Consider the following 72,089-nt stretch of genomic DNA (forward strand, 5'->3'; position numbering starts at 1 on the left):
CCTGGCACCAACAAGTTTGTTGTTGTCCATTTGGGGAATATAAAATATATATGAATGATCGTTTTAAGGCCATTTTCCCCGCTAGAGCGGGGGTTAGCATTGCGAGCCCCATGACAATCATGGTTCCCTGTTGGAGGCAATGTTTTCATGGCAAAAAAAAAAACTGTATGCGTTATTGGAACCTCATGATTTACAACATAGTTGCTTTCTTGGAGATAGTCATGTCAATGAAAAATGTGTAAATTGAAATTAATTTCCCCAAAATAAATAATGTAAGAGGCAAAGGTTAGGGTGGGTGCTGCCTCAATCTTCATCTTATTGTCCTATTTTTACTATTACAGTGTATTATTGGTTCACGAGTTATCAAGTGACCACTATATTCGTCATGTGTGTGCGTCTGTCTGTGTGTGTGTGTCTGTGCGTCTGTCTGTCCGCAGCATAACTACCCGATGATTTCATCCAGTCTTGATGAAACTTGGGTGGGAGATTGATATCATGATCTAGTTGTGTCCTGCCAAGAGTGGGAGTATTGTTCCGCCCATTGTGGGCGGAGCCACGCCCGAAAAAGATGTCTTTTTAGGGGGTAATCGATTTCAAGCTACATCTTCTCCGAGGGGTTTGGTGGAATCTGACAGGGGTTTCGATATTTGGCTAGGCCAATGTCATGTGTCTAGCCCCACGGAGCTCGATTTTTCCTCTTTTTTTTCATTTTATTTATTTCATTTCATTTTTCACCAAATTTTCGGTATGGTGTAGCTAACTAACCTCATAACTGATTATACATTATTTTCTATCTCATTTCAAGGTCAGTAACCTTCGTTTTGACATTTCCGGGTCTGGCCTGTCCGGACCTGTTTCGGTTACAGTCCGCCCTTTGTCATTGAATACCGCTCGCTCGTGAACCATCGTCGTCTCCTGACTTGTTTTATTTAAAATATAATGTTTAAGATCCATCTAGCATTCCTTTGCCAGCAGTAGAAAGTCATCATTTGAGAGTTCCTCCCGGTATGAGTCCAGCAACTCCTCGACATCACTCTCCTCCACCTCATCAAATCTGGCAGTCTGTCTTGGCCATTTCGACGATGTTACGTCGTGCTTTCGATACATCATTATTCATGCTGAAACCCTTGAAGCCGTGAACAAATTGGGGGCAAAATTTCCCCCATACACCATTCATACAGGAATGGATGACTTCCTTGCAAGGCTCCTCAACATTACATGGAGCATCCCTTATTGTAAAGGCCTTCCAGAATTCATTTACAGTCATCTTATCATGATCAGTTGATTTCACCAGGTTTGTAAATGTTCTTTGGAGATGTAATATACCTTGAATGCAGCAATCACTCTATGGTCCTCATATCAGCTGTACAATCACCTCTTTCATACTGTTCTAAAACATCCATTTTTACTTCAACGGAATATGCATAAAACGTGAGCTTACTGTACTGGAACTGGAATATACACCATTAACAGTGTGGTGATGTCGCCCACTAGGAAATTGAAGTATGTTTCCTCAATTTAAATCATGCATTTTTAAAATTAGCATTAAATTTTATACATATTCTTTATTTAAACATATTGCAATGTGTACACCTCAAAGAAAATCTATCTTGGTCATCATGGACCCTTTCTGATTGCGGACCTGGCAACGAGGCGCCATTGCAAACTCGGCCCTGCAGAGATCGATGCAGCTGTAGTCTTTCTTGAAGAGGGATGGGGCCACTTTAAAACACAATGTGGAGTCGTCCGAAAAAAGGAAGAGAGGGTTTTCCAGAGCTTTGGAGAGATTATTTATGTAGGTGAAGAATAAGACTGGTCTAAAGACACTGCCTTGGGGTACTCCGGCCTCCTTGGGAGAGAGGAATAGAGGGTTATATTGATAGTAAATCATTGACTGCATGAGTGGATCGAGGAAGTCATAAATCCTAGAAGGAAGGCAGTCTTGTATGGCACAGGCAAATAGCTTGTCTATTGAAACAGGATGCCAGACTGTGTTGAATTTGTCAGATATGTCCATGGAGACGGTGTTTACCTCTTGTTTGACATTGAGGGCCTCTGCCGATTGCTGTGAGAGGAGCATCAGCATGTTCAGAAGTGAGTGAACTGGAAGGAATCCAATCCGATGGTCGGAGATCAGGCTGTTTGAAAACAGAAAGACTTGGCAGCAGCAGTAATGATGGATTCCATGACCACTTGTAATTGCAGGGATGAAACTTTGTGGTATGCAGTTGTTGTGTTGCCCTGGTCAGTTCTGGTAGTGTATACAGTTTATAGGATCAGAGTTTGCACCCTCATTGTAGATGAGAGTGTTGTTTGCTGACTTCAAGACCAATGGGAGGCAGCCAAAGGAGGACAGACTGCATATGACAGAAAAAGGGCAAGCAAGAATGGCAGAGCAGAATTTTAGAACATGGGAACTTGGCTCGTCACTGAAACAGAGTCAAGGTTGCGTAATAACTTCTCAGGTGAGAGGGATACAAAGTCCAGTAGATAGTGCATTACGAGGGGAGGGGAAGATGGGAACATAGCGGAATGGGTTGGGTATAAGAGGCTGAAGCAACAGAGTTTAGACTTCAGCAGAGTCTGCAGTAAATACCATATCAGGTGACGAAGAGAAGGCATGGGGAGCATTCACCAGAGGTGTACTTGACAAGACACCACCATGACTGTAAGGAAGCTGGAGAATGGTTGGAGAGTTCAGCCCTCAGATTTGCAAGATGGTGTTTTCTGGCATGCCTCAGGATGGACATACACTTTTTGTGAGCCTTACAGAATGATCAAAAGCTACCTTTAGTCGGGTTGGCTGTCCATGTTGAGAAGGCAAGCTGCTTGACTGCAATTGCTTCTCCACAGGATTCAGTGTACCAAGGCCGAGAGCATAGATATAATAATTACAGGTGGGATAGAATGAGAGAGAGAGAAGAGGGTTTTGTGAAAGTATTCTCAGGCAGGATCAACACCAGGTTCTGTGGAGATGGTGGTCCCACTCCCATCCTTTTGTGAGAGAGCTTATTGCAATCCTTGCCAGTTTACCTGTGCAAAAAGCTTATTCTGCATTGTTGAGACTAGGGCATGCCCGTACTATATATATGCCCGTACTATATATCTATCTAAAATTATATCCCCCCCCCCTCTATTTACATGAAATGGTTTGGTCCATTCGCAACGCCAAAGCGAACGGCGAACGGCTTGCGAGTACAGTGACAATCCCCCCCCCTCTATTTACATGAAATGGTTTCGTCCATTCGCAACGACCACAGAACCCCCCCCTCTATTTACATGGAATGGTTTGGTCCATTCGCAACGCCGGCACACGCGATCGTTCGCTGCTCTCTGATTGGTTGAATCGTTTTTTGGACATAGCTCGGTAAGTAATTGTCCGATTAATATGAAACCTTGAAAAGGCACATCCTCGGGTCCCCAGCAATATACCTGGCAAGTGAAAAGTATATCGGACCCGTGGTTGTCGAGAAACAGCGGTCACAGACAGACAAACGTACAAACGTACAAACGTACAGAGATTACTGGAATTATAGATAGATTTCTCCCTTTTAATGGCCAGAGATATATGGAATTCGACCAAAAAGTGGTCAGAAGAGCCAAGAGAGGCAGAAGCAGAACAGGAAAGATTGGATAAAAGTTAATCATTTGGATACTAGGTCCAGGAGGGAGTACATACCATTTGTCGAAATCCACGTTGGAACCTTTTTTTGTATACTTAGTCGAGGCTTGTATAAGAGTTAACACATATAACATATAATAAATGGAGTGGGAGACAAAGGGAAGCACAACAACAGTAAAGGACAGGACCATCAGGAGATCTGTGGAAGGGAGAGGGCTGAGGTGGGGTACACGGGATCAACAAGATGGACACTACAAGGACTTTCAGGAAAGAAAACGGAATTTGGAGGAGGTGGATTTGGGGTGAATTAATGGGGGTACAAAAGATCAAGGTTTTGGATGGGGGAAGATAAGAGATGGTGGTGAACAGCTGTTTTAAAGACCTGAAGGGAGGAGTGGCATTGAAGAGAGTGGGGGAGTTTGTTCCAGGTTCTCCAGATGCTTTGGAGGCTTTCCAGATGGTATTAGACCGTGTTTCTTTGTTCGTGGGTCCGAGAATAAACCTGTGTGGCTTCCGTCCAGGTAAGCACCTTGTTCCCTCACCTGCGCGATACAGACCAACCGCCAGATTCGGCTACGCGCCTCAGAGTTAAAACTGTCTCGGCTATTCATTGGTGTTAACAGCTGGGCTGACGGGACACTATATAACGTGAAGTCGAGCTAGGTGTGAGGCAGGAGCACCAGCCCAGAGGGGAGAGCAGGACTCCATTGAGCTGCGGATGAAAGCCTTGTATGTGGTGAGGAGCTCAGTTGTGCCAAGGAAGGACTTCACTCGATGGAGGATGCCCAGTCGGCGACTGGCTTTGGAGGCAAATAAGAGCACAAAGATGCTTTTTTTTCGTTTTTGTGTACAAAGTCGAGGCTCATGTAAGAGCAACACATAAACACAAAGACATAAACAGAAAACACATAAAACATATAATAAAGGGAGTGGGAGACAAGAGGGGGAGAAGAAAGCACAACAATAGTAAAGAACAGGGACACTGACAGATCTGTGGAAGGGAGAGGGCCGGGGAGTGGGGAGGTTTCACGGTATAAAACAAATGGACACCATACTAACTACTAGGACTTTCAGGAAAGGAAAACGAACTTTGAAAAAGGTAGATTTGGGGTGTATTAACGGGGATAGAAAAGACGACGGGTTTTGGATGGGGGAAGATAAGAGATGGTGGTGAACGGCTGTTTTGAAGACCTGGAGGGAGGAGTGGGATTGAACAGAGTGTGGGAGTTTGTTCCAGGTTTTCCAGATGTTTTGGAGGCTTTCCAGAGGGCATAATACCCACAGAGTCAAATTAGGCCTTTACATGACTGGTTTTTGCACAGCTAACATGGCTGCCATCTCCATTGTTAAAATTTGCCAATAATGATGCAGGATTGTGTTATTTAGTCTCGGCTCGCATCAGGAGCCAGCTATAAACTGTGACACCGGTGTTTTTCATGCAGGATGATGTGTTTGCCATCCATTTAAAGGACATTAAGTCAGAGGACCTGTCTGCCAGCACCAGTTGTCGCCTTGTTGGTGGACAATAAAGATCCTTCATGCCTTATGAAGATTTGGCGAGTGTATTGGTGGCTCCCTGGCCAAATTTCAAATAACTGCCATCTTCAGTTGAACATTAGGCTTGACCAGCCAGTACATTAAATAATTGGGTCAAAAATGGTGCCCATCTGACCACACAAGAAGGTGGAAGAGTAGTGGTGGAGTTGTCTCATCATCCCGGAGACAGCAAAGTGGGAGATTTGTTTTGCCCCACAGGACAATTGCATCCACAATGTTTGTAATTATGTGGAGGTTCTTCTGATAAACGTTTTGTTTTGCCTGACATAGGTACGGCAGGGATCTTTCAGGATTTTGTTGATGCAAAGAGTCTCCAGGCTAACTGGATAGAGTGTTTATAATATTCAAGGTTCTGGTGAGTTCCTGATATGCATTGCTTTCCTGTTGCTTTTACAAGATTTACTAATGGTTTTGCGACAAGGAAATCGGATATATTAATTTGTCTTTGTTGAGAATAAGACACAGTGCTTACAAATGGTTCCACTACCAGCTGGGCTGTACATCAACCAACAATATATCTGCAGCCAAGAGCGTTTCAATACAAATTCTTTATTTTGGCCTTGCCATGGGTGAAATATAAGCATTTGGCCATGAAATATAAGCTTTACAGTTTAATAATTGGAAGTTGCTTCCAAGAAAGATGAGGTCTGAGACGTACTTAACTTCATAGTAAGGTGATCATGCAACACATCACCCTTCAAAATGTCACCAATATCAAAATGCACAACGGATGGATGGTTCCTTCCATTTCCATCACATCACTTCATGTCATGAGCTGGATCCAGTATAATGTGCCCCCTTGTGGTATCCTGAATGCGTAACTATTTGGCTCAGTGTGGTCTCCTGGATTGTGTCCCTCGACAACTCTGAACTCAACTGAATGGGAACACTTCAATAATGCTCTTGTAGTTGACAGAGTTAGGATGACATTTTATTTTTTTTCTCGTGCTGATTACATTTTGGATCATTATACAGACAGACTATATAAGTAATGTGGAATATAGTCGACCTGCCAATAACTTTTGTTGTTGTTGCAAAGGACACAACTTCCTGGTTAATAGAAAATAACGGCTGACTGGATAGCCTAGACCTTGAGATATATACACACTTGACTCTGAATGGTCACGCCTGGGTTTGAATCGCAGGTGGGCTATGAACCGTCATTCTGATGTTTTGCAAGGAAGATGATTAATTAATGTGTGTGCCACCCCTCCAGTGGATGTTAAACTGGGCAACCCGTCTGGCAGCATTAGTTGGTCGTCGTTAAAGCTCCCACGATGTCTTTCGTGAAGATGAGGCAAATTCCAAATTCCTGTTCTAACTACTGCTGGGAAAGGCGAGTATAATTATACATTATATACTGTATATAATAGTCGAGTATTTTGTGCCGTGGAATTTTGCGGCCTAGTTCTTGAAGATTCCTACCTTGAGGCTTGTTTTCTCCCAGTGGTCGATTGTGGTCCTGCTACTCTCGTTCTCTCAGTCTTTTTCCAGTCTTTTCACCCCATGCTTCCGTGTTTAAATTCTTAACTAAAAAAAAACAAACAAACAAAAAATTCCTTCTTTTCGTTCGTTCTGCGACCATGTGTTTCACCCCCATTTCACCCCCATTTTCATGCCATTCCCCAGATCTGTTTTGCCCTGTTCCTTTTTCTGTCACCTTTTGCCCTGTTCATGTGACTCGTGGTTGTCCCTCTAAGCTCCCTCTGTCCGTTGGTTTTTTTTGTGAATATAAGATTGTTCTTCATGGTTCTGTTTAAATATGTTTAAACTTTCCCCTGCAGTGTTTTATTCAGTCGTATATTACAACACGCTGTTTTTCTTCCTATTTAAAAGGGTTTTTTCAATTTCCTCTCCAACTCATTCCACTTCAAAAAAAACCTTCACTGTGCCTCATCCCATCACCATCAAACCCTTTGTCCTCCTCATCCTTCCCTTTCTTGTAACTCTTCTGTACTCTCTGACAAACTATCAACTGCTCTTCCTACCTCCCCCTCTCATCCTTCATCTGACCCTACCCCTCCCCTCCCCTCTCCTGCACCTGATGCTCCCCCTCTCTCCTCATTAACGATATGGAGTATGGACCTCAAACATCCGGGGCCTTCTCTCCAACCTGATTTTTGTATACAGAGTCGAGGCTCGTGAAAGAGCTAACATTTATCAAACAAAATATATTTGGATAATATAAAATATATCAAAATATTCAGGATTGATCCCTCCATTCAGGTTGTTTCTGACAATCTAGACTTGATCTGCTCAACAGAAACTTTCCTCCTTCAGGATGTCTCTGATTCCTTAATATCTCTTTCTGGTTACTCCCTCCTCCGGTATGATAGACCTGAGCCTCGTCCTGGTGGTGGGGTTGCTATCTTTATCAAAAACCCTCTTCCTCACTATCCTTGCACTGTCCTCTCTCCACCCCACCCCCAGGAGTACCTCTGGCTACAGTTTCCTCTCTGCTCCCACCTTTTGTTCATATGTGTTCTGTACCGTCCTCCAAACAGTGATGACTCCATTTACATGTCACTGTCTGACAACATGGACCAACTTCTATCAACTCATCCCAACTCTCTCTTCCTCATATGTGGCGACTTCAACTGCCATCATGCCAGCTGGCTGGGTGTGGGTTCCTCTCTCACCAGCCATGGCACCTCAGCAAAGGACTTCTGTGACTCATTGGGACTGACACAATCTGTCAATTTCCCGACCCAGATCTCACTCAATGGAGTATCTTCTCTTCCAGACTTGGTTATGACAAACTTCCCTACAAATGTCTGCTGCTCTTCTTCTGCTCCAGTCGGTTCTTCTGATCATGTGCTTGTTAAAGTGGACATCTCTCTGGCCGTTCTCAGGGAGCCTCCTCAGCTTCGACGAGTCTGGCATTTCACTCAGGCTGACTGGCACGGTCTGCAAGCAGCCATCAATCATCTGGACTGGTCTTCCATCTCTACTGCCTCTGACATCAATTCTTCCTGGGAATTCTTCCAAAGCAAACTGCTCTCTCTCATGCACAGATTTATCCCATCTCGTCTTCAGTTGTCTTACCCTTCCTCCCGTCCATGGTACACTGAATCTTGTGGTGAGGCAGTTGCCCTGAAACAACTTGCCTTTGCCTCTTGGAAGGCAAATCCAACTGAAGGCAATCTCAGTTCGTTCCACCAAGCTCGGAACAAGTGTGTGTCCACCTTCAAGAGTGCCAGGAAGCACTATCTCTCCACACTCAAGAATGAACTCTCAAACCTGTCTCCTTCCTCCAAATCCTGGTGGCGTCTGGTCAAACCCGTTTCTGGTGTTTGTTCCCCCTCCACCCCCTCTGTCACCTCAAATGGCTACACAGTTGACACCGCACATGACAAAGCCGAATGCGTCAACTCTGTGTTTGCCTCAAAATCTTGTGTCCCAAACACATCTCTCTCTGTTCCCACCTTACCCAGTCGAACCCAACTGCTCCTGGACTCTGTGTCCTTCTCTCCTGACAAGGTGGAGAAGTTTTTGTCAAACCTCGACTCTGATTCGGCAACTGGACCAGACGGCATCAGCCCACGGGTCCTAAAATCCTGCTCTTCCGCTCTATCTCACCCTCTCTTTTGCTCAAGGTCATCTGCCAGCATCTTGGAAATCAGCAAACATTACCGCTTTACACAAAAAATGTGCAAAAACAGATCCTTGCAACTACAGACCAATCAGCTTGCTCCCAATTATCAGCAAAGTCATGGAATCTATCATTGCTTCGGATATCAAATCCTTCCTCTTCTCCAATGGCTTGATCTCCGATCATCAATTTGGATTCAGACCAGGTCATTCGACTCTGGACATGTTGCTTCTGCTGTCTCAACAATGGATGGAGGTCCTAAATGCCAAACAGGAAATCAGAGCTGTCTCCCTTGACATATCGCGTGCCTTCGATACGGTCTGGCACCCAGCTCTGCTTACCAAACTCTCCTCCTATGGTATCCATGGAAATCTCCACGCTTGGCTTGCGGACTTTCTCTCTGGTCGTTGTCAACGTGTGGCCCTGAATGGATTTCTCTCATCGCCCCTTCCTGTTCTGGCTGGAGTTCCCCAAGGTAGTGTTCTGGGCCCTGTGCTTTTTCTAGTCTTCATCAATGATCTCTCCGACTCTCTGGAAAATCCTCTCTATCTCTTTGCTGATTACTCCACTCTCTGCCGGTCCATTCCTCATCCCACAGATCGGCAGTCTGCAGCCTCCTCACTCTCTGCAGACCGGAACAAAATCACAGACTGGTCAAACAAGTGGAACATGTCTTTCAATCCTGACAAATCTCACACTCTTACTATGACTCTCTGAAAAGACTGACTGGAAAACCCTCCCATCTACTTTCTCAACAATCCTCTTCATGAAGTTCTGTCGCTCAAGCTTTTGGGTCTCACTATCTGCCATGATCTTTCTTGGGAAAACCACATTTCCAAGCTGGCCTCCAAAGCCAGTCGCCGACTGGGCATCCTCTGTCGTGCAAAGTCCTTCCTTGGCACACCTGAGCTCCTCACCACATACAAGGCTTTCATCCACAGCTCAATGGAATACTGTTCCCCCCTGTGGGCCGGTGCTCCTGCCTCACACCTAGCTCGACTTCACGCTGTTGAAACCAAAGCTTTCCGAATCATTAGAATCTCCTGCGATGAAGCCAACTCCGAAGGCCTTTCACTCACTCACCGCAGGCAGGTTGGTGGTCCTTCTGTCTCCTACCGACTCCTCTCCTGCCTTGCTCCCCCAGTTCTGTCTGTGCTCTGTCCCCCAAATATTCCTACAGGTCGCACAAGTTCTGCCAGCAACCCTCTTATGGTTAAACTGCCAAAATCAAGGCTCTCTACTCACCTTCACTCTTTTATTCCCCATTTTTGCCGCCTCTGGAACAAAGTCCCCCCACTCCCTTCAATCCCACCCCCCCTCCAGGTCTTTAAAACAGCTGTTCACCACCATCTCTTATCTTCCCCCATCCAAAACCTTGATCTGTTCTACCCCCAGATACACGTTTTCGAAATTCCAACTTCTTTCCTGGAAGTCCTTGCAGTGTCCATATGTTTTATACCTCTCTCACCTCCCCCCAAGCCCTCTCCCTCCCACAGTTCTCCCGATGTCCCTGCTCTCAAATGTTGTGTTTGTGTCCTTCGCCCTCTCTCCCCATCTTGTCTACCGCTCCCCTTATTTTGTGTTTTATGTGTCGGTTTGTGTCGGTTTTACTTTTTGTGTGATTAATGTTAGCTCTTTCACGAGCCTCGATCTTCTATACAAAAAAATATACAGACTTGGCATTTAATATGGATTTTTTCTTCTTGACTTGGGTTTACTTTCTGAACTCGGTATATCAATCTGGTGAGTTTCTTTTACCCATCGGTGATGTCTTTGTTAAAAGAACCATGTCACTGATTGTCTGTCGCAGCAAGAAGTCAATAACAGGCTTATATCACAGGCGGTGTGACAAAATGTACGGACAGGTACATTTGACGATTGGCTTCACAATCAGGTATATAAGGGTTGTTGCGTTCTGTATTCGCGGAAAACAACTGCTGCACGTCTACAAAAGTTATTGCCGCTTCCCCTGGAGATGGTCCGTCCAGTCGACAATGCTGTGTGTCATTTAGTGGTGGCTTTACGAAATTCCGGCATGAAACAGCGTGCTATTGCTCGCCAGTATGGCATCACTCAAGGTCAGGTGTCAAAGATCCTGAAACGAAATGCTCAGAGGGGTGTCCCTACTCCAATACCGAGGTCAGGACGTCCCCGCAGAACCACAAGGAGGGATGATCGCCAGCTGCACCGGTTAGTCCGCAATGGCCGTACCAAGTCAGCTAATCGGCTTAGGGCTGAGTGGCAGCAACTGACAAATGTGCCTGTATCCAGAAGGCTAGTCAACAAACGACTGGTTCAAGCAGGCTATCGTGCCAGGCGTCCCCTGAGAAAGCCACGTCTGACCAGACAACACCGCCAGCGCCGATTGCAGTGGGCCAGAGAGCACCGTCAATGGCAGCCAGGACACTGGAATCACGTGATCTTCAGTGACAGGTCTAGATTTCTGGTCTATCGTCAATATGGCCGCGTCCGAGTGCACAGACAAGTGCATGAAGCCTACAACGAAGATTGTATAGTGCCAAGAGTCCAAGCTGGAGGTGGTGGGGTGACCATTTGGGATGCTTTTCATGCAGGGGGCAAAACTGACCTGGTTGTTCTGAATGGAAAACTGAACCTGTTCAAGCACAGGGCCATTCTGGAAGAAACATTGCTTCAATCTGTTCGTGCAGCATTTCGAGGAAACTTTGTCTTCCACGATGACAATGCACGGCCTCATCATGCTCGCATGATCCAACACTTTCTTGCTGACCGTGGTGTAGAGCATATGGAGTGGCCTGCCCTGTCCCCGGATATGAATCCGATAGAGAACTTGTGGGCAGAATGAACGCATCAAATCGACAACTTGGACCAGCAGCCCACCACTGTGCGTGAATTGCAGCAGACTATTGTAACTACATAACAAGCGATTCCTGTCCAAACCTTGGCAAATCTCGTGAACAGCATGCCTCAACGTGTACGTGCTCTCCTGAATGCTCGTGGGGGTTACACGAAGTATTGAACTGTAATTTTACTGTCCATAATCCCAGTCGTAATTTAACTTTTGTTTTTGTTTAAAAAAAATTTGGCTAATGTGCAAAATAAAGAGATACTTCTGGAAAACGCACAGAAGTTTAACACAGTACTGTCCGTGAATTGAGTTCGATATCAGTTTACATCACTTTCAAGGATCAATTTATTTGCTTCGAAATGTCAAATGTGGTTTTTGTTTCTTTTAAAGGTCGCATTAACAAAATCTAGTATAATTTCAACATAATTCCAATGAACTTTTGGTTCTAAGACATCTTGAAAAGTAAGTTCACCCCCACAAAAAAAATATTCCATATTAAATGCCAAGTCTGTATATGTATACGACATGAGTTAAACTGGAAGAGTCTTGGAGAATTTTGGTGTTCCTTGCAAACACAAGCCTACCCTCGTCTGGCAAAGCGAGCTGTGGGAGCTCTGATTCAGTTTGCAACCACATATCTTTGCGAGTCAGGATTTTCAGCACTTGTTACCATCAAAACGAAAAGTAGAAATCGATTGGATGTCAAACATGACATGCATGTTGCCTTGTCAAAGACCACTCCCCAATTTCATCTTCTTATTGAAGCCAAACAACAAGAGCCTTCTCCCTGAAATGTACTTTTGAGCAGAATTGAAGTTTCTTTTTTGTTTAATTTGCACAATTTGGATATATTTCATTTTATTCAAGGAATGGTCATTGATTTTTGCATGAAAAAAGTGAGATATATTCTTTGTAAAGATTGTTTTTTTATTCTGATTATGACGGTATGTGAAGGAAATAATTTTCCTATCCAATAAAATTTATTCATTGTATGCAAAATTTTGTGTTTATTTTAATTTGCTTATGTGCTTATGTGGATTTTTCTGGGGAGGGGTCCGTAGCTTTTAACAGATTCTCAAAGGGGTCCATGACTCAAAAAAGGTAAAGAACCCCTGTAATAGACAATGGCATGCCTCTCAGAAGAAGAACTATCGTTAGTGATTAAAATTTGCAAAAACTGCCAATTTTATGTCAGATCATTTGTAAATGGTATCATGCACAGCTTCAACATTTCCTCGTCAATGTGACACCAGCAAAGTAATTGTTTGTAAAAGTTAAGATGCCCCGATTACCTCAACAAAATTACATAAGTACGCCCCAACTCGGCAATAAAGTATAAAATATGTCGGGCATAGCATGATACTTGCGAAATCCAAATAAACAAAAGTTGCTATGGAAACAGCATTTTGGTAATTTTGAAAATTTGACCTCTCAATTGTAAAGGAATTTGGTAATTTTGAAAATGTGACCTACCCAGTGTTTTCCTCACGATGGAATGTTGTGCATAACAAAGTTGGTTGATACATTTTACAATTGCGGCCAAATAGGTGTTTGACATGTTTTCGATGGCATTGAGTTTGTCCTTTGATTAATTTTGACCAGAATTTATACACATATACTAAACATGTATACAAACAATCTGATGTCTTGAAAAATTCCTGAGGTTTGACAACAATAAAATCACAAAAATATTCCATTTGATTATAATCGGGTGAAATTGTTGTCATGGACACCGTTTTCTCTTTGCCACGTGGGACTCTTATCTATGACACGTGGGACTTTTTATCTTTGCCACGTGGGAATTTTTCTATGCCATCTGGGACTTTTCGCTATGTTACAAACCAAGATGAGCAGAACCTGAAAAAATAGACGAAGAAAAATAATAAATTAATTCTATTTTATGCCTTCTTAGATGGCACTGAGGCGGTTCACCTTCACCAATGGGGGGCCTTTTGATTATGGCTGGTGATTATAAAGTGTTACTGCAGAAGGTTCTCAAACAGATTGTCAAATGAGGTCCATAGGATTTTAGGGGTCTTTGGGTTTTAATGGGGTCTATAGGGTCTACAGCATCTTTGGGTCCTAAACGGTTTTAGGGGTCTAAATGATCTAATGGATATTAAAGGTTGTAGGGGTCTTAAATGGTCTTGGGGCCATAGTGGGTCTTCGGGGTCCAAAGCACCTTGAAGGGTCTTAGGGTAGAAGGGGTCTTAAGGGTGTAAAGGTTTAAAGGGTATAAAGAGTGTAATGGTTCTTCAAAGGTCCAAAGGGTATAAAATATCTAAAATGGTCGAAAGGGGCTAAAAGGTCTCATAGGTCTAAAAGCTGCAGGGGCTCCCAAGGTCTACATGTCTAAAAGTAAGAGGTATGTTCCAATAGCCATAGTCTATAATTAATATTGTTGCGGATCTCTCGAGCCCGTCGACGTACAGAGGGGGGTTAAAACCTTTTCCCCTTTCGAGCTTCGAGTCCACGAGGCCGAGCCGCCACCCCCGTAGTGAGCGTGCAGAAGGGTATCTGGTCGATTCCCTAAGTACCTTCGATACACACGCCGCCACGAGAACAGGGACTGGACCTCACACGAGTCGCGCTAATCTGATACGCCGAGCGGTTTGCGTGTCACGTGACTCATGCCGTTAAGTCTTATTGAACCCGATTGAGCAGTCTTATTCGTCCAGTGCAAAGCCAATGGTGGGAAAATGACGGGAACGACCAAATGGAAGGAAGAACACAGGTTTATTATTATTTACAATTGATCAGTGTGAAGAGACACAGAGCAGATACTTAATCAGTCTTACTTAATCCCTGGACAAGGGCCCACTCACTCACGCAGGGAAAAGAAGGAAGCAAAAGTACGTGCCCCAAACGCGCCTTGGCGCCGTTCGCTCCGGACAGCTCGCCGGGCGTGGCCCTCGAAGTGTTCGCGGCACGTGTGCAGGGAGCTCAGGCAGGGAGATCGTGCGTCTGTGGCCCCGGGAGGGATCGTCCTCGCAAGCGCGATTAACAGCCGCAGAGCGCAGGGCACAGGGAGAGTTCGTGCACAGAGAGAGCTGGGGGCAGAGAGCGTTCATTAACAGACCTCTTGGACAGAAACTCTGACTCTCTCTAGGTCTCTGTCGACGACTGGGGCAATCTCTCTCTGACTGGGGCACTGGGGCACTCTCTCTCAGACTGCTCTCACTCTCCGACTCTGACTCTCCGACTCTCAACCACACCTCTCACTCGACTCTCACTAGGGCGGGGGGCCCAGGGCAGGGTTTTATAGCCCCGCCCCAGAGTCTTACCCGAATGTTCCAAGCCCCTCCTCTGGCTGCTGTTGTTAGCCACTCCCCATGAGCTCCGATTGGCTGCTCGCCGCTTACCGGCCACTCCCCTGCAGATCCTCCCTTGGGCCTTCCAGACTTGTTCCAGGCCTAGCACATGGCAGTCTAGCCCAATTGAGGCCTACACTTGCTGGCCTGCTCAACGCATACTAACACAGGAAAGGAGCCTATGCTTAACATTTACTAAGAAATAACTGAACTAAGCGAGGCTACATGTTGTGGTGCAACTCATCCGTTACGAGGGGGGTTATCCCATCCATCCCCTATGAGGGGGGTTATCCTCTATTCGCAAAACCGCAACAATATGTTATGCGCCATCATTGGATTTGCGCTATCAATGGATCCATTGTTCGCGCAGGCATCGATCGATGGTGCATAAAAATGCATGTAATTAATAGATGGAGTTAAGGTCGAACCAGGCGTAAATATTTTTAACAGTACAATGAATCTTCTCGTCGGTTCTTCCTCACCTCCTCATCATGACATCATAGAGTCATGGCCATGGGCGGACTGGCCATACGGGCATTTGGGCAATGCCCGGTGGGCTGGGACCGCTGGGTAAAAAATGGGCTGCTGGGCTGGATAAAAAACTGCTGAAAAAAAAATTGTCCCGGAAAACTTCTGCCTCCATCCCCAAGGATTCCCCGCCATAATATCAAAAAGTCAAAAGGTCGCCCCTGACGCGTCATTATAATTACTAGCAACGGTACCCGCCCTTTGGGCGGGGCTTCAATTGGGAGGCCCAAATGAAAAGGCAAAATATCAGAAATTGAAGGCTTTTTTATTTTATTTTAAACGATTTATATAAACATCCGTTAAATATCACACGCAAATCATCAAAATCTAAACAGTATTTTTAGAATTTCAATTTTAAAAAAACCACATCACTTTTCATATCGGTAAATATTATTCCATTGTAGCGGTTACCTTATTCGCATGTCGCGGTTAACTTATCCGCATGTGACGGTTACCTTATGTTTGGTCTAATCCACGTGCACGGGCCTGTGGGGTTTTTGGTTTGTTGGACGTGACGCACACGCGGTTGTGGGAGCCACGCCCTCCGAAGAGGGTTTTGGCTTTATAAAAGCTTACCACTTCCGTTCGAGTTTAGAGTGTGCTGGAGATTCCTGTTTGAATAAACAAGCTTTGAACCCTACGAAATGGCCTCGTCTTCTCGCCTTCCGCAACTTCTAAACTGGTGACCCCGGCTGCCCCTGAACAGATTCCGGGGCTGCAAACGAACACGGCAGTTTCGATCGAACTGCCGGAGTTGGCAACGACGAGCAGCCATGTGGTTCGCGCACCGCGCTCGGCTCCTCCTCTATGACCGGAGGGGCGAGCCTGCTCCAGGACCCTCCGAAGGGACGCAGTTACGAGATGTGGGTGGCACTGCTGCTCATCTCTTGCGCGCGCACTGACGTTGGCGGCACGGCTGCTTCGTTCCCTTCGCGTGCACTGCTGCTCTTTACCTTTGCGCAACTACACTCTACAAGAAAGCTGCAACTCGCGCAACTACTTCTCCGACTCTGCATCCTCGGGAGGCCCGCGAGGAACCTCGGCAGCCTCCCCCGAGGCCTTGACCAGCCCCTCGGTTGGCTCAACCGCTTTTCGCGTGCACCGAGGCCGAGCACTGCTCGAGCCTTCTCGGCACTGCTCCCGCGAACTGCAACCTCGGGAGGCCCGCGAGGGACCTCGGCAGCCTCCCCCGAGGACTTGACCAGCCTCTCCGTCGGCTCAACCCCACGGCTGCGTTTTTTCGTGCGTACTGAGGCCGAGCACTGCTCGAGCCTTCTCGGCACTGCGCGAACTACGTACATGCCCGTGGAGTGAATTCTGGGGGGGCGCATGTAGCGGTTACCTTATTCGCATGTCGCGGTTAACTTATCCGCATGTGACGGTTACCTTATGTTTGGTCTAATCCACGTGCACGGGCCTGTGGGGTTTTTGGTTTGTTGGACGTGATGCACGCGCGGTTGTGGGAGCCACGCCCTCCGAAGAGGGTTTTGGCTTTATAAAAGCTTTACCACTTCCGTTCGAGTTTAGAGTGTGCTGGAGATTCCTGTTTGAATAAACAAGCTTTGAACCCTACGAAATGGCCTCGTCTTCTCGCCTTCCGCAACTTCTAAACCATCGTGTTTCAAATTGTGATTAGTGATATCAACTGTACGCTTTTCTTTCGGAAAAAAAATTGAATGATTTTGTACCTCTTCTTTAGCTTGGAACTTCAGGATAGACGACATTGCTGATAAAAGTTCATTTTCTCTCTTTGAAGTTCTTGGCAAACATTTTTATATTGTCACTGCTGCCAACGCGACGCCATGGCATTATTCATAACATTCATTCATTCATTCATTTAATGATCATTAAACATTATTCTTATGCTCATTAAACGTTCATTACACATGAAACGTTAATTAAACGATTACGAAAATAAAAACGAAAAACAATACGAAATTACGTTCACACTGTCACATCAAACACTACCGTGAACACAAACATCGTCACAACATCGTCACAAACGTTACGTTACGTAATTCAAACCGTGAACACATCGAATATTGGAGAGCCCATTGCCAAAACGATTTGTTTTCTCTGGTACGTGTTTCTGGGCAGGTACCGTTTCAGATAAACCGGTAAAATGCCTCCGAAACGGAAAGCCTCATTAACGAAAACGTCCAAGGAAGCTGTTGCAAGAAAGAAGGAAAGGCTAGACGAGGAGTCGAGGACTATCGGAAGAAGAAACAAGGACGTGACACAGCTGCACACCAGGCTCGGAGGCAGTCCGAGGAATAGAGATCTGGTGAACAAGGACGTGACACCGCTGCACACAGCACAGTGATGTGGCTTTTATTGAAATTCTAAAGATACTGATGATGATTTGCGTGTGATATGATTTAACAGATGTTTATATGAATCGTTTAAAATAAAAAAAAGCCTTCAATTTCCGATATTTTGCCTTTTCATTTGGGCCTCCCAATTGAAGCCCTGCCCGAAGGGTGGGTACCATTGCTAGTAATTATAATGACGTGTCATGGGTGACCTTTTGACCTTTTGATATTTAGCGAGGAATTCCCGGGGATGGAGGCAGAGGTTTTCCGTGACAATTTTTTTTTTCAGCAGTTTTTTTTATCCAGCCCAGCGGCCCATTTTTTACCCAGCGGACTGTTAGGACTGAACTACAGTGAATTCTGTTATCACAGTTATGCGAGATAAGATATATCAGTGGATTTCTGAAAAAGTAACAGACATGTTTGCTGTGGAAATTGATACCACTCAAGACATCTCAACACAAGACCAGTGCTTTGTTGTTCCTAGATATGTTGATAGCACTGGCACTATCCAAGAAAGATTAGTGAGTGTGGTGAAATGTGAGGAATCTACTGGCGAAGCTTTGTGCAACTTGTTTCTGAAGTCTTGTTAGGACTGAATCTTGACCTCAAGAACTGGGTTGGAAACTCAACTGATGGTGCAGCAAACATGCAGGGGCGCTACAAAGGCTTCAGTACTCTGCTATCAAAGGAAGCTCCAATGCAGATCCATGTTTGGTGCCACGCACATGTGTTAAATCTCGTTGTGACCGAAGCTACAAGTGTTGTGGTGACTAGCGCATCACTGTTCTCACTACTGAATGACATTGCAGTATTCTTTCGGGAATCTTATCAGCGAATGAACATCTGGAGTCGACACTCCACTTCTGTGAAACGAATGGGAACTATCGGAGAAACGAGATGGTGGTCAAAGGATGCCGCCTTGAAGAAGGTTTTTGGTTCATTCAACAACCCAACTGGAGCACTTTTCATGGAAGTTATCACCACTCTTAATGCCATACTAGTTGCTGACCAGATCCAAGCAGCTGTTAAGGCCAAGGTGCAGGGATACATTGACAGTCTCCTGAAGTTTGAAACAATTCTGCTGCACAAGTATATCTGCAAGTATTCTCCTGCACTACAGCACTCTCCAAGTATCTACAAACTGTGCAACTGGATCTGCTGACTGTGCACCGGATGGTGGATGAATTGCTAGAGAATATGCAGATGCTACGGGATGACTTCCAAGCTTGTCATGATGCAGCTGCAAAGTTTGTTCAATGGGCTAATGATCAGCTGGAAGAAATGGATGTAAATCTTGTTATGGAAGAGTCCCTTCCTATAAAACGGCAAAGACGGCACAAACGCATTGATGGCGAACTGTCCATAGATGAGGCTACATCAGCTTCTGACCCAGTAAAGAAGTATCGCATTGAAGTGCACAACCGAATAGTGGACACTATTGTGAGCAGCATTGAGCAGCGGTTTGACAGATCAGCAACATCAACACTGTATGCTGATCTCTCACTTCTTCACCCAAGGAACTTTGATCAAGTGTCATCGGGAGCTATGGAAGAGCTGCATAAACATTTGCTGAGATTTGATGATGGTGTCACTGCAGAACAACTACGAAAAGAACTGCGAAGCCTTGGAGAACAATGGTCAACACTGAAACAATCAGTAGCAGATGCTTATACAGTGCAGGAGGACAGTGAGTCTGAACAGGACAGGAAGACTCTGTCAAGTACATGTAAGTCATGTAAAGCCTGTCCTCTCTGCTGCTACAAGGTGCTCCTCAAGTTGAACCTCTTCACTGATGCCTACAAGAGCATTGGGCTTGCCTACAAGCTGCTGCTAACGCTGCCTGTGTCACAAGTGGCATGTGAACGGTCTTTCTCTGCTTTGAAGAGAATCAAAAGCCGTCTGCGAAGTACAATGACACAAGAACATCTTGAGGCGTTCATGTTGATGTCTGTGGAAAAAGGGATCCTGGCCAAACTTGAAACTAAGGATATCATTGATGGTATGGCTGCCAGAAGCAGCAAACTGTGCAGGCACCTACTCTCTTAGACATGACATGTGCTTGTGTTACTGAAAATAAATTTAATTTTTAGTGGATTTTATTTAGTTTTTTTTTTCAAGCATTTAATCTATTTTCTCAGATAAGCAACATATTAATGAATAATGGGCCGACCTAGGTGAAGGATGCCCGGGCCGGTTTTAAGACCCAGTCCGTTACTGGTCATGGCCGGTGAAAGATGGCGTTATGCTTCGTTTTGGGGAGCGACCAAAACCAAAATGTCTTCAGCTCCAGCCCGCAAAGATGGGAAATTTTGAAGGAAAACGTTGGCTGCTCTATGCACAGCATATCAGACACACTTTGGTCTGCCCAGTTCGACGGTGTTAAACCTTTTGCAGGTCACCTTCCAGTAATAAAGAAGGCCATTGCAATAGCACAGGATCTGAATATGAGAGCAGAGACTCCATCAGATCTAAACGGCATTCAGACCTACATGAATTTGTTTAAGTGTATCTTCGTGGCTTCGACTTGGCGTAAAGTCCTCACGGCAATCAACTTCAGGAACACAGTTCTGCAAGTCAAGGATGCGACATTGTATGTCGAGGTTTAGAATATAAAATGCCTAATTGCGGACCTCAAACATTTCAGAGAGAGTTGGGATGCAGTTTTGACTGAGAGTAAGCTTGCTGCTGAGAGCTTTGGTATGGCAACCTCAATGATGTTGCCAGAGAAAAAACGAAAATGGAGGAGGAGGTTTGAAGACGAGACATTGAGTGAAGAGTTGTTAGATTCCAATCTGGAAATTGTTTCAAGCATCAAAATTTCTATGCTCTTCTTGAAGGTCATCGCAAACATGGGCAGGTGTTATGAGGCAGTGAGGTAGCTAGAGGTGACATTTGGTGTCATGTGGAAATACCCAAACTTGAACCAAGAAGAGGTACGCAAGCAAGCTGGAGTACTTTGTGAGAAGTACAGCGTTGATGCGTCTGAGGATCTAGTGGACGAAATAGAACAATTAAAGGTGATCCACACAGCTAATCTGGGACAGACATCTCCATCACCATTTCAACTGTTGAACAATCTCCACGAGTCGAAACTCGACACCTTGTTCCCCAATATCTCCATCGTGCTGAGGATCGTCTGTACCCTACTGGTCACCATTGCACAGGTGGAATGCTCATTCAATACACTGGCAAGAGTAAAAATACGTCTTGAGATCAACCATGTGTCAAGATCGACTGGCGAGTTTGGGAACAGTTTGGGGTGGAAGCGCCTCTTGCAAATATATTGGATTTTGATGCCGTTATTGAAGTCTTTGTGAGCCAGAGATTTTTTTTTTGATTTTTTTTTGTATACAAGATTGAGGCTCGTGTAAGAGCTAACATTAATCACAAAAAGACAAACTGACACATCTATCTATATATATAAAAGAAAGTTTTTGTTTGTTTGTTTGTTTGTCTGCACGCGCTAATCTCCTGAACGGTGAAAAATAGGAGGATACCTCTGAAACAATAAATGTCGGGACGGGCCCCGGGAAGGTTATAGGCTAGGTGGTGAGGCCGGTCGAGGCCGCTTCGGCCGGGCTGGGCCCATTTCGCAATTAAAAGCTGAGCTGAATTATCGTAGTCAATCTTCTATGGCCACGAGTAAAGCTGAATTATCGTAGTAAATTCATTCAAAAAGAACCAAAAATGTCAGGATGGGCCCCGGGAAGGTTATAGGCTAGGCAATGAGGCCGGTCGAGGCCGCCTCGGCCGGACTGGACCCATTTCGCAATTAAAAGCTGAGCTGAATTATCATAGTCAATCTTCTACAGCGGTGGGTAAAAGCTGAATTATAGTAGTCAATCTTCTACGGCCGCGAGTAAAAGCTGAATTATAGTAGTAAATTCATTCAAAAAGAACTTAAAACGTCGGGACGGGCCCCGGGAAGGTTAGAGGCTAGGTGGCGAGGCCGGTCAAGGCCGCCTCGGCCAGGCTGGGCCCATTTCACAATTAAAAACTGAGCTGAATTATAGTAGTCAATCTTTTACGGCCACGAGTAAAAGCTGAATTATAGAAGTAAATTCATTCAAAAAGAACCCGGGCAATGCCGGGTGCATTCGGCTAGTAAAACATAATATAAAGGGAGCAGTAGACAAGATGTGGAGAGAGAGTGAAGCACACAAGTACAACATTTGAGAGCAGGACATCAGGAGATCTGTGGGAGGGAGAGCGCTTGGGGGGAGGAAGCACGGGAAGGGGGGTAGGGGGGAGGGAGAGGTATAAAACACATGAACATTGCTCGGACTTCCAGGAAAGAAGTCGGAATTTCAAAAAAGTGGATCTGGGGTGAATTAACGGGGATAGAAAAGATCAAGGTTTTGGATGGGGGAAGATAAGAGATGATGGTGAACAGCTGTTTTAAAGACCTGGAGGGAGGAGTGGGATTGAAGAGAGTGAGGGAGTTTGTTCCAGAGGCGGGAGAAAAGAGGAATGAAAGAATGAAGGTGAATAGAGAGTCTTGCTCCAAAAACTAAAAACTAAACCCCCATCCAAAACCTTTATCTTTTCTACCCCCGTTAATACACCCCAGATCCACCTCTTTCAATCTCCGAATTCATTCCTGAAATTCCTATTCGTGTCAATTTGTTTTATACCGTGTACCCCTTCCCTCCCCCAACGCCTCCGCTCCCCAAGCCCTCTCCCTCCCACAGACCTCCTGATGTCCCTGTTCTCTACTGTTGTGATAGTGTACTTCCCTCTCTCCCCATCTTTTCTCTCCCTGCCTTTATTGTTTTATGTGTTCGTTTGTGTTTTTGTGTTTTATGTGCCAATATGTGTTTAATGTGCTAGCTCTTACATGAGCCTAGATCATGTATACAAATATATATATACAGTCACGTGAAAAAGTAAGTACACCCCATGTAAAGTTTTGACTTTTTCAACATATTTCAACATACAGCTATTTGATCTTCATTTCAACAATATTGATAGATAAAGGTGATATAATATAACAAATATCATGAAACATTTACATTTTGTAGTCCATTGTATAATTTAAATAAACATAAATGCAAATTTCGCATGTGGAAAAAGTAAGTACACCCTTGGCTCTAATAGGTGGTATTGCCCCCTTTGCCAGAAACAACCTCAAGGAGGCGTTTCTTATAACTGTCTATCAGTCTCTGACCAATAAAGGCCTCAAAATAGTGCTCAGGATTATAGAAAAGCAACAAACAAAGGTAATTGAAAACCATTGTCTTTATATTTGTGATAGGCCTATAACTGTATTACATAATACATGATATTGCAAGTCCTTTGAAGTTATAGGTATGGGTTTATAAAGCAAGAAAGCAGCCTTGTTAGTATCAGATTGAACTATAAGTCCTATACATAGGATCTACTGTGTCTATACCGTTCAGGAATATGCTTTAACAGATCTTCATCACTGTCCTGAGTGTCATGTGGAAAGTCCTAAAAGTGAAGCAAGTGTTAGGATTAGAAGTCTAGTGACCCCATCAATGGTTTTCTTGACCCAGAAAACATAGGATTAGCATATTTGATTAAGTCTCTAGGTTGACTAGAAGCCGAGATAGCGCAAATTATGTATTTTATGGCGGCCATTTTGAAAATCGAAAATGGCGGCCATGCAGGTGTACGCAAATGCCAACATTAATTTTTGGATTCCTCATGCTCTGAATATTCCAAAAATGTATAGTTTTGCTCATCTCCAAAAAATTTGAATGAAAAAACATAGTGAACCTGACTATCAGTGCCGTTCTAGTTACATCTTGTTAAGAGTTATAACAATAAACACGGAGCTCATCTATGTGTGGCTCAAGTTACATCTGATTTTGTTTATTGCTAGCAGTGGACCCGTCCTACCGGAGATCTTGTAATGAGCATGCAACACGCACTTCTGACAAATAGCTTTATTTGGGCGGTGTATAGACAACTGACTGCTCCATCATTTACTACCGAAGATAATAAAATAAGAAATATGTCGTACTTGTGAAATCCCAAAAAACAAATTGTTGACCTTTGGCTTTTGTTAAACTTTTGGCCGTCTATTGAAGTCAAAAATAATTCGTGGTTGAATTCTTCGACCTGATATAGAAGTCCTCTTCAAATTTAAAGCCAATCAGATGAAAATTCAGGATTTGAGAAATGCGACAAAGTTGTTAACCCTTGGCCTATGTTGACCTTTTGACCTCACATTCAGTAGGCTTCTTCCTTATGACTAACTCCACCATTTGGTGAAGTTTCATAAAGACAGGTTTAAAATTGCGACCTGAAGGCAATTGACAGACAGACAGACACACAGACAGACAGACAGACAAACAGACAGAAAACGCACAAGACCAACCAATATACTTGAAAAATCCTAAATTTTCGCAAGTAAAAAATAGTAAGAAAATAGAATTCAAAACACCTCACCGCCGTGGAAAACGTGGGGACATGAACACTGTACTGTAAAATAACACTTTTACGGGAAAAAATTTTTTCTCACTCTTCGTGCACTGCTCTTACACCTCCCGAACCCCATGAGTACCTCTGGCTTCAGCTGCCCATCCGCTCTCACCTTTTGTTCATATGTCTGTTGTACCGTTCACCAAACACTGATGACGTGTGTGTGTGTGTGTGTGTGTGTGTGTGTGTGTGTGTGTGTGTGTGTGTGTGTGTGTGTGTGTGTGTGTGTGTGTGTGTGTGAGTGAATAAAAGAGAGATAGAATTGTGGGGAACAGAAATGGAAAAACGAGATGTGTGTGATGATTGACATTTCTTTTGGTGAGGCTTCTCCCGCTGATTTGTCATTATCTTTTGGTGGAAAATCCACTATACTGTTTCTCATATATTTATATGTTTATTCTTTGTTGATGTGATTTTAATGTGTTTGTTAAACTACATTTATATGATATTTTATGTTTGTCCAACTACATTTCAAAGCATGAAAACCACAAACAATATAATTAATTGTACAGTAACGGCTAGATGTTACAAGTTAAAAGAAACTAAAGAATTAATTACATGTAAAACCTCAAATATAGTTTACCTATTGACCTGTAGCAAATGTGCGATGCAATATGTTGGTGCATTGATGGGTTGACTGACTGCCTGGACGCAACTCTGCCTCGACGCAACTGAGGTTGTGGATCTACTGATGTACCATCTATTGATGTGGATCCATGATGGAGGTTGTGGATCCGCCGTTTGGAGAGGTCCTGGGCTGAAAGGATCGAAACCTCGAGGAAGAACGGTGCCCAGCTGATGATCCATGCAGTCGGGAAACTAGTCAGTTGCTTACGGGTTAACGTTCTTGCTTTAGGTGGAGAAACTATGTTTGAGATTTGCAATTTAAATAAAGTTGAATATGGGATGTTGTGAATTAACATCATTTACAACAATCCTTTAAATTATTTATATTTAAGTTTAGGAACAACCGATACTGTGCAATTAATTGTGTGTGTGTGTGTGTGTGTGTGTGTGTGTGTGTGTGTGTGTGTGTGTGTGTGTGTGTGTGTGTGTGTGTGTGTGTGAATAAAAGAGAGAGATAGAATTGTGAGGAACAGAAATGAAAAAACAAGATGTTGAAGGAGCTGTGCTCCAACTCGAATCGAAAGAATGGACGCGACAAAAAGCTGGAATTCGTCCGAGTTTCTTTATTGCATCAAATCAACTCGGGTACTCTGAAAAGCCCGTTTATCGGGCAGCATTATATACAAGCACGCGAATATCTCATGCCGGAGCGTTTGCCCTTAAAAGGCGCGACTGGGCGTGTCCGGGAGACCTGGGCGAGTCTGGACATGCCCGGGAACGGCGAGACTGGGTGTCGCCGGATGGGCCGGGCGTGCCTGGACATGCCCAGGAACGGCGAGACTGGGTGTCGCTGAACGGGCCGGGCGAGCCCGGGAAAGGCGAGTCCGGGCATGCCCGGGAAAGGCGAGACTGAGCGTCTCCGGGTGGTCTGGGCGAGCCCGGCACAGCAATCGCTCCATGGTTGCGTCCTCGGCAGGTGTAAGGCGATTGTGTATGTTCAGCGGCAACCGCTACACACGCCCCCCCAGAATCGACTTGCACCGGCAGGGTCAATTTAAGGGGGGTCCTGATGACCCGGCCGAAGCGACCCCTGGAGGGTCGTGGGGGGGGGGGGAGGGGTCCGGTGTGGGGGTGGGTGGTCGAGCGGGAGGCACCGTGGACGGGGGGCGGCCTCGCCGCGGAGGAAGGGCCAACCGAGGTGGTTGGTCGATGTCCACGTGCGCCGGCTTGAGGCGGTCCACCGAAATCCGGTCCGACCTGCCGCCGACGTCGATGACGAAGGACTTGTCGTCCCATCGCAGGACCCGGAAGGGTCCATCGTATGGCGGCCTGAGTGGCCCCCGGTGTGCGTCATGACGCACGAAAACGTACTTCGCTGTGCGAAGCGCTGGGGGGACGTAGGCCTGGGGGTCACCGTGGTGGGACTTTGGCACAGGGGCAAACCGTCGGGCGGTCTCCTGGAGGTCTGAGCGCTGGCGAGCTGCGGACCAGGGACTGGTGGCGTCGGGCACGAATTCGCCCGGGACGCGTAGCAGCTGGCCGTAGACCAGCTCGGCGGTGGATGCCCGGAGGTCCTCCTTGGGGGCCGTGCGGAGGCCCAAAAGGACCCACGGTAGCCGGTCGGTCCAGCCGCCGTCCTGAAGGCCGGCCATGAGCGCGGCCTTCATGGAACGGTGGAACCGCTCGCACAACCCGTTGGCTTGGGGGTGGTAGGCCGTGGTACGGTGGGGCCTGACCCCCAGGTTGCGGGCGACCGCGCCCCACAGCTCGGAGGTGAACTGTGGCCTGCGGTCCGAAGAGATGTCCACCGGTGCGCCGAAACGGGCGACCCAGGTGGCGATGAAAGCCTGCGCCACGTCAGCAGTGGTGGTGGAGACGAGGGGAACGGCTTCCGGCAACCTGGTGGTCCTGTCCACCATGGTGAGCAGGTGTGTGATACCCCGTGATGGGGGGAGGGGGCCCACCAGGTCCACGTTGACGTGGTCGAAACGCCGTTCGGGCACAGTGAAAGGTGCCAGCGGGGCCTGGGTATGTCGGTGGACCTTGGCCTGTTGGCAGGCCGTGCAGGTGCTGGTCCAATCGCGGACATCCCGTCGAAGGCCGTGCCAGACGAATATCGCGCCGACACCAGCTTCTGGGAAGCTTTCCGGCCCGGGTGGGAAAGGCCGTGGTGGGAGGCGAAGATGCGGCGTTGCCAGGTAACGGGCACGATGGGGTGAGGCTGGCCTTGGGAGACGTCGCAGAGCAGGACAGTGTCCGCGAATGGGACGTCGGCCAGGCGGAGGCCCGTGTCCACTGCCCGGAGGGCTTGCACCATGGTGTCGGTGATCTGGTCAGCCGCCATAAGCGCGAAGTCCACGCCGAGGTGGACCGCGTTCGCGCTGGCCCGAGAAAGACAGACGGCCACGGCGTTGTCTTTGCCGGCGACGTGCCGGATGTCCGTGGTAAACTCCGACACGGCGGAGAGGTGGCGCTGCTGGCGGGCCAACCATGGCTCCGTGACTTTGGCCATTGCGTAGACCAACGGCTTGTGGTCGACGAAAGCCGTGAAGGGTCGGCCCTCCAGGAGGTGGCGGAAATGGCGAACGGCCAGGTGTAGACCGAGGAGCTCGCGGTCAAACGTGCTATATTTGAGCTCGTTCGGCCGGAGTTGCCGGCTGAAAAAAGCGAGTGGCTGCCAAACCCCGTTCACCCATTGCTCATGTACGGCGCCCACCGCGTAGTCGGAGGCATCTGTGGTGAGGGCGATGGGAGCGTTGAGCACCGGGTGAGCGAGCAGTGTTGCTTCGGCGAGGGCCCGCTTTGAGCTTGTAAATGCCGCGTCCATGGCTGCGGACCAGACGACGTCGTGTTTGGCCGGCTTGCCCCGGAGGGCTTCGTAGAGGGGCCGCATGAGCTGAGCAGCGCGGGGCACGAAGCGGTGATAGAAATTCACCATTCCGAGGAACTCCTGCAGGGCCTTGATGGAGCGGAGACGCGGAAACGCGGTGATGGCCTCGACCTTGGTAGGCAGCGGCACGGCCCCGTTCTTGGTGATGTGGTGGCCCAAAAAATCAACGGCCATCGTGCCGAAGTGACATTTGGCCGGGTTGATGATTAGGCCGTGCTCGCTGAGGCGCCCAAACAGTGTTCGGAGGTGGAGGAGGTGCTCGGCCCGGGACGCGCTGGCGACGAGGATGTCGTCCAGGTAGACGAAGAGGAACGGCAGGTCGTGCAGCACACCGTCCATCAAGCGCTGGAATGCCTGAGCCGCATTCTTGAGGCCAAATGGCATTCAAAGGAATTTGAATAAGCCGAACGGCGTGATGACGGCCGTTTTTGGGACGTCGGCCGGCCTGACAGGTACCTGTTGGTATCCCCGTATCAAATCGATCTTCGAAAAAATGACCCGTCCTGCCAGACGGGCGGAGAGGTCTTGAATGTGCGGGATCGGATACCTGTCGGGGGTGGTAACGTCGTTAAGGCGGCGGTAGTCGCCACATGGGCGCCAGCCGCCCCCCGGCTTCAGTACGATGTGTAGTGGCGAAGCCCACGCGCTATCGGAGCGCCGCACGATGCCGAGGTGTTCCAAAGCATCAAACTCGGCTTTGGCCATGGCGAGCCTTGCTGGGTCAAGGCGGCGGGCTCTGGCATAGACCGGCGGGCCCGTAGTTGGTATGTGGTGCTCGATACCATGTCGTACCGTGACGGCCGAAAACGTCGGCCGCGTGAGGGCCGGGAACTCCGCGAGCAGGCGAGCAAACTCGTTCGCCGCCGGGAGGGCGCATGCTAGCTCGGTCGGCGCGGAGCTGCTCAACGTGCATGCCAGGGAGCTGAAGGTATCGGCGTTGACGAGGCGACGCCGTTTGACGTCAACCAGCAGCCCGTGTGCGCAGAGGAAGTCGGCGCCCAGCAGAGCCATGGGCACGCTTGCGGTCACAAAAGTCCAATGAAAGTGCTGGCTGCCGAAGCAGAGGGTGACGTTGCGTGGGCCGAAGGTGCGGATGGCCGATCCGTTGGCCGACACCAAGGAGGGGCCGCAAACCGCGGACTGCCTGTCCTGGTCAGAGGCGGGTATGATGCTCAGTTGGGCGCCGGTGTCACACAGGAAGCGCCCTCCGGACGCTTTGTCCCTGATAAAAAGTAAGTTGCCTGTGTGGCCGGCACTCATGGCTGGTAATGAACGCCGGCCCGGCCGTTTCCCGACTTGCCGAAAGTGCACGGGGGTCCGCATGTCCGGGCCTTTTGTCTGAACCTGGCATGGTAGTAACACCATGCCTGGTCAGGTGTAGGTCCCGGTCGTCGTGTTGGAGGCGGTCGGCGCGGCATAGCAGCCGCCAATTGCGCCGGCAGTTCGGCCGCCGACCGTGCCGGGTGCTCGGGCACCATGGGCGTTGCTTCGGATGGCGGCGGGCTCCAGGTCGCTGCCTCGATGCGTTGGCCTGCCGAGGAGATCTTGTCGGCTTCCCTGGCGAGGGCGCGGGGATCCGTGATCTGCGTGCTTGCCAGGGCGAGGCGTACCTGGCTAGGCAGCTGACGGAGGAACAGCTCTTGAAAAAGAAAATCCGGGGCGTGCTCCCCGAGCAACGAGAGTATGTAATCCATTCGCTCGGACGGGCGCGTGTCGCCGAGCTCGGGCAGGTTGAGCAGGCGCCGTGCGTGTTCCGCCGATGAGAGGGCGAAAGCGTCGAGGAGGAGCTTCTTGATCGCGCCATACTTGTCAGTGGCTGGCGGGTGCTGGAGGAGGCTGAGGGCGCGGACCGCGGTGGCTGAGCCGAGTGCTGCTACCACATGATGGAAGCGGGTGTCGTCGGCGGTGATGCCTCGCAGGGCGAACTGGGAGTCCGCCTGGGCGAACCAAACCGCCGCGTGAGCCTCCCAGAAGGTAGGCAGTTTGAGGGCAACTGCCGTGTCCATGTCGGTCGGTCACCAATGAAGGAGCTGTGCTCCAACTCGAATCGAAAGAATGGACGCGACAAAAAGCTGGAATTCGTCCGAGTTTCTTTATTGCATCAAATCAACTCGGGTACTCTTAAAATCCCGTTTATCGGGCAGCATTATATACAAGCACTCGAATATCTCATGCCGGAGCGTTTGCCCTTAAAAGGCGCGACTGGGCGTGTCCGGGAGACCTGGGCGAGTCTGAACATGCCCGGGAACGGCGAGACTAGGTGTCGCCGGACGGGCTGGGCGTGCCAGGACATGCCCGGGAACGGCGAGACTGGGTGTCGCCGGACGGGCCGGGCGTGCCAGGACATGCCCGGGAACGGCGAGAATGGGTGTTGCCGAACGGGCCGGGCGAGCCCGGGAAAGGCGAGACTGAGCGTCTCCGGGCGGTCTGGGCGAGCCCGGCACAGCAATCGCTCCGTGGTTGCGTCCTCGGCAGGTGTAAGGCGATTGTGTATGTTCAGCGGCAACCGCTACAATGTGTATATATATATATATATATATATATATATATATATATATATATATATATATATATATATATATATATATATATATATATATATATATATATATATATATATATTATATACGTACATACATGCAATGCATACAGTATACAGACACTGGTCTCGACGGCTTTGCCCTATGAGCTACTCCGTAAAAAATACGAATCCCATCATCTTTAAGCGAATGTTGGGCCCCCTTTTTAAACTCGTGCGTCCCCATATGGCTAATGCTCCTGTGCCCTCAGATTAGGTTGATATTATCCTCATTATATAAGATCCTCAGATGAAATTATCTATAAGTTGATATTATGAAATTATGATCAGATATATTATGTTTGGTATTGTTTTGTTGCATACAAACATAATCTATCTATAATTCCATTAATCTCTGTGTGTATGTGTGTATGTGTGTATGTGTGTATGTGTGTATGTGTGTTTGTATGTTTGTCTGTGACCGCTGTTTCTCGACAACCACGGGTCCGATATACTTTAAACTTGCCAGGTATATTGCTGGGGATCCGAGGATGTGCCTTTTCAAGGTTTGAAATTAATCGGACAAGTACTTACCGAGCTATGGCGATTTAGCCGTTCGCCGTTCGCTTTGGCGTTGCGAATGGACCAAACCATTGCATGTAAATAGAGGGGGGGGGTTCTGTGGTCGTTGCGAATGGACCAAACCATTCATGTAAATAGAGGGGGGGGGGGTTCTGTGGTCGTTACTGCCACGTGGTTTCAAAGTTTTTTTTTGTTGTTGTTGTTTGCACGCATGTTTTTTTGCACCCACACCCACGTACGGGCACGCCCTAGGATGTTTACACACACACACCCCTACACAAATATTTTTTTTTTTTTTTTTTTGGCAAGGAACGGGCACCCACGTACGGGCACGTCCTAGCTTATATATAGTACGGGCATGCCCTAGTAATTTCAATGTAAGGAGGATGTCATGATGAGCACTACGTATTACGTCATGACCGCTGGGGGCGTGGCTTTGTTTCTGGGTGTTTGGAACCATGACGGCGTCATGTGTTCCTGTGATTGCAGCTCAGCATCCTCTCCAACAAACAGCTTGATTCAAGCTTTGGTACCGGTACTTTTAAAGGGTTATACTTGGTACCGGTACTTTTATAGGGTTATAAATGGTACCAGTACATAGAGAAATGCGCGGGTATGATTGGCTTTGTATTTAATCTTTGTATATACCAATAAAGAAGATCAATAAACTCAATATAATTTAATGGTCATGAAGCCCACATTACAATAACAACCATAATTTGTTTAATTAAATATTCCGTTTAAACAACATTCTAACTCTTTATAAAGGTAAATTCAAGTACTGTTCGAATGGGGGTGTATATAATAGTTTTCAAGCTTCGATTGCATTTTCCATTTTTGACCTTTTTGCACAACCTGATTATTTCTGTAACACCACATAAAGCAAAAGTTTAAAGATCAATCTTTAACTTTGTGCTTAATGTAGACCCTAGCAAATTATTCAAAATGTTAAACTATCTCAAGAAAATAAAAGACGACATGTTGGGCGAGGAAGAAGAAGAAGTCGATTAACATCTGCATTGATTGGTGGATAGAGACCTGCGGACTGTTTACGTTTTGGGACATCTGTGCAAGCGGAAATAGTTTTAACAAAAACAGACGGTAGGTGCGATAAATAAAGCGGATATAAACAGACACACATTGTTGGCTTTTTGACTCGTACATGTTATTTATTTGTTTATTTATCTTCTTGCGGCTCCTCGTGATTGATCAGTGGACCTGAGGCTGAACATGAAGTATGATGTCTGCTGTTCGGACACCTTGTTCCGTGCGCGGGGTCTCCATTTCTGAAGGTCCGCATGCGGCGCTCGGATGGTCGGTGTGACTGTGAGGCCGAGGGAATCGCGTCGAGGATACCATGGAGGTGGGTTCATTGATTTGATTGGTTACTTGGACTTGGTGGTTTAAATCTCCACATGTTCTGGACGTTATCAGAGCCTATTCGATCGATTTAATGTCATTCCCTCGTGGCGTCGTGGATATTTCAAACGTTCGTGACTATATACAGCTTCGTGACACCAGAATCCTTTGCGATGGCCAATGTGTTCGTTGTGTCATAAAGAATTTCACCTTCGTTTCATTTCATTACCTCCGCTCCGCCACCAAAGGTGGATGGAGGTTATGTTTTCACCCCTGTCTGTCTGTCTGTCCTTTTGTTTGTGAACAAAATATAAAAAGTTGTTGACGGATTCGGACGAAATTTGGCAGAGATGTAGCGTATGTGACGAGGACGAAATTATTAGATTTTGGTGAAGATCTGGATTCGGATCCAACTAGTAAAACTTTTTAAGTGATTCTTCACCATTGGGAGATGGGGCCAAAAACGACACATAGCAGGAAATCTCAAAAAGTTATGGACTGATTTGGACTAAACTTGTTGGAGAGGTTGGTTGTGTGACAAGGAAGGATCAATTCGATTTTGGTGAATATCTCAATATGGATTCGGAACTGAGACTTATTAAAATTTTAAAACTGATTCCTTACCATTGTGTGATAGGACTAAAACCAACATATATCAGGATATCTCAAGTTTTGGACGAAACTTGGTGGACAGGTTGTGTGTGGTACAAGGAAGAATCGATTCGATTTTGGTGAAGATCTGGATCCGGCTCTGACTAGTAAAACTTTTTAAGTGATTCTTCACCATTGGGAGATGGGGCCAAAAACGATACAACGCAGCATATCTCAAAAAGTTGTGGAAGGATGATTTTCATTAAATGTGATTCTGTGTTGTGATTTTCTGGTCTACTATAGGATATGAAACGTAAACTGTTCACCTGGCGGAGGTATGATCTTCTACTGAGTGACATTCCAGTTCCCACTTTTCGTAATGGACCGTCTCTGGTGTTACGTACGCAAACAGACGTGCCAACATTTTGAAGACAGTGGTCCGGGCAGCCTGTGCTCAATCATGGTGTAACAACCCGAAACAAATTGCAATAGTTTTCACCTTTTTTTTTTCTGATTCACTAGGCAGCTGTCAATATCATTTTCAAAATCTACCAACATCTTTTTCATGGAACATCTTTTTAAGGGGGAGGTTTATCTAATTGCACAATGTCTAATATGGCAAAAGTGAAAAATACCAGAAGTTTATCCAAATTGTTTAGGCCAAATAAAAAGAAAATTGCGGTTGATCGTCTGGATTTTGTTTTAAAAAGGAAGGAAGCCCTTTTTATTTATTTGGTATTTTTTTCAAAATGACCGCCATGTACATTGCATGCCATTTTGAACTCCCTCCCTCACCTTCCAAAAATACAAGACAAAAAAAACAAAAAAACACGTACCCGGCACGCCAATTTTTTAGCCCCTTCATCATCCGTTTATCTCCTCCTCCTCTCCTCCCCCCCCCCCCCCCCCAAAGTCATGAGTCGTACCAGTCATGTCAGTTTTCTACCCTCGCTAGGCCTATTAAAGGTGGAAGTTTATTGAGGGCTATTGCCTATGGAGAGGGAAAGAACTGGGAAGTGGCCGTGTGCAGGAAGGGTGTCGGAGTAAACTCCATTCAATGTACAATGTGCGCTGAGTGGGTTCATCAAAAATGTAGTGGTCTGAGAGGGTCATTAACCAGTGTGGCAGCTACATTCAAATGTAAGGTGTGCACAGAGGGAGCTGCAGATGGAGGAAATGTTGAGTTGGATCTTGGAGACGGCGTGAAGCTGGAAGGTGTGAAAACATTTTGCTCCCTCGGAGACATGCTGAATGGAGAAGGTGGATCAGACTCGGCAATGGTTGCAAGAGTGAGATGTGCATGGAAGAAGTTTCGGGAACTGAGTGGCGTGCTGATGAGGAGGGGAGTGTCGTTGAAGCTGAAGGGAAAGGTGTATGCTGCATGTGTGAGAAGTGTTATGATTTATGGGAGCGAGACATGCGTAATGAACGTAGAGCAGCAACGAAGGCTGGAAAGGGTGGAAATGCGAATGGTTCGGTGGATGTGCGGAGTATCGTTGAGAGAGAGGAAGACAAATGATCAATTGCGAAAGATGATGGGAATAGAGCCTGTGATTGATGCTGTGAAGAGGAACAGGGTGAGATGGTTTGGTCATGTGTTGAGGAAGGATGAAAGTGACTGGTTGAGAAGAGTGATGGAAATGAATGTAGAAGGAAGTAGAGGACGGGGAAGACCGAGAAAGACTTGGCTAAAGATGGTGGAAGAAGAAATGGGCAATAACAAGGAGAGATGTAGAAAATAGGGCAAAATGGAAAAGATTGTCATGGGGACCGCAAGGCTATCTCCTGCTCTAGCAGGGAAAATGGCCTTAAAATGCTTGTTGTTGTTGTTGCTAGGCCTATTAAAAATACAATCCACAGTTCTAAACAAATATATTGTTGCGGATGCCGGGTTCGTCGACGTACAAGGGGGTTTATTCCCCGTTCCCTCTCAAACTCCAGGTCCACTCAGGCCGCCGACCACGACCAAGCTCGTGATTGACGGATTGCTAAGCAATTCCGATCGCCAACCTCCCAGCCACGCGACGAAGAGTTTCTTGGTCAATTAATCCCAAATACCTTCAAGACACGTGACCGACCGAAGAAACCGGGGATCAAACCCTCATTTTCACACACCTTATTGCGTGCCGAGCGGATTTGCACGGTTTGGAAAGCGGCGTTACCTCACGTGATTTACGGACCTGTTTCAAGCCGAATTCGGTCTCGGATGATGCTAGGCCAATGGAGAAAAGAAGTATCCAAACAGGTTTGAAAGTAACACAAAATGTACAGCCTTTTATTTTGAAGGCACAGAGAAAAAGACGAAGATGCACCTTATCAATTCTTACCTAATAATAAACCCCACTGACTCCCTCACACTCGCACAGGGAATAACACGCTGGTTATTATCGTACGGATGTACATGCTGGGATTGACTCCGAAGGTGGCCACGTGGTCTGGTGTGCACAGCTCGATCCTCGATCCGGACGTGTAGCCTGAACGAGGTCAGGTCCAAAGGACGAACTGCCGCCTCATAGTCAGCACGGACGAACTTCAACACAGGTTTGACAAGCAAGAGGCGTCGGCGAAGCACAAATGCAAATGGAGTGTCAAGAGAGGTCTCGAGCAAGAGCAAGAGAGGTCTCGTCGGCGAGGCGAAATGCAAGAGACTGGAAAATGCGATCGGCGGGGGTTTTATCAGATCCGCCCACGCCTCCAAAATGTTCCACAGCCTCCCATTGGCTGAGGTTTGTCGCATCCTGGCGACGTGTTCCCGACCCGTCATTGGTCACATGGGCCTGTGCTTCTGGCCACGCCTCCTGCTCATCAAAATGTCCTTTAACCACACGTAGATTTGAAATCCTGCCTAACTCTCAACGCATAATGGTCTTGATTACTACACAATGGGAAAGGGCTAATCTTTACATTCAATAAGAAATAACTAACTACTGCAGGCTACAACATGTTGTCGTGCAATTAACTGAAGGGGGTTTGCCTTTATGGCAAAACCGCAACAATATTATTCATGTTTGACAACATACAAAAAACTCCACACTTCGTGCATAAATTGTTGCCTATGCCATCTTTCTGTATAGATTTGCACTCAACAGTAATTATTACACAGATTTGTATATGTGGGATGTGTTCTCTACGGCTTCAGGACTTTATTTTCCGTCTGAATTTGCAAGCAGATGAAAACCATCTTCAAAAATGAAGCTAAATCATGAAACTGAAAGGCCCTTTTTAAAAGTCTCGGAACTGCAGGAAAAATATTTCGTTGTGTTTTCCATTGATCTCTGTGATGATTATTACCTCCGTCACCAAATGTGGATGGAGGTTATGTTTTCATCCCTGTTTGTTTGTCTGTCTGTGGACAGGATATTAAAAAAACTATGTGAAGAGGTTGGGTGTGTGACAAGGGCAAATCGATTCGATTTCGGTGAGGATCTGAATCAGATCCGGATACGAGATTTTTTTAATTTTTAATTTAATTTAATTTAATTTAATTTTTAATTAATTTTAATTAATTTTAATTAATTTTCACCCCAAATCCACTTTTCTGAAATACCAACTTCTGTCCTGGAAGTCCTTGGTGTCCTTGTGTTTTATACTTCTCCCACCCCCCTCCCCTTCCCACGCTTCCTCCCCCCAAGCCCTCTCCCTCCCACACATCTCCCGATGTCCCTGCTCTCAAATGTTGTGTTTGTGTGCTTCCTCTTCTCTCCCCATCTTGTCTACCGCTCCCTCTTTTTATATATTTTGTTTGTATGTTTGATTTGTTTGTGAAATAAATGTTAGCTCTTTCACGAGCCTCGATTCTGTATTTATTTTAAAAAAGAAAAAAAAAAGAAAGGGGATTCTTCACCATTGAATGATTAGGCCAAAAACGATATGTAGCATGATATTTCAAAAAGTTGTGGATGACTTATGATAAAACTTGGTGGATGAGTTGGGTTAAGCCCCTGTCACACCTTGACGATTTAGCCAGCGTATGCCGACGTATCAAAATTGAGTGCTGGTGTGAGTCATACGCTGGCATACGTCGACAAATTTTGTGCATGCACGAAATTTGTCGACAAGCTCGGCGTACTACGACGTATGCCAGCGTGCTTCAGCGTGCTCTTAACGCAGCCAAATTTTTCATACGTCGGCATACGCTGGCTAAAACGTCAAGGTGTGACAGCGGCTTAAGTCACAAGAACAAGCGGATTAGATTTTGGTTCATGTTGGATCCAGATCTGACCTACCGGTTGGATGCAAAACGTAAACTGTTGAGCCTGGTGAAGATGTGGTCAACACTGAGTGCCGTTCTAGTTCTGTCCTTGAAATGCTTTTTTGGCTCACACTTCATGTGTGGAAAGCTGTACGGTTCTACGTCAGCATCTTTGAGATATTGTTTAATCTTGATTATCACGTCAGTGATGGTCACCTGTTCTTCATCAATATTTTCAGATACCAGGTTACTGCTTGAAAGGCTTCATCAGAATTTTGTGAACCCATGGGTCGGCCACTTCCATTGATTACTTCCGCCACCAAAGGTGGATGGAGGTTATGTTTTCACCCCTGTCTGTCTGTCTGTTTGTTTGTATGTTTGTTACTTGGCAAATTTTTTTTTTTTTGACAAGTATGTTGATCACTCTGGTTTGTGTGTTTGTGTATGTGTTTGTTTGTCTGTCTGCTCATCTATACTTGCCTACAGGTCACAATTTTAAACCAATCTTCACGAAACGTCACAAAATATTTGAGTTCGTGGTCAGACAAAATCCGATATATTTTTGAGGTCAAAAGGTCAACATAGGCCAAAGGGCAACAACTTTTTTCAAATTTCTAAAATCCTCGATTTACATCCAATTGACTAGAAATTTGAATAGGATTTTCATATCGGCGAATTGAATTCAACCACCAACTATTTTTGAAATCAACATAGGCAAAAAGGTCAACATATGCCACTTCTACATAGTCACATGGTCAACATAGGTCACAGGGTCATAACATTGGTCAACCACTTTCTTCAAAATTTCTAAAATCCTCAATTTTCATCCGATTGACTTGAAATTTGAAGGATTTACATATCAGCGAACTGAGTTCAACCACCAATTCTTTTTGAGGTCAATGTAAAGGCCAAAAGCCAACATAGGCCAAAATTCTAAAATTGTCAATTTTCATCTGATTAACTTAAAATTTGAAGACTATTTGCATATCAGGTCACTGAATTCAACCACTAATTATTTTTGAGGTCAAAAGGCTGCTCTACTGAGTGCAATTCTACTTTGTTCTGTTTTGCCAAGTGTCGCTGTATGAGTGATTTTTTCATTTGTCTTTGTCCGTTTGTGAACAAATATCTCAAAGTTGTGGACGGTTTCGGACGAAATTTGGCAGAGATGTAGCGTATGTGACGAGCACGAAATTATTAGATTTTGGTGAAGATCCGGATTCGGATCCTGCAAGTACAATTTTTTAAGTGATGCTTCACCATTGGGAGATAGGGCCAAAAACGATACATAGCAGAATATCTCAAAACGTTGTGGACGGATTTGGACGAAACTTGTTGGACAGGATGTGTGTGTGACAAGGAATAATTGATTCAATTTTGGTGAAGACCCGGATCCGGGATCCAGCTAGTAGAATTTTAAAGTGATTTTTCACCGTCGAGTGATATGGCCAACCAGGCGGAGGTGTGCTCTCTACTGAGTGCCGTTCTAGTTTTTCTTGCATTTTGCAGCCCTGTGGTTTGCTGAAATATGTTTGGCACTTGTTTTCCTGTTCTAAAGTTGATGCACTGCAAATATTGTGGAACACTGGCAGATCCTGGACAAAAAAACGACTATGCCTCTTACAATATCAGCCCATTCTCCTTTGAACTCATGACATGCCTTCAATATTTTGTTCTGGAAATCCATCGTTTTAACTGGAATAAGTTTATCTTCCGGCTTTTTGCCTTTGTACACATCTGGCCAACCACAAAGTATGCAGTCATCTTCATAGCTGAAAGTGGATTCCTTTGATCTAAGTGCATGCTGCAAATGCTCTTCCTGTTCACCAGGAAGTTTTCATTTGATGTGAAACTGGATCGATCTAGAGTTGGTAGATTCTCCACTGCACTTCACATTTACAACCTGGCCAAGAGCAACAGTTATGTCACTGCCTCTGGCTTCACTGGCCTTCAGGATACCATCACAACCCTTTTGCATCAATCTAGCAGTTGGCTCTCCATTTGACAATGGCTTTTGGCAAAATAGCAGCCATTCGTCTTGCTATTCGATATCTTTATCTTCTTGGGAGTGATGACGCTGAAACAGAAAACTGGATCTAATTACCATTGCTTTTAAAACATTTTAGGTATCGTTGAGACATTAAATTACTCGAAAAATGGTTAAAGCCCCTTCATAAAATCCAGACTTAAGAAAAATATCTAATACACAAATTTTAGAATGATTATGTTACATGCCATTATTTCAAAAAGTACGACAAGAGGGTAGTCTTGCTGGGGGTGGCGGTATTGGTAGTGAAAATGGGGGATGGGGTTGGGAGTGAAAAAGGGGGAGGGTAGCAGGGGTGGGGTTGGGAGTGAAAAGGGGGTGGGTGGTATATTTATGCAGGGAATTTCAAAAACTGTCAAACGATGCAATTTCATGCATTGCAGAACACAATAACTGCATCACAACTCTATTTTGTACCAGGAATGTACAAACGAAATGATTTCACAATCCAGTTGAATTTTCAGTTTTAATTTATTTATCACATTCTTTAACAAAACACTTCACTTGCATCTGCTCTACTTGCTTTGATAGGTAAGTGCTGCTTTGCATACCTGCTGCAAGTTTATTTCAGTTTATATTCTACAAAGAGGCCTTTTCTGCAATGCCATGGCTGTTTTTTGCAGAGCTAACGTGACTGTCATCTCCATTGTTAAAAAGTTGCCTTTTATGATGCAGGATTGTGTTGTCTAGTCTGGGCTCGAATCATGACCCAGCAATAAACTGTAATGCTGGTGTTTTTCATGCAGGATGGTGTGTGTGTGTTCTCTTGCATGTGTTTTTCATCGATTAGACAGCCATTTAGTCTGAGGACCTTTCTGCCAATACTGGTCGTTGGTACACTTTAATGACCCCGTGGTGCCTTATGAAGAGTTGGCATCACTTTCTTCAGTCAAACATCAGGCCTGACCAGCTAATTTGTAAAACACTGTCCAAAAAGGTTCCCCAGACAAATAACCACACAAGGTGGAAAAGTAGTAGTAGTAGTAGTAGTGGTAGTAGTGGTAGTAGTAGTAGTGGTGGTGGTGGTATTACACAAGGATACAGAAGAAACATTCGCCCAGGAGACCATTTGGCTCATCCATCAGGCCTGCATAACTTTGGACTGTAATAGAAAGATTAATTAATTAAATTTTGGGTTCATCAGGTCAAAGGTCTAGAGTCATGTGCCCTTTGAAAATCATTTTCCAGACCACAACTCGATTGAGTCGTCACTGGTGGGAGGCCGGGCGGCACAACACACAGCCAAACATGAGGTGGGAGCGGAGGGAAAGTCGCAGCCAGATGTACTCTTGGGGTTTGGGAGAAGTACATGGAGAGTGTGAAAAGAGGTTCTTGATGTACAGTGCAACTCCACCACCACGACGGGGTTCAGGTTGATCAAACCGGAGGAGACTATAGCCAGGGAGAGACATTAAGGTGTAAAGGACATCCTGTTGGAGGAAATATTCTGTTAAACGGATGATGTCCTGTTTATCGTTGGCATCACTTTCTCGTTGGCGTTGGCGTTGACATCACCATCACAAACGGTAGCAGACTGGATTGAAAAATCTGTCAGAATGGAGCGGAGGCTTCGGATGTTTAAGGTCCAAACAGTTAGGGACGGGGGAGCGCAGGAGGTGGGGTGGAGGGCGGGGGCGGGTGGCAGGAGCAGCTGCTTGGACATAGGGATGTGGAAAGGATGTGGGATGGGGGAAGCTGGGAGGGAGAGGGGAGGGGGTGAATCCTGAAGGGAGAGGTGAGCAGTGAGGAGGCAGAACGAGGTGGAAGCTGAGAAGTGGTGAGATGAGGGGGTTCAGATGGTGGTGGAGGGAGCAGGTGGTACTGACATGAAGGGGGTATTCTCATGTTCATCCTTCGTGTTCATCTGCTTCTACGAGGACTGCACGCTCACTCCCATTAACAGCTATTCGCATGCATAATTATCCATTTGTTGCAGTGAAAGTTAATCAGAAAACGAGGGGAATTAATTTTTTTCTGCATCCCAAATTTTTAAATGCTTGCCCTGCAAGGAAACTCCTCAGATTAGTTACTGTTAATCACTGTATAGTTAATAGTATGATAAAGGTACTTTTCAAGTAGTTTTACCTTTGTGTTTGTCCTATCCAGGGCTTGGCACAGGACATCTTTGCTGAGCTGATTGATGATGTTTGTCTGGGCCTCTGCTTTGAAGTACATCGCTCAGCAAAATGTGGCTTCTTCTTCCTCGATGATGTGGATGCTGAGAGCATGCAAGAATTTGGTACTTTCTCTTTTAGCTAAACAATCATGTATGAGAGTGTGAATCTCTCTTCCCATCCCTCTCACTCCCCCACACCCCTTTCCCACTCGATGGGAGTTGAATATTTGTTGCACCAAAACGAGAATCAATTTGATTTGATTTGATTTGATGTACCATACTCTTTACAGAGCGTTGTTGCTGCTGAAGCAGTTTCTTGGCGAGGGTTATACTGGGTGGTTTGTCAGATATGTCAGATGGATTCAAAATTTAGATTTGATTCAGTTCATGTCAGAAAAGCCAGGTTCACAAAGGTAGGGAAGCCACTTTCATTACTACTTTGCGGATGTTACTGTACTTTGCATTATCCACAAGACTCGAGAAATTTGTGGCGGATTTCCACAATTTCAAATGAATCTCATTGTGAAGGCTGATAATCTCCATTTCGAAAGGGACACCATCAAGATCAAACCGCACACGAATTTGTTCAGCAATATCACTAACATCAACTTCAATGAAGGGGTTTGAACTTAACATCACACAGGGCTCCATCTCCTCAGAATAATAAAATCTGTCGTTGAACTCTTGATTAAGCCTGGTCAGGAAATCGCTGTATTTGTCATGTCTATGATCCCGACAACAACCTCATTTTCTGCTGGAGTTTGGAGTAAAGAAGGAAAATGTTGCATTTTCCTTTTCTGGACTTGTTGTATCAGAATTTAAGTTTAGACTTGAAAGCTTTCACTGCACAAAACACGTTGGCGATTGTCTTCTGTTTCCCTTGCAATCCACAGTTCAGGTCGTTCAATTTTTCTGTTATATCTGTTGTAAATGCCAAACAAAGCAGCCATGCAATGTTTGATAATTGGGTGCTTTCTTCATTTCCTGACTCCATGAAACCTTTAAATTCTTGTGAGCGTGAAATAAATAGATGCAATCTTTTTCCTCTGCTAAGCCACCGGATTTCAGAGTGCAGCAATAGATCCTCGTACTCGGATGATAAGTCATCCGGAAAGGACTTGAAACTTCGGTGCTGTTTAGCCCTTGCACGAATCGCTTTACTAACACTGGACAACAACAACAAAAAAAACTTTCCGTCTGATACTCGAGTAAATGTCGGTGTCCTTTATTAACTTGAGCATGCTGATTCCAAATCTGAAGTCAGAATTGACTCTGCACGTCTTTAGTTACAGAAAAATGACATTTTCAGGCATTGTTTATTTTTTAAAAATCAAGCACATTGCACAATTGCACAATATAAACACATCGTATAATGTATAGTAAGCCTGGTGTTGGGCTAGCGGCTAGGGTGCCAGCTTAGGATCCTAGGATCCTGGGTTCGAATCCCGGTCGATCGCTGAATTAACGCCAGGGGGGTTGACTCAGCCTGTCATCCTTCTGAGGTCGGCAAATTGAGTACCAGTTCACTGGTAATTCCCTGTTTGTCGTAAAAAGGCGACAAAAAGGGTTGGTGGCAGGAAGGGCATCCGGCCGTAAAACATTGCTTCAAAAAGGGGACCAAAAAACAACAACAACCACGGTCCCCGAAAAAGGCCAACCCCCGCTTGCGGGGAAAAATGGCCTCTAAAGGTATAATGTATAGTAACTGTTAACCAAAAATAAATGAATAAATAAAAAAAAATCTCCATTGTGCTGATATGTTGGTGGAACCTCTCACCATGCTCATCACTCACTCACAGCACCAAGGTTGGCTTGGAAGTCCAAGTGTGAATGAAGAAAATACAACTTCAGTGACATACGACATCCCATTTCTTCAAAACGGCCTTTATCATATATTGCACCAACTCGGCAAAGTGGGTTGCTCTGTCGTTCCCCAGGAAATTGTGGACGACCAGTTTCAAAGCCTCCCATGCAGCCAGCTCCAGTCATTCAGATGATTATTCGTCTCCTGCCACCATTGTGATGGCGAATGGCATTGATGTTATTTTCCCATTAAACCATTGTGTCAGTTCGGAGGTACAAACAGTGCAACACGTGTGTTGCCCATGTCTTGTCTTGGTTGCCCACCTTGCAACTGAAGTAGTGCTTGCATGCGACCTTCAGAAGATTGGTTATGTTTTTCCATTGGGTGTGAGATGTATACTTGCCACATATGTAGCAAAAGCAGTCTGCACTGTTCAGACACGTTCGTCTCTTCATATCGTTCTGAAATATAATAATATTAAAATACAATATTAAAATATTGTTAGAATATTGAAGTATAAACAGTATTAAACTAGAACGGCACTCAGTAGAGCACATACCTCCGCCAGGCAGAAGTTTGTTTTGTATCCCACTGACAGGTCGGATCTGGATTTGGACCTGAATCTAATCGGCTTGTTCTTGTCACCAAACCAACCCATCCACCAAGTTTTGTCCAAATCCGGCCATAACCTTTTGAGATATTGTGCTATGTATCGGTTTTAGTCATATCTCTCAATTGAAGAATCACTTAAAAATTAAATAACTCTCGTATCCGAATCCATATTCAGATCTTCACCAAAATCGAATCGTTTAGTCTTTGTCACACACACAACCTCTCCACCAAGTTTCGTGCAAGTCCATCCATAACTTTTTTTAGAGATCCTGCTATGTATCGTTTTTGGCCCTATATCCCAATGGTGAAGAATCACTTTAAAAAGTTATACTAGCCGGATCCGAATCTGGATCTTCACCAAAATCTGCCACATACCCTCCCTCTTTGCCAAATTTCATCCAAATCCGTCCACAACTTTTTGAGATATCTTGTTCACAGACAGACAGACAGGCGGGTGAAAACATAACCTCCATCCACCTTCGGAGATGTGACATTGGATACTTCAATGACGAAACACAAAATAAGTGACATTAGATTTCCAATTTTTTTCTGTGACTAAACATCCTTATGTGTCAGGTTAATTCTGATTTCAGATTCGAAATTGGCATACTCAAATTAGTCAAAGGCAAATTTGTTGTTGTCCATTGTAATTCTAACAGGAGACATAATAATGTGATCAAACCCCATTACTTTGGCACAAAGTGCCTGGTGATAAATTATACATTGGTAGTTCAATAAACGAGGGAAATCAGGGTCTGCTTTACACGTTGCGATGAAACAGCATAACGTCCGATCATCGCTGGCGTGCCATCGGTTGTCATTGTTGCGAAGTTCTCCACCAAAGTTGCATTTCTTTCTGCAAAATAATTACTGACCTTGTTGTAGATATCAACTCCTCTGGTTGTTGATTTCAGTGGCACCAATGTCAAGAATTCCTCTTTCATAGTGGAGTCTTCAAACACAATTTGAATGAATACTGCCAGCTGTGCAGTTACGGTCATGTGAACCAATTCATCACATTGAATGAAAAAACACTAGCATTCATTTAAATTCCTCACTAACTGCTCTGTCACATTGGCTGATAAGGCAGATACCCTTCTTGCCATGGTGTTTGCTTCTAACTGCAAGTCTGAAATGGCAGATATGATTCCAGCATTATTTTGGAAGTCTCGGAATAAGGAGTCATCCATCAATGTCATCGCGCCCTTCACAATTGCAATGCCCGTAAAGGTGCTTTGTTCTTGGTCAAATAATGAGCAACTTTGCATTATGCCTCTATTGCCGCATTCACATTCTTGGATGAGTTGGTAAATTAAGAATGCTGTCTCTGCAATGCACTTTTTAGTTCACTCACTTTTTGTGACCACAGACTGCTTCCTCAAGGAAAATCCCTTTCAAAATGCTGGTGCACTGTAGCAATTGCCTCTCAACATTGTACCTTTTCCGACTGCAACTCTCACACCGCAGGACAGTATACACCTGTTGTTTATACTTGTAAACAATTTTTTTTTTCCCCACTCTTCATGGAAGTAGTATGTCTTTTACCTTTTCAAGGCAAACTTGCGGCTTTACACATTCATCTGCGTCGAATGACAAAGCAAGATTGACTCACTCCGAGAGGGGAGGATGGAAGGAGGAGTTTGGGTGGTGATGGCAGCATAGCACGCTTGCCGGTCCTAAATCATTGCCGGTCTTAAAGTGTCCCTCGTGATACAACGTTACAACACTTTTCAGTTACAACGCACACCCTCACATCAGACCATGAGTCCATTTTTTTTGACCATGTTAATGCAGCTTTTTTCCACATTTTAATGTGAGCTACTTATTGGTAGCTTGCAAGTTACCATTACCAGTCGCCCGCGATCAACGTGTTGGTGACCCCTGCTCTATCCTGTTAAAGGCTGAGCGTCAAGCAAGGAAGCAGCAGTTTTTAAAGTCTTTTGTATGTCTCGGCCTGGGTTGGAGCTACAGACTGCCAAGACCCAGAGCGAATCCTATAACCATGATGTCACCTGGCAAGTCTGGTGTAAAATATATACATACTTCAAACCATTGAAATTCGAAAGTGGATGCAAAATTCCCGTTAAATCAATCAATATCCAATCGGTCTATTATACCGTACTGACCATGAATGTTACTAGAAGTCGGCCACAACTTCACAGAACGGGATGCCTCAATAACTATTATATGGCACTTTGCAAGTAAAAGTGCTAAGAATCGAAAAAAACAATTGAGAAAAAGGAAGTGTAAAAAAAGAAAAGAACGAAAGAATGTATTTTATTAAGTTTTATATCTAATTGATGAGATTTTGCATGTTTTAAAAGGGAGCGTATTTCCCTAGTTGAGCCCATCTCAACATTGCTTTGTCTTGTTTTTTCTTCCTTTTTTCCCCTTTAAAAAAAATAGGATGTGAGGCTCATGGTGGAGCTGGCAAACACATCTCACACATGGACATACAGCCGAATACTCAAGACACAACACAGGACTATTAGACGAAACATAGACAGACACAGAGCTTGGGGGAAGGGCCGTCACTTCATCCTATTTGTGAGCAACTACCTCGATATTCACATTGTTCGACCGCATCATTCTTCCACGGGTATAAGGTGTGATTATGTCAGACATGATAGCAAGGGGAAATTTAATTTTGGCTTTATATGTTTATAAACTTAAAACACTGTTTTGTTATTTGTTGTTATTGTTATTTAAACAATAAACTGTTTATAAACAGCAATACTTAAAAACCCATGGAATAGCTTATTCTGATTTCAGGAAATAACTTTAGGATTGGAGTGCTGTGATAACTTGAGCATTGCTGCCACATTCTGAATCAGTTGTTGTAGCTCAACAGTGTCAGAAGAAGTTTAGGCCTCTGAACACTGAGTGGCAGGATAACAAGCCTCACATTATGAGACCTTGAACTGATGTTTTGGACATCTTCTCATTTAGGCTGAAGCAGACTGATAATTATTCTGCAGATGGAAGAAAACATTCATATTTTAGCAAGATGGAGAAAAGAAGTGGTGTTGGATCCACGTTCTCTGCTCTGCTGCTCAACTTCTCCTCTGTCTGTTCTATTCATCGTGTCATTCTTTGGCTGCGTTTCATCTGCTTTGAAGTTGGGAAACATCTCTTCCCTCCACAAGAAGGGTACAAAATAGATGCTATCAACTACAGGCCATTAAGCTTGTTTCCAATTACAAGCAAAGTCATGAAATCCATCACTGCTGCCAAAATAGTCTTTCATCTTATCAAACAGCCTGATCTTCACCATCACTTTAAAATCTTTGTCACTCATCACTGAATATGCTGCTGTTTATTTCTCCAAAATGGACCGAAGTGCGCAATCTACAACAAATGGTAAGGACCATCTCAATGGACATATCTCGGGCATTCAGCAATGTGGCATCCTTCTCTGCTTGCTAAGCTCTGTACCTGTGGTATACAAGGCCACCTTAATTCCTGGATTTCTGACTTCCACTCGAGCAGTCAGTGTGTTGCTATCAATGAAAACCTCCTTCTCCTCTAATATCCCAGTGGAGGTTGGAGCACCTGTTACGGATTCGTCACTTCCGTTGTGGTGGCTTTCATCCACTTGAGACATTTCTGGTTCCATGTATTATTATTATTGTTGTTTGAGGGAAATAGCAATTATTATTGTCAAAAGGTAAAAGGAATGTTTTAAAAATGAAACCGGATCGGGAACCGGAAGATGAAGAAGAAGAAGAGAAAAAGGGCGGAGCGAATGAGTCGGACAAGAAAGCCGAGTTGCTCCGGGTTCTAAAGCCAACGTTGGCGAGCCAGAGTCACCAGCGAACTTTCGGGTTTCCGGGAGAGGAATTCCTACGACGGAGTTGTCATCGCTGTGACCGGTCAACCTGCATGTCAGGTTTTGCGATCGATTCAGGAGAGAATCATCGCCGTGCCGTGCGCCACGAGACCGGGTCGTCGGCCATTTTGACTCGCACAGGATTTGTGCTTCGCTCGCGGTTTCGTTTCTTTTCGACAATTCTCACCGCATTCAGACGTCGATCTGGGGCGTGTGTGAGACGCGGATTTTTGAAGGCTAATTCGTCCATACCCGAGGGTGTGATCTCTCGGTCGCCTGAAGGGCGCCTTTGGATTTCCCAGTCGCCTTGAGGGCGCCTTTGTACAGCTTCGGCTGTGTGACTGCCCTGGCCATCCGCACGGGATTCTGGTCGTTTGGACATCGTTCTAGCGATCGCTGGAGCGAATCAACTTCGTCTTGGAGCCGGGAATAAGAGACATTGGGGAATGTTCTTGTTACACTCACTTGGAGCACAGTGAGTTATATATTGCTAAACTGATGGTACCATCAGAGGACATATTGATTGTACTTTTGAATACTATTGTTGTTGTACCGTTATTCTTGTGTGATCTCAATACAATATTTGTTTGTGAGTAACAATTGGGGTGGCTTCTCCATTGATCTTTGACACACAGAATAACACATTTTTCTGTTGTGACTCCTCTCGGGGCTCGGAGGTACACCGTGACCAGGGGGTCGGGGAGGAGCACGTAACACTCCCAAATATAGTGTCTTGGGCCCAGTCTTGTTCCTCATCAACATCACCAACCTCTCCGATGGTGTGGAATACCCTCCTCTTTTGCACTGATTACTCCATAAGCATGTACAATACCCCATCCATCTGTTAGGCAGCGAGTATGTATGTCATTCTTTGCTGATTTGGAAATTATTCAATGCTCGTCTGATAAATGGAACATGTCCTTTAACCCTGAAAAAACTAACCTCTATTACCATGATTGTCTATGGAAGAGGTTATAGCTTGAAATTTTAGCCTTGCCATCAGCCATGACCTGTCGTGGACTGACCATATATCAAATCTGGCTTCGAAAGCCACCCACAGACTGGGCATCCTCCATCATTCCAAGTCTTTCTGTGAAAATCAGAACTACTCCCAGAATACAAGGTCTTTGTGCACAGCTCAAAGTTGTACTAGATTGCTAATTGTTTTTTACGTTATATTTTTGTAAATGTTTGAGGATTTTTCCTTTGTTAAGGAGTGAATGGTTCTGTTGCACTCATCCACAATACATTGAATAAAATAAATCCATCTTTCAATGATCTTGCTCTCACCTTCCAATTCAGGAAATTTCTGGTTGAACAGTTCCTTCAAAGTGCGGTTAAAACGCTCTATTTTCTAGACTTTCCCTGATAATCTCATTATCTTTCAGGAAATTCATGAATGTTCTGTTTCTTCATGGGTCGATGGCTTATCAGCTTTCCTTTTGCTTTTCCTTTATATTTGTTATGCTTCTGCCGACAAGTTGCTGGTAGGTTGTCGTTGCCGCACTAACTTGAGAACGGCTGATGGGATTTAAATCAAACTTAGATCAAGTATGTACTATGATATATAGATTGAACTGATTAGATTTTGGGGTCAAGAGGTCAAAGGCCAGAGGTCATGTTAAGTTGAAATCCTGTTAACACTATAACTTGTGAACCAGAGATGGGATATTGACCAAAGTTGGTACAAGTACATATTATGATGCAAAGATGAACTGATTAGATTTCGAGGTCAAAGTTCAGAGGTCATGTCAGGTAAAATGTGACACTTGAGAACAGTTGAAGGGATTTAATTCAAAGTTGTTACAAATATGTACAATGATGTAATAATGTGGGCAGAGGCATATTGGTCGACGTCGCAACGTTGAAGAGTGCCGTTCTCGTTTAAAATCATCGACAGACTGAGTCAGACTGAGAGATCGACAGACTGAGACATCGACAGACTGAGACAACGAGTGCCTGATGGTGCGTAGGCGAGATAGGGGGCACCTCCGAGACACAAAGGTGATCCCGGGGGAGGAGGCTGTTTCACAGCACCACTTGGTTGTCTGCGACGTCAGGGTGAAAGGTGCGAGGAGAGCTCGGCGGGTGAAGTACCAACCGAGAATGAAGGTGTGGAGGTTGAAAGAGGTGACAGTAAGGGAGGCATTAAAAGAGAGGCTGAGTAGGGTAGAGGATGATGTGGTTGAGCTTGAAAGTGGTTGGATGTCAATGAAAGCTAGTCTGTTGGGAGCCGTTGGTGAGGTATGTGGATGGACAAAAGGACCACCGAGGCACTCGGAAACATGGTGGTGGGATGATGAAGTTGGAAAGAGGATTGACGAGAAGAGGAAGAAGTTCAAGGAGTGGCAGAAGGCGAAGGGTACGGGAGCAGAAACAGCAGAGCATGAAAGTTATAAGGCAGCCAGGAAGGCTGCAAAGAAAGAGGTAGCAAAGGCGCAGGAGGCATGTAGGAAAATGTTCGGAGAACGCTTGGATTCGGAAGAGGGTCAGAAAGCAGTATTCAGGATTGCAAAGCAGATAGCGAAAGAGAGGTATGATGTGATGGGGGTGAGCTGCTTGAAGGATGAAGTGGGACAAATCGTTGTCGACCCAGATGGAATTAAAGGAAGATGGAAAAGATATATGGAAATGCTGTTGAATACAAAGAATGAATGGGATGGCAACATAGAGAGTAACCCAGTTTTAGGACCGGCAGAGAAGATAACTGAGAAGGAAGTTGAGGAAGCGATAAAAGCAATGAAGGGTAGAAAAGCGGGAGGGCCGACGGGAGTTGTGGGAGATATGTTGAAGGCAGCAGGAAGTTGGGGTGGGAAGAGAATGACAGAGATCTGTAATCTGGTGGTGAAAGAAGGCCGCATTCCAGTGGCTTGGGAACTGAGTACCCTCGTCCCTCTATACAAGGGGAAAGGTGACCCTCTGGAGTGTGGCTCGTACCGAGCGATAAAGTTATTGGAGCATGGAATGAAGGTATTGGAAAGGGTGTTGGAGAGGAGGATAAGGAAGAAAGTGAAGATCGACGAAATGCAGTTTGGATTTATGCCAGGAAGAGGAACGACAGACGCACTTTTCATTGTGAGGCAGTTGCAGGAGAAGTACATGGAGAAGAGGAAGAAGTTGTTTCTTGGGTTTGTTGATCTGGAGAAAGCATTCGATCGGGTTCCACGCAAAGTATTGACATTGACATGGGCATTGAGGAAGATAGGAGTGGAGGAATGGTTGATCAGAGTAGTGATGGCAATGTACAAAAGAGCACGCACAGCTGTAAGGACAAAGGACGGGAACAGTGGTGAGTTTGAGGTGAAGGTGGGAGTGCATCAGGGGTCGGTACTAAGTCCACTACTATTTGTAGCTGTGATGGAGGTGCTGGTTCAGAACGTAAAGGAGGGTTTACCGTGGGAGTTGTTGTATGCAGATGATCTGGTGTTGATTGCGGAAAGTATGGATGGACTGAAGGAAAAGATGAACACGTGGAAGGAATGTATGGAGACAAAAGGTCTGAAGGTGAATATCGGAAAGACGAAGGTGATGGCAAGTGGTAAAGCATGTGGTGAGGTGGAAAGAACTGGGAAGTGGCCCTGTGCTGTGTGTAGGAAGGGTGTCGGAGTGAACTCCATTCAGTGTACAATGTGCGCTGAGTGGGTTCATCAAAAATGTAGTGGTCTGAGAGGGTCATTAACCAGTGTGGCAGCTACATTCAAATGTAAGGTGTGCACAGAGGGACCTGCAGATGGAGGAAATGTTGAGTTGGATCTTGGAGACGGCGTGAAGCTGGAAGGTGTGAAAACATTTTGCTACCTCGGAGACATGCTGAATGGAGAAGGTGGATCGGACTCGGCAACGGTTGCTCGAGTGAGATGTGCATGGAAGAAGTTTCGGGAATTGAGTGGCGTGCTGATGATGAGGGGAGTGTCGTTGAAGCTGAAGGGAAAGGTGTATGCTGCATGTGTGAGAAGTGTTATGATTTATGGGAGCGAGACATGGGTAATGAACGTAGAGCAGCAACGAAGGTTGGAAAGGGTGGAAATGCGAATGGTTCGACGGATGTGCGGAGTATCGTTGAGAGAGAGGAAGACAAATGATGAATTGCGAAAGATGATGGGAATAGAGCCTGTGATTGATGCTGTGAAGAGGAACAGGTTGAGATGGTTTGGTCATGTGTTGAGGAAGGATGAAAGTGACTGGTTGAGAAGAGTGATGGAAATGAATGTAGAAGGAAGTAGAAGACGGGGAAGACCGAGAAAGACTTGGCTGAAGATGGTGGAAGAAGAAATGCGGGCAAGGGGGTTAACAAGGAGAGATGCAGAAAATAGGGCAAAATGGAGAAGATTGTCATGGGGACCGCAAGGCTAACCCCCGCTCTAGCAGGGAAAATGGCCTTTAAAATGCATGTTGTTGTTGTTGACAGACTGACACCAATTTTATTTCTCAAAGGAAAGATCCATGTTTATCTGAACTTTAAATCAACAACTAATTTTTTTATCACTCTCCTCCTTATCCAGAATTGTGTTTTTATTAGTCCCCTACCGGTGTACAGCGGAGGGGCCTATAGGTTTGCACGCCGTCCCTCCGTCTGTCAGTCTGTCAGTCTGTCAGTCTGTCAGTCTGTCAGTCTGTCAGTTCGTCAGTCCGTCACGCAAAGAACAGTTTTCCGGACTTTTTTTCTAAACGCTTAATGCTAATGATTTCAAACTTGGCACATCGTTTCCTCATGATAAGTTACAGATCAAGTTCGAACTTCACGACGTTTCGATCAGTTTTGACAAAGTTATGGCACTTTGAACGTTGGGAATTCTGATAATTCTGATGATCCTTAACTCAGTGCCATTTTAAGTTTTAATTTCCTTTAAAAAAGATTTTCTCTGCAATAATAGGACTGATTGAGATCAAATTTTCACCATAGTAGGGACTCGGTCTGTGGAATATTTTAATGGTAATTATGACGTCACAGGTCACGTGGTTCGGGCGCCATATTGTTTTTCACACGTTCGGGCGAAAACCCCTTTTTCTCTGCAACGGCTGAACAGATCGAGGCCAAACTTTGCAGGCAGAATCGCATACCCATGACGAACAAAAAAGTCAGCGAGCATGACGTCATGCGTCACATGGTTATGACGTTTTTAAGCATGAACCTTTAAAACTGAGCCCCTCCCTCATTTTTGATCCAATCGAGGGGAAACTTCACAGATCTGTTCCGCATGTCAGTCTACTAAAATGTCCTTTTGGAATTTGTGATAGCTCACGTGGTTTGGCAGATATCGTTAATTAAACGAAAATATTTAAAAAATGGATATCTCTTGAATCGCTTTATTGATCGATGTGAAACTTCATACTATAGTAGAAGTCATGAAGAGTAACAAGTTTGCAAAATTTCAAGATGATTGGATGTACGGTCTGGAAGCTAGAAGTTGTTATTGCGTGAAGAAGAAGAGGCGCCAAGTGTGCGGATTTAATTATTTATCACATGTACAGACTGAAAGCATCGTTGGACACGACCGGTCGCGGTCATTTTAACCTCGAATAAAATTCTAATTTAAGATTTGTCAATAGCTGAGGTATATTAACAAACGAATAAAACAGATTTGGTCAAATTCTGACTTTTTTAACTCGATCGCATTTGACAGAGTTGTGACCAGCTGAGGAAGAAGAAACCTCGCATTGGCTTCTCCAATGTGCCATAAAAAAATAGATATCTCTTGAATCGCTAGTACCTCAGACCGTGAGTTGGTAATAATTTATATAATTCACACAGTGCAATACGTGCAGGCCGCTCCACGGAGCGACCTTGTGGGCTTATCAACGAGGTGAGGCGTGACACACGTGTCTCAGCATACCTCAGATCAACCAGCATCAACCGTGCATAAATTTACATATTCGAACATTTTTGACAAAGTTATGGCACTTTGAACTTTGGTAGGGGACATGTATTGCAGCGCAATACTCAGAATGTTTGTTTCCTTTGAGTTACCTCTTTCAGGCATGTAATCACGTCTTCCAAGTTAAAAAAAATCTTATTAACATTCTCCAACTTTAGATTAATGTTTCATTCTTTCCAAATTATTTAAACCATTAATTGGGATTATTCTTTTTTCATCACCTCTTTCCTCATATTCATAGTCCATGCTCATCTTTATTGACTTCTTTTAAGATAAATAAATATGCCATTGCCCCTTTTTGTGAGCTTACCACATGCCCTTGCTATGGAGGATGCATATCCCCCTCAACTAACATTCAAACTTGATCAAGGAGACTTTTAAACTTTTGACAGAAATCAACAATTACTCCTGAACCTGTGGTTTGCCTTTCTCTTCCCTTGTTGTGCCTTTATGTCTCCTTTTGGACTTTTTGGGCCTTCCTTTCATTGGCAGCCTTTACTCCTGCCAAAATCCCACCCGTGAGAGCCCCGGCTGCACGGAGTACTGGGAAAAATGGAATAAAAAAAACAATAATGCCACCTCTTGTTTCCCTTATCGAATACTTTATTATCACAAGTTTTCTCTTTTTAATTTTGGATGAGCCATTTTCATTGTTGAGTGTTTTCAACTGTTGAGCAAAACATCAACTCGTATGGTGCCTTCTCTTTAAGTTGTTAATTGCCATGTTTAATTACACATGATTTTTAATCGTTATTGTAAAAATTTGGAATGCACAAAATCAGTTTTTGAAGGTTTTTTGATTTGCATTTATTCACACTATTTGTTTCACTTGTGTACCCCCACATCCTGCCCCCAGTATTTTATTTTAGGGAAGGCTAATCATTAATCTTCGGCCAGGCTCCACAACAATTTGTAATTTGGTTTCTTCAAAAAAAAAAAAGAAGAAGACAATAAGCATCAATTTCTTCTGCCTCACCTCATTGAATGTATAAAGTACCAACTGTTGGATTTTGTAGTTTGCTTTTAAACATACATCAATTACATTGAGTGTATACAAGCTTTTGTATCTAGGCATGTCTAAAGTCGGCTCCTTATTACTGTTGCTTTCACAGACCTTTTGATAAGACGTGTGAGCTTCTGTGTAATCATTTTCATCCCAATTATTTCCAATTTGTTTCCTGTGTGGGCAAAGTGTTCCCTTCACAGAGACTGAGTTGTTTTCTAACCCTGACCATTGATATCAATCTGCTTTATTCTTATCAGCATCGAAATCACCATTCACTTTCTTGAAATAAGCCATAATAAATGGTGTTTTCCCTGAAGAACTGGACAAAATTCCATGTATATCCTGTACTTAGAAATATTCGTATTGACATCGTCTTTTCAAGAATGATCTTTTCAAAAGTGGGGAGGTTCCTTGGCAGGTTCTATTTAACATTTCTCATTTTTCTGTTTCCCAAGCGTTCAATTAAACATCTATTCCAGCTTTAGATTATGTATAAATTTGCTCATATGCCACGTCATTTCATCGTTCCTCATTTCGTCATAATAAACTTGTTCCTTCCAACTTTCAAAGCACTATCAACTCAAAAATATTTTATTTTCATTATAAATCCTTCCATGTTGAAGTTTAATTTTCAGTCTGAACCTTGCCACAATCGTATAATCCAACGATTCGTTCAAATGTAACTGCTCAGGTAAAGCTATGTCACAAACTCTTTACAAGAGCCTGCTCGGCGGTGCATTTGTACACTGCGATGTTAATACCTTTATGCCTGTGATTCAATATGGAGCACATTTTGTAATTATATGATTGTGTAATGTTTGTTGAGGAGATAAGTTTATTCTAAAAGTCGAGGAGAGTAAAAATTTTACAATTTACAATATTGTAGTAATAGACTTTAAGATGTGTGGAAAGATGGCCAGAGTTTGGGAGGTTTCTGCTTACTTCTGGATATAGAATAATCTAACTATATAAGTATCTGCAATAACAAAGCAATTGTGATTGCAGATATCTAGTTCCACCAGATTACTCTTGGCAATTGCCCGTGATTTACCCTTGGCCCGCAATCCAATTATGGCCATATTTTTTTAAAATGACTACATGATTTTGGCTCTCAACATTTAGGGATAGAGTGTAAATTAAAAGAATGTGTCCCCATCTACAATCTATCCATAAAACTCATCATCATGAAAATCGGATGAAAATTATTAAATTTATGATCAAAAAGATGCTTTTTGTTAATTAGGTCACAATCTGAAAAACTTATGCCAAGGACACGAAACAAATATCAGGTGCACAATTTCAGTGCAGGTGCACTATGATGTAACATCTTGGAAGGCCAAGCGTTCTTTGAGATTCAAAATGAGAGATGATAAAAACATTTTAAAAATATATTTCAGAATGCCATTTGACCTTGACTGCATTATTGTTTTCAGACCGCCACTTGTCCTTGAACTTTAACTTTGAGGGGTATGATGTAAATTAAGCATAAATGTGCCTTGCTATAGGCGATCTAGAAAGGGCAATTTATTTCCGATCGGACAAACCTTAGTCGAGTTGTGCTGAAAAATGTTAGTCTATAATTGGGTCATTTCCTTTAAAAATAGGTCTAGGTCAAAAAAATTATGTCGATCTCGCATACTTTTTATTTTCTTTATTGATGCAAAATTTAATTCTGAAAGTCCCAGCCGGCTCAGAGAAACAGCTCGGAGATTTCGGAAATTAAGAGTGCAGGAAGAAAACAAGACCGATAGTCTAACAACGGCATAGCCGGGCTTGTTTGCTACTTGAGTTGGAGGATAGTATGACCTGGGTGGAGATGACAGTTAGCAGTTAGCAAATAATGTAAGTATTATTATTATTTTTTCCTATAAATTCCATATTCCCGTGCCACCTTAATTCGAACGTCAGGCATTGACAGCAGATTCATGAAGGACTTGGACAAAAAAAATCGTACCCCGTCTGAATGTTGCTGCAAATGGGGAATCCGCGAATGTCATGGATGGAAACCCTCATGTCATTTCCTCATTCTACTTTGAACTCAATATCTCTATTTTTATTCCAAACAGCATAATGCATCATTCCAATCACAAATGAATACTATGGTATAAATATATCAAAATATAATGACTAAAATATAATGGTATTAATATATCAAAATATGGAGAAGATTGTCATGGAGCCCGCAAGGCTAACCCCCGCTCTAGCAGGGAAAATGGCCTTAAAATGCCTGTTGTTGTTGTATATCAAAATATAATGTGAAATCACAATTGTATTGAGATATTATCAAACCAATGAACCGTCATTTGTTCACATCCAGATTCAGGGGCAAGGTCCGTGTCGATCGCATTTCAAAATCATAATTGTATTGAGGAATTTCTGAAACCTACCTACCAGATGGAGAGAGCAGTCAGACAAACAACGTTTGTCAGAGCAGTCAGAGCAGTCAGAGCAGTCAGAGAAGGAGTGATGGTAAGTGAAGTGATGTTCACAAGATTGTGGTCAGAAGAACTAATGGGAGATTAAATTGTGTAGCTGTAATGCAATGGATTGGAGGGGAAGGACAAATCCAAAGTATTGGACGAGTGGCCATGACAATCTGGGATATGGGTAGGGTGGTCATAATTTGTTCCAATTCATTGAGAATGGAAAATGTAAGAGCTTCAACTCCCCCAACATCCGTGTGGGATGATTTCAACCATTCCCTGTGTTGTACATTGAAGTCTCCTAAATAGTGGAATTATGCTTGAGGGTGTTCGGATGTCATGGCCTCATGGCAGGAATTAAGATAATCAAAGAAAGCTATAAAGTTTGTTGAGTTAAGAGAACAGTAAGTGAAACAGAAAAATAGTGATGGTCAGGAAACAAATCTTAAGCCAGATGACATCGACGTTTGGAGATTTGAGGTCCACAAGGCGTACAGCAGGTGTGTTGATGTTGGAGTAGACATAGATTCCTCCTTTGAAGCAGAATCATGAGTGAAGGTTGTAGTTTGAAATGTTAAAGGAGTTAACAAGAACATCATGTGACAATTGGGTCTCTGAGAGAATAATGCCAGGAACTAGGGGCCATTAACTTTTCGGACTTTATCATATTTCATTGGAGGTTTCTGAAGAAAATGTAAGGAAAGATAAATAAAAGAGAGAATGTAAAGGTGAGGAGTGAAAATGAGGAAGAAAAGTGTATGATGTTTGTTTGCGAGAAAGAGATTGAAGCTAGCCCGGTAGCTGTAGTTTGAGTGAGACAGAAAGTAAGACCAGCAATCCTGAAGCGTAGAGTGGAAGATGGTTCTGGGCACCACTTTAACGCTCAATCTGAACGGTAGTATTACCCTGAGTGATTGCTGTCTACAACCTACTACCTAAAAAATTGGTCCAATGGTTTTTTTAGGTAGTAGGTTGTAGACATGTAGGCTTTGCATATTCGCAAAGACATGCATCAACTCAGCCAGAGTTGATGAAATTGGTGATTGCTTACTGGAGTTCTTGAAGACTGGGGATTATCTTTGTAAACAGCACCGTTCATTTCTCGCTCCCCAAAGATATTTAAAAGTCTGGAGATAAAAGGTTGGGGATGTCGTTGCCAAATGTCCTTTGAAATGAATTTGTTTACAAACACATCATGGAGCAGCATCATGGAGCAGCATCATGGAGCCACAAGCAATGTGCACAGTGGCACTGTTCTGTTGGAAATATGCACTGTCATGGTATACATGGAATTTGCAAAGGTGCACTGTGACTTTTGGGACAATTTGCAGAGGTGCACAGTGACTTTGGGGACACCCTGTAGTTTACCATTATTCTGTAAAACAAAAATCGAGCAAAAAAACCCAAAACCAAAAAAACCCCTCAGCTATGGAAACAGACAAAATAAATTGAACATGCAGTGGTGGATGTAATAGTTGGTTACAGCTTTCCATCAACAGAGTGATGGAAAGCACTACGATGGACTTTAAAACAATTCCTACAGCTTTTCTCAGTCCAGATCACTGCAAAGATCAGGAGCATCAAAATTGGAATGTCAAAATAATTGTTTGCAGCTAAGGAAGCAGAGAATGCAAAGATTACAAAATAACACGTTTTTTTCAGAAAGTAAAATCTCACAAAAGTAATAGTAGGAAATTGAGGAACTGGCTTACAAGCTCTATTGAGAGGTTAACCAGAGAATTGAATGGATTGCTCAACCCTCTGAAGGAGGATTATGGATTTTACCTTGCACAGAATACATTCACTAGCAGCCGTATTTGGACATAGGAGGCCCATGAGAGAATGGTCCATGGAGGATGTCGATGGTATCGAAGAACATTTGGCTTGACCTGTGCATCCGGCCTCTGAAAAAGCCTTTGTGTTGCTCACCTTTGATGGGACATGGATCATTGAGGATTTTGTAATCCTATTTGAATGTGTATCACAAATAGATTAAATCAGAGGCTGAGTGCATCGGTTACACTTCCCGTAGTTAAGTTACACTTCTCAATAGAGTAATGTATAGCAAAATGCCCCCTCCCCAAATAATTTGGTGTGAACTTTCAGGATACTGAATATATTAGGGATGGGAGGGAGGAGGACATGTTATCACAGTTATTGTCATGTGGTATGTTATTTGGTATGATAAATTGCTTGAAAATGCATAATGTGATATTTGTTATCATCAAGTGATGTGTGTTCTATTTATGGTGTATTGGTTTGTGTTAAATGTTACACAGTAAACAAACAAAAAAAATTACTTTGATGTATATATATTTTAATACATTGCCATTGCCAAATAGTAGTCAAAAGTCTGCAAATTGTCTGCAATATATGTAAATTGGTCAAAAGACTGCAAATTGTCTGCAATATATGCAAAGTAGTGAAAAGTTTCAACCTTGATCTTGCAGGAGCTTTAATTTTGTAGAGAGAAAAAAAAAACATCATTACCACAAAGATTTTCTTTGAACTTTAAAAATAAAATTCTCTTTTTCTCTCTGTTGAACAGAGATAGTGGACAAAGCAGGAGTGGACATCTTTGGGCAGGTTTACAATCAATGCAAGAATCGTGACTGCGAATGTCCTAACTGTGGACGCACCATTGCTGCTGCACGATTTGCACCCCATTTGGAGAAATGCCTTGGGATGGGACGCAACAGCAGTCGGCTTGCTAACAGAAGGTGACCGTTTCATTTTTACCTCATCATTTCTTCTCTAAGCCTATTGTAATTTGCATGAACATGCCATTGTGAACTTGCATTAGTACTTGAATTGCCTTTTTTATGCCTTTTAATTTATTTTTTTTTCAAAGTGATCTCCAGGTTGATGTGTTGATTTGCTTTAAATAAATAAAAAAGAATGACAAATGTTCTTTCACAAGTGTCGATTGAAATGGTTAATGTAGAATGCAAACTCTTGAAATAAGATTTTTTTGTGTACTTCATCAATCATTGGATTTTAGCCAACATAAGAAAATGTCAGTCTTTTTTAAGAGTTTTGATATACCGGTACTGTATTTCATTAGCCCGCAGCAGGGGATGCGGTTTTGCAATCATTTCTGGTGTGTCTGTGTGTCTGTCCCATAACGTTTTTACCAATTGAGCTTTTGTCATGAGATTTACAACAAACCTTTATGATGAGAAAAGGGAGAAATAATTCAACATAGGGTGCTCATCCCTGGTGCTCACCTGGTAGAATAAACAGTATACTACATTGATTTAAGGTATTTTAAACCAATTTCAATGGTTGCTAGAAGACAAGGCAGCATGTAGAATCATACTAACATAATCATGAGACTTTAAACAAACAAACCCCCAAAAATACCTATTTTGGGGGGCAACCTCCCTGTGGGCAACCCCCTCAGGGCCCGAATTTTTTTTTTTCATGCCGTGAACAAAATTTGGTACATCATAGGGGGTGAAAGTTGTGGTAAAGTTTAATCGAAATTGTGTGTGTAGTTTCAGAGAAGAAAGCAAATATCCCGACAAAATCTGTCGATTTCCCGACCCGGAACTCAGTCAATGGAGTATCTTCTCTTCTAGACTTGGTTATGACTAACTTCCCTGCAAATGTCTGCTGCTCTTCTTCTGCTCCAATCGGTTGTTCTGATCATTTCCTTGTTAAAGTGGACATCTCTGGCCATTCTCAGACGGCCTCCTCAGTGCCGACGAGTCTGGCATTTCACTCAGGCTGACTGGCATGGGCTGCAAGCAGCCATCAATCATCTGGACTGGTCTCCCATCTTCACTGCCTCTGACATCAACTCATCCTGGGAATTCTTCCAAAGTAAATTGCTCTCTCTCTCATGCACAGATTTATCCCATCTCGTCTTCAGTTGTCGTACCCTTTCTCCCGTCCATGGTACACTGAAGCTTGTGGTGAGGCAGTTGCCATGAAGCAACTTGCCTTAACCTCATGGAAGGATAATCCAACTGATGGAAATCTCAGTTCCTTTAACAAAGCTCGGAACTAGATGCGAATCCAAGAAGTACATTTTAAGAGACGTCCTACAGCCCATTCGCTGATAGGCCTCCATCATGTTGTCCACTAATTCAGCATACTGTTCAGCCCTATGGTTCCCAAGAAAGTCCTGCACAACCAACACAAATGCTTCCCATGCTGCAAACCTAAGTGGGTTCAGTTTATTTTTGAACTCGGGATCACACATCAGTTCTCGGATCTGGGGCCCAACGAAAATGCCTGCTTTGAGTTTGGCATCAGTTTTATCTGCGCCAAACTTCTCTGAGATATTGGAAGCCATTACCATCATGATCCAATGCCTTTACAAAGTTTTTCATAAGGCCAAGTTTGATCTGAAGTGGTGGAAGGTATACTTTTTTGGGTCTACCAATGGCTTATGATGCACATTGTACTTGCCAACTATGTGTTCATGCCTTTCAGGCCGATCTTTTACAACATGATTGCTGTCATTGCGGCGGTTCCATCGGCATAAGAAGCACATGTATTTTGTGTACCCCAGCTGCAGCATGAGGAGGAGAGAAATCATTTTTAGATCACCGCAAATGTTCCACTTATGATCTGAGTAATTAATTGCTTTTATAAGGATTTCCATGGATTCGTAAGTCTCCTTCATGCCGACAGCATGAGCTACAGGAACAGAAGGATTTTTGTTACCATTGTGCAACAAAAAAGCTTTGAGTCTCACTTTGCTGGAATCTATAAAGAGTCTCCATTCATCAGGCACATGTTTGTTTCCTAGCTAATGCATTGGGCCATCAAGATAAGTACAAACAAATATCATTTTCTTTCTTTAAAAAGGCAGCTAAGTTTGTGTGTTGATCACGGAAGTAGGAAATTTTGGTTCCTTCCTCGGGGAGATTCCATTGCTGTAGTCTGAAGCCCAACACTTCAGCCTTCTCATTTGACAATGGCAGGTCTCTCACCAGATCGTTTAATTCTTCTTGATTTAGCAAGTGTGGCTTCTTTTCTTCAGACTCAGGTTCGTTCAGTTCATCCATATCACCCATAGTATCGTCAGAGTTGTCATCGCTTTCATCTGCAGCAGCTTCTGGTGGAACAAGCACAGATAATCCAAGTCATGGGGGACCGGCTTCAGAGCTGACTTACATTCTGGATATACAATTTTTCACTTGTTTTTCGTTGAGAAACTAGCAATATTTGTCATACAAAAGTCAGAGTCAGAGTGATGATTCGTTGGCTCATGCCATATCATTGGCACAGCAAAAGGCATTCCCTTCCTTTTGCCACTCAACCACTGCTGAACCCCCGAGTTGCACACAGTGCAGCAAACATGAGGTGCCCAGTAGACCATGGGCCCAGCCCCAAAATTCCTACTTTCCCTGATCTGCAAGAGAGAAGTACTTAATTTGACCTTTAATGATCCTAGAGTATATTTACGAGGTGTGTTCAAAAAGTATCCGACCTTTGTTCATAAAAAATACTCGTATCCAGATACAACAAACTTACACTAATCTCCTTCAAAGTAGTCCCCTTGGGCTGCCACACACTTCTCCCAACGGTTCTGCCACTGTCGGAAGCAGCGCTGGAACGCCTCTTTTGGGATGGCGCGCAGCTGGTCCGTCGCATTCCGCATGATGTCTTCTCTGGACTGAAATCTGGTCCCTTTCAGGGGCATTTTCAGCTTGGAGAAAAGCCAGAAGTCACACGGAGCCATGTCGGGAGAGTAGGGAGCCTGACGAAGCACAGGTGTGTTGTGTTTGGCCAAGAAACTCTGTATCAAATGTGAAGAATGGGCGGGTGCGTTATCGTGATGGAGCTGCCAATTGCCCGCTGCCCACAGGTCCGGCCGTTTGCGTCGCACAGCGTCACGAAGGCGACGCAGAACCTCTTGGTAATACTCCTTGGTGATGGTTGTGCAGTGTGGTGCGTACTCGTGATGAACCACGCCACTGGAGTCGAAGAATACGGTCAGCATGACTTTGACATTGCTGCAGACCTGCCTTGCTTTTTTTGGCCTCGGGGATGTTGGATGCTTCCATTGTGATGACTGCAACTTGGTTTCTGGGTCATACCCATAAACCCAGGACTCATCGCCAGTGATCACTGTGTTGAGGAAGCTGGGATCGCTGTTCACAGTCTCCAGCATGTCCTGTGCGATCTCCAAACGGAGTTGCTTCTGCTCAATCGTTAGCAGCTTTGGTACGAACTTCGCTGAGATTCTCCTGAAGCCCAAATCCTCCTTCATAATGGAATGAACGGATCCAATGCTGACTCCCACCTCGTCTGCAAGTTCTCTGATCGTGATTCGACGATCCTGCATCACCAGGGTCCTTAATTGGTCAATGACGATCTCATTTCGGGATGTTGAGGGCCTACCCGAACGTGCTTCACTCTCCACTGATGTGCGGCCATCTTTGAAGCGGTTGTACCACTCCTTTATCTGTGTGGTGCTCATTGCTTCGTCCCCGAAGGCCTGTTGAATCTTGCGGATCGTTTCCACTTGGGAATCGCCAAGCTTTACACAAAATTTTATGCAGTAGCGTTGTTCATGTTTTTCCGTCATTTTGTCAAAAACGAAAATCCGACGGCGCTCACTTACACTTCCTCACTCATCGGCGGTCTGCCGTCGAATGACAGCTTCTGCAGGTGGGAAAAAATTCACGCGTGCGCATTAGGATCGCCTATATACGTGCACCAATCAACACCTCCCTAGCTTCATTTGTTTACGCACGACAAATTAAGGTCGCATACTTTTTGAACACACCTCGTATAAGTATGTCTATTAATGTTCCCATCTTCAAAACATACGTGTATTTGACAGAAATCTGAAGAAAGGGACGCTAAAATTAATCTTGCAGCCGACGATCTCAGGGAAGTGATGACGCCAGCTTAGTTCTTAATTGGCCAATCATAGTGCTTTTAACAGGGGCTCCACCAAAACAAGCCAATCACAAAACAAGCCAACCAATGCAGTGGGTGTCGTTGTAACGCAATGTAACAAAGAGCGAGTAAATCTACGCGTAGTACGACGCGACATGGAGTGCTGCATGCATTTGGTGGACCAATCTGCAGACAAACTTATTAGTTTTTCGGATGTTAGCTGGAGAACATCACAATTATTGTTGGACATGGTATTGAGAGTCATTCTATTCGAATGCATGGCAATAGTGTGGAAGTTTTACCAATCCCAAGTCAATTCTCAACACAAGAAGAAGCCGATACGAGACATGTACTTCACTATTCGTATGCTGCAAGTAACAGTGATCTGATCACATCATCATCATCATCAGTGCAGACACTGATGTCTTGGTACTATGTGTGGCATTTTGCTAGAACATATATGCAGAGGTCTACTTCCATACAGGCAGAGGAAGTAATACACGCACATTTTCTGTCCGTCGCATATTTGACCATTTTGGGAAAGAAGTTTGTTCTGCGCTGATAGGATTTCATTGTTTTACTGAATGCGACACCGTAAGTGCTTTGTATGGTAACGGTAAACTAAAATCTGCAAAGATCTTGACATCAAGTAAAGACCACTGCTCCACGTTTGAAAAGATTGGAATGACGTTTGCAGTACCACCATCCTTCTATAAAGACATTGAAACATACACCTGTGAACTCTATGGGCAGAAGGGCTGTCGCCATATTAATGAAACGAGATGCAGAATGTTCAAGACTGGGAGCTGTGGAGAGAAAAGCTTGCCTCCAAATAGAGATGATCTGCACAAGCACATATTGCGAGAAAACTACCAAAAAACCATTTATAAGATGTGCCTTATCAGCAAACCAGAAATACCATCACCAAAGAACAATGGCTGGAAGATTGACGATGGTTTGCTCACCATAGACTGGATGGGTCTTCCTCCAGCACCATCAAGTGTAATGGAACTTGCCCACTGCTCTTGCAAGAAGACACAATGTACTCGAGGGCGGTGCTCGTGTTTGCTCCACAAGCTTCCATGTACTGATTTGTGCTCATGTAAAGAATAATAGAATGATCGTTTTAAGGCCATTTTCCCCGCTAGAGCAGGAAAAATGGCCTTAGAACGATCATTCTATTATTCTTTGAGGATGCCAAACCCCAAACCAAACCAAACCCCAAACCTGGCTCATGTAAAGACTGTGCAAATCAGGCGTCGGTTTCTCACTTGACCCAGATTGAGGAAGAAATTGACACTGGAATCAGATGAAGATGCTTAATTACTTCCTTATACTCTGTGGGTTTTTGTAACTTGTCTATTAGTCATTATTTAATTTTCATGTTTTGCTACTGAATGCACAAATATGATTGACAGGAATGCATTATGTTATTGTATCAACAAAAATCTCTGCGTTTTTGTTCTTTTTTTTATTCATTTAACAACAAAGGTTTTGCCACTTTCTATAGAATTCTATAAAAGCCTGGTGTTGGCTTAGTGGTTAGGGTGCCGGCTTGGGATCCTAGGATCATGGGTTCGAATCCTGGTCGATTGCTGTATTAACGCTGTGGCGTTGACTCGGCCTGTCATCCTTCGAAGGTCGGCAAATGGAGTACCAGTTCACTGGTAATTCCCTGTGTGTTGCAAGAGGCGACTAACAAGGTTGGTGGCAGGAAGGGCATCCGGCTGTAAAACATTGCTTCAAAAAGCGGACCATGGTGCCCAAAAAATGCCAACCCCTGCTCTGTGGGGAAAATATGGCCTCCAAAGGTGGTTTTCTTCTTCTATAGAAGGGAGTCATTTACATTTGAAAATGAAAGATTATTAAAACAGAATTTTGTATTACAAATGGAATGTGTTACGGATTTGTCACTTCTGCCTTTGTTGTTATTATATACTTGTAGGATTTTTAGTTTCAGTTAATATTGTTGTTAAGATTTCTGTGTGAAATGGATTTGACTTTAGTAAAAGGTAAAAAGAAATGTTTGTGGAGGAAAAAGAAAAACTCAGCAAAGAAACCGGAAGAGAAGAGAGGAAAAAGATCAGCTGGGGAAATTGGCTTAATCGTTGGTGGACGTGGGGCGTGGATTGCACTCGCATTTTGGGGATCGTTCCCCCTCGCAACCATTGGCCTTACCTCACACCTCGTAACTCCTCGTCTGCAGCCGCACCGATAACCTGCCTATTGTTCTTGCCGATCTGCACGACTTCGACCTTCACCCATCGTGGGGATTCGTGCACGGACTTTGGGATTGTTACATTCCACTCACGTTTGGCGTATCATGAGTTTATTGATTGGAGAGTATTGGGGAATGATGGTACCATCATATGTATTGTTCATGAGAAGCAAGTGATATTTTCATGGTACTTTCTTTAAGAGTGTTATTATTGTGTATGTGAGAGTTCTTAATACAATTACTTGTTTTGTTCTACACAATTCCATTGGTGTGGTTTTACCATGGTTTTTAGAACACTCAAAATAACAAATCTTTCTGCCGAGTTCCCTCTCGAGACTCTGAGGTGCACCCTTTCTCGAGACTCCTTCACCAGGGGTTTGTGGTTTGGGGAGGTAACACGTAACAAATGTAAGACTGGGAAATTACGCATTTCATTGCAAAGTTAAAGGATTATACCTATGTTTTCTTTAAGCTGAGAACTGTTTATACTGTGGGGTAAAACAAAATGAATGTCGTTTAAGAATGTGAACTTTTGTCCAATAGGGACGGATTTTATTACAATGAATATGCATGCCAAGTACAATATCTATGCTTTCCTATTTATTATTGAACCAAATTATATGTACACTACAGTCCTTAATGTACACTAACTTGCCGATAGTCGGAGGAATTGGAGGAGTTGCATGTTTGTGTAATGATTCAGACTATGATATCCTCATACAAACCTGTTTACATCAAGACTTGTTATAAGCAATATCATATGCATGTCAAAGAGAATATGTGATACACATGAGCCGTTTATGAACTGAACATAAATGGTATATTTGAGTAGCTTTGGACATTATTTAGTACTGTTTCAGATCGGGACGCACACAGCTTGAGAGAGAATGAGACAGGTAGGAAGGGGGGGGGGGGGGGGGGGGGGAGGGAAGAGATAGTCAGAGGGAGAGAGAATGAAAATGAGTTAATATTATTTGTGTGTGTGTGTGTGTGTGTTAAATGGAGAGAAAGAGGGAAGGAAACAGGGAATATTTACAAGAAAGAAGAGTGAATGAGGATCATTTGGAATATAAACAAGAATGGTGTGTGTCTGTGTCTGTGACTGTGACTGTGACTGTGTATCTCAAGAGGACAAAATAGAGAAAAGTAGTATGGGGATACTATACAAGTGCACATACCCAATATATGGGGGATAATTATTTCTGTTTCTTTAATATTTGTTTCATTTCATGCCTCATTTTTGTATTCTAAGTTACAAAAATGGGGATGTGGGGTGGGATCACTAGTCCCAAAAGTATACCAGTATGTCTCGAGCCTGGCCGGTATAATTTACAGGGCAGATTTACACTTCGTGATTCAATTGATGCATATAAGCAGTTTGTGAAATATTGTTTGCTAGGGATATTTTTTACCATAGTAACGGACACTAATAGGAATTATGTACATGAAATAATCCACAAAATAATATCTGCTGACAGATGATCTGCAAAATCATAAATTTGCATGATCAGAGGATTGCAAGGCTCAAAATCTCGATTTGGAAGCATCTATGTAACCGTTGCTAGGGGAAAGGAAGTCCTTAGCAACGGAGTTTAACTTCCTCTTTGTTTTTTGCCGTTGCTAATTAATGTGCAAATTTTGAACGTGGGAACATGTCATTTATGGTTCATATACACTTATTCAACATATCTAGCATATTTGCAGGTACTTCTCAGACGTAGACTGCGGAATTCGAAAACTAAGCAGAATTAGTGGACTCGGCCCATGGTCTACAGCTCTTGTCTTGGTCTCCACCTTACTTGACATTCAAAATAATACTTGTAAGCAGCTTTCACCCTCTTGGTAAGGTTCTTGCGCTGGCTATGTGGAGTGTATTTCCCACAGATAAAACAAAAGTTATCAGGGTGATTCACGCAGCCTTGCCTATTAACCCTTTGAGTACGGGATTTTTTTGGGATAAAAATACCCCCGGTACGGGATTAATTTGGCATTACGGGAATGCAACCACGTACCCGTACTGACGACCTATTTTTCGGTATAGTCGATGCCATGCAGTAACGTCATCCGTACACAACTTTTTCGCGGGTTGCGGCACTGGACGTCATCCGTACTCAAAGGGTTAATGATGCCTGCAGTAACATATGCCTAACCTCAAAATATACAGAAATATATATTAGGTTATAACCTGAAAATATATAGATACGATTAGCATGATATGAATTCCAAACTTGATACATCTATCTATAATTCCAGCAATCTCTGTGTGTCTGTGTGTCTGTGTGTCTGTGTGTCTGTGTGTCTGTGTGTCTGTGTGTCTGTGTGTTTGTCTGTGACCGCTGTTTCTCGACAACCACGGGTCCGATATACTTGAAACTTGCCAGGTATATTGCTGGGGACCCGAGGATGTGCCTTTTCAAGGTTTGTAATTAATCGGACAAGTACCTACCGAGCTATGTCCAAAAAACGCTTCAACCAATCAGAGAGCAGCGAGCTATCACGTGTGCCGAACCGTTAATGCAATGCAAGCGTTAATGCGTTAATGCAAGGCTTTTCTTTTTTTCCCTCTTCTCTTTCTACTTTTCCTTGCGATTAAATTGCAAACAGCCAAAATACGTTGGCGCTAATTGAATAATTGGCCATTAACACTAAAATAATCGTAACTGCGATATGCCAACTTCCGGACAGTGCAGCCTTCCATGTTGTTGTTGTTTGCAGCAGCTGTTTGCAGCAAGGCAAGGCTTTTCTTTTTTTCCCTCTTCTCTTTCTACTTTGCCTTGCGATTAAATTGCAAACAGCCAAAATACGTTGGCGCTAATTGAATAATTGGGCATTATGTTTTACAACTAATAAAAACGAATTTGCGATTCATTCGCTTTCCTGCGCGTTTGTGTACGCGATGGCGATTTCTTTACCAAACTCCGGAAGCCGTTCGCTTTGGACCGAACCATTGCATGTAAATAGAGGGGGGGGATTGTCACCACTCGCAAGCCGTTCGCTTTGGACCAAACCATTTCATGTAAATAGGGGGGGGGATATAATTTTAGATATATATATAGTACGGGCATGCCCTAGTTCTTAAAACTAGCAACGGTACCCACCCTACGGGCGGGGCCTCAATTGGGAGGCCCGAATGAAAAGGCTAAATATCAGAAATTGAAGGCTTTTTTTCTTTTAAAAGACTTGTATAAACATCCGTTCAATCTCGATCGGTGCAGACGTTTGTGCGGCACCCGGGAAAATAACGTCATGCGGGAGCAAGTATCAGCAGGATGTGGCAGTGTGGGAGTCCACTTTTCTGATCCTCCATGCCGAAGTAGCCCACCACTTCTCCAAGCAATCCGCTCTTCAGATCCGCCATGAGAGATTTAAGCTTGATACTGAAGACGCGTGCAGTTAGTCCTCCCGATGTCGTATGTACTCCCGATACGTGTTTCCTTCATTGTAAAAACTTCCAAATCAACAGTTAAAAGGATTTTGAGCCGATCGGTGTTACGGCCTTGGCAAGATCGATGGAGACAGTTATCTGTTAGCGTATACACCGCCCAAATAGCGATGTGGAATTCTCTCATGTAGAGATTAAACTCACGTCATTTGAACTTTGGCCGAGGTCATTATTTACTTTGTGATGTTTATATACGAATGATGTTTATATTGGTTTTGGGTCGTCCTTTCGGCATATCTCGTGGGATTGTAAGTTGGAGAGATGGCCGTGATGGCGGGGAGGGGGTTGGAATTCTCTCAAGCAGGGATTCAACCCGTGTACTTATAAAAGGTCTTTGTCCGAGGTCACCGAGGTAAAAGGTCACCGAGTCCGATCGGTGCAGCCGTTTGTGCGGCACCCGGGAAAACAACATCGTCACAATGAACGTTATGCAAACGCGAATGTTATGCGGGAGTCCAAACCTGACAATGCTGGAGACCAAAGCTGAAATTGACAATGCTGGAGACCAAAGCTGAAATTGACAATGCTGGAGACCAAAGCTGAAATTGACAATGCTGGAGACCAAAGCTGAAATTGGGAAAACTAAATAGCCTATTTTACTCCTGGAGATCCCAGGATTACGCACCCAAAATATCGTTGCGATCGGTTCAGCAGTTTTTACGGTACCTTCGAACAGACAGACGGACATTTGGTGAATTATAGTAAGATATATGCTTTGCATTTAAACATTTTTACCTCCGCCACCAAAGGTGGATGAAGGTGGTTTTCACCCCTGTCTGTTTGTTTGTGAACAAAATATCTCAAAGTTGTGGACGGAATCTGACGAAATTTGGCAGAGATGTAGCGTATGTCAGAGGGACGAAATGATTCGATTTTGGTGAAGATCCGGATTCGGATCCACCTACGAGAATTTTTTAAGTGATTCTTCACCATTGGGAGATCGGGCCAAAAACGATACATAGCAGGATATCTCAAAAAGTTGTGGACGGATTTGGACGAAACATGGTGGACCGGTTGGGTGTCTGACAAGGACAAACAGATTCGATTTTGGTGAAGATCTCAATAAGGATTCGGATATGAGAATTATTTAATTTCTAAAGTGATTCTTCACCATTGAGTGATAAGACTAAAACCAACATATAGCAGGATATCTCAAAACGTTATTGACGGATTTGGACGAAATTTGGTGGACAGGTTGTGCGCGTGACACGGAAGAATCGATTAAATTTTGGTGAAGATCCAGATCCGGATCCAGCTAGTAGAATTTTTTTAAGTGATTCTTCACCATTGAGTGTTATGGCCAACCAGGCGGAGGTATGCTCTCGACTGAGTGCCGTTCTAGTTCCCATTGAAATGATGCTCCAACATTCACGGCATTTTTCAGAAACGTATCTGCTGTGAATGTGTCTTACTGTCTTACTGTACATCAATTTTTTTGATCCTTCCATTGTGATGTGTTGATAATGTGAGTTTTGTTTGGTTTAAAAGCTTTTTGTTTTGATGTGCAATGGCCTAGGCCTGTACCCTTCAACCAGGGTGAATGGTTCACCCAAAGTTGAATGAGATCAAGATTATGATGAATGAGAAAGGTGGGGTGAATGGGAGGGTGAATTGGAGGCTGAATGACTCTACTGCAGTGAATGACTAGTGGGTGATTGTATTTAACCCTCATTGTGGCATCTACTGCTCTTTGATGGGGAAAAATGCAAGGTGTATGATGGCGGAACAAGAATGACCGCACTGTGGTCACAAGCTGCGACAAAATCCTATAATGTGCTGATTGACAAACAAACATTTAATGTGATATTAAAAGATGAACTCGACACCTCTCATCCATGACGGCCTTGCCACGGTTATACAAGCTGATTCGTCACACGGTCACGGATTGTTCAACCCAATATGAGGTCGTTCAAAAATTACTTTACGCTTAATTCCACATATCATATCTCATCTCATGATTCCACATATCATCTACATATCTCATGAGATTGTGCCTTTCTTGCAATATCTCTGTATAAGTACTTCAAGAGAACAATGATGAAGGAAAATGACACTGAGGTGACCTTAGTCTTGACAGATGCAGAGATGTCAGTAGCACATGCAGAACCATGTCTGGAAGCTGCTGCTGAGTATCTCTTGGGGGGGAAAGAAGGCAGTGAACAATGTGAATTCCTCCATCAAAGGGAGGCGCAAGGCACCCCTCCCTTTATAAAAGGGATCGTTTCTCTGTATGCAGCTTTTACATACAACATCAACAACAACAACATGCATTTTAAGGCCATTTTCCCTGCTAGAGCGGGGGTTAGCCTTGCGGGCCCCATGACAGTCTTCTCCATTTTGCCCTATTTTCTGCATCTCCCCTTGTTAACCCCCTTGCCTGCATTTCTTCTTCCACCACCTTTAGCCAAGTCTTTCTCAGTCTTCCCCATCCTCTACTTCCCTCGACATTCATTTCCATCACTCTTCTCAACCAGTCACTTTCATCCTTCCTCAACACATGACCAAACCATCTCAACCTGTTTCTCTTCACAGCATTCATCACAGGCTCGATTCCCATCATCTTTCGCAATTCATCATTTGTCTTCCCCTCTCTCAACGATACTCCATACATCCACCGAACCATTCGCATTTCCACCCTTTCCAGTCTTCGTTGCTGCTCTATGCTCATTAACCATGTCTCGCTCCCATAAATCATAACACTTCTCACACATGCAGCATATACCTTTCCCTTCAGCTTCAACGACACACCCTCCTCGTCAGCACGCCACTCAGTTCCCGAAACTTCTTCCATGCACATCTCACTCTCGCAACTGCTGCTGAGTCTGATCCACCTTCTCCATTCAGCATGTCTCCGAGGTAGCAAAATGATTTCACACCTTCCAGCTTCACGCCGTCTCCAAGATCCAACTCAACATTTCCTCCATCTGCAGCTCCCTCTGTGAACACCTTACACTTGA

The 72,089-nt window shown here is 44.2% G+C and overlaps 1 protein-coding gene across 1 annotated transcript; it reads left to right on the forward strand.

Annotated features, from left to right (window-relative positions):
• The first annotated feature begins 31,711 nt into the window (after window positions 1–31,711).
• Window positions 31,712–59,335, forward strand: LOC137430561 (ataxin-7-like protein 3). The gene is made up of 4 exons (XM_078768802.1): window positions 31,712–31,857; window positions 31,970–32,119; window positions 41,052–41,184; window positions 59,160–59,335. Exons 2-4 carry the CDS (start codon window positions 32,114–32,116, stop codon window positions 59,333–59,335), a joined length of 315 nt encoding a protein of 104 aa, XP_078624928.1. The 5' UTR covers window positions 31,712–31,857; window positions 31,970–32,113.
• Window positions 59,336–72,089: the final 12,754 nt, after the last annotated feature.

The sequence above is a fragment of the Myxine glutinosa genome, unplaced genomic scaffold, assembly GCF_964187855.1.
Source record: "Myxine glutinosa unplaced genomic scaffold, kmMyxGlut1.1 SCAFFOLD_504, whole genome shotgun sequence".
Classification (NCBI taxonomy): domain Eukaryota; kingdom Metazoa; phylum Chordata; class Myxini; order Myxiniformes; family Myxinidae; genus Myxine; species Myxine glutinosa.

What these genes read in the sequence shown, in the direction of transcription:
- LOC137430561 (XM_078768802.1), top strand. An exon ending in TGAGAGCATGCAAGAATTTG is followed by an intron (nt 41,185 to 59,159) that starts GTACTTTCTCTT and finishes TCTGTTGAACAG; the next exon opens with AGATAGTGGACAAAGCAGGA.